The sequence below is a fragment of the Myodes glareolus genome, chromosome 9, assembly GCF_982192425.1.
Source record: "Myodes glareolus chromosome 9, mMyoGla1.1, whole genome shotgun sequence".
Classification (NCBI taxonomy): domain Eukaryota; kingdom Metazoa; phylum Chordata; class Mammalia; order Rodentia; family Cricetidae; genus Myodes; species Myodes glareolus.
The window spans coordinates 13,183,111-13,252,825 of record NC_142034.1 but is presented as its reverse complement, the minus strand read 5'-3'; the positions used below and the strand labels follow the sequence as shown (position 1 = coordinate 13,252,825).

The 69,715-nt window shown below is 44.8% G+C and overlaps 1 protein-coding gene and 2 long non-coding RNA genes across 3 annotated transcripts in view; 2 read left to right on the top strand and 1 right to left on the bottom strand.

Annotated features, from left to right (window-relative positions):
- Nucleotides 1-542, top strand: part of LOC125407848 (uncharacterized) — a 2,556-nt gene extending 2,014 nt beyond the window's left edge. Inside the window, exon 2 of the long non-coding RNA XR_015003871.1 lies at nucleotides 313-542. This is a non-coding gene — a long non-coding RNA (uncharacterized LOC125407848). The remainder of the gene's footprint in view (nucleotides 1-312) is intronic.
- An 8,523-nt stretch (nucleotides 543-9,065) lies between these two features.
- On the bottom strand, nucleotides 9,066-11,890 carry LOC125408045 (uncharacterized). Its single transcript, XR_007234346.3, has 3 exons — nucleotides 11,544-11,890; nucleotides 10,514-10,706; nucleotides 9,066-9,991 (listed from the first exon to the last, which is right to left on the bottom strand). It is a non-coding gene; the product is annotated as an uncharacterized LOC125408045 (long non-coding RNA).
- A 6,246-nt stretch (nucleotides 11,891-18,136) lies between these two features.
- Nucleotides 18,137-59,442, top strand: Gna13 (G protein subunit alpha 13). The gene is made up of 4 exons (XM_087909843.1): nucleotides 18,137-18,541; nucleotides 20,867-21,093; nucleotides 50,504-50,554; nucleotides 54,266-59,442. Exons 1-4 carry the CDS (start codon nucleotides 18,259-18,261, stop codon nucleotides 54,836-54,838), a joined length of 1,134 nt encoding a protein of 377 aa, XP_087765969.1. The 5' UTR covers nucleotides 18,137-18,258; the 3' UTR covers nucleotides 54,839-59,442.
- The last annotated feature ends 10,273 nt before the right edge of the window (nucleotides 59,443-69,715 follow it).

Below are 69,715 nucleotides of genomic sequence, written 5' to 3'. Positions count from 1 at the left end.
TCAAGCTCCTAGCTCAGGTTCTAACAACCCCCGGCTTCCACTGCTGGACATCCAATTGAAGGATTCAACTAAGGCACTGGGGTGTCCATGGAGGGCTTGGGGTTCCCAGGGGAGTCTATGAGCCTGTCACGGTTTCTGTACACACGCACACGGACTAGCTCCTGGGACTCCTATGACATCCGTGGTCTCATGGTGTGGTCAGGACACCCTGGTAGGTTCTCTGTCTCTTTCCCAATAGTGACTCACTGCTCCATGCGGAGAAGCAAGCTGGAATTCAACAGCCTCTGTTTCTTCTTTCTACTGTCTTTCCAGGAAGCACTTGGAACAGGATATAACGGCAGCATTTTCCACCCAGCTTGACATCCTGCGTCCAGATGCAAGACTGACTGAGTAGGCACCAGCCCCGAAGCAGCTGCGAGCAGGGAGCTTGAGGTTCCGCTGTGAAGATCTGAGTCTAGCGGCTCCCAGCGAGGCCCTCAGTTTGTCTTCATTCTCCCCTTTCTTGACTCTCAAATGATCAGAATAAAGTATTTCACTCTGTAGTGGTTCGTATTCGAAATGTCCCCCACGGGCTCTGGCATCCGAACGCTTGGTGTGGTCCCCACTTGGTGGCGCTGTCTGGGGAGATATATCACAGTCTACACTTAAACCTTCATTCAGTTCCCTGGGGTTAGCGCTGTCTGGTATTACTAACTGGAAATTGGCAGAAATAACACATTCAGCAGTGTCTTCATTGACTAGAGTATATGATTGTAATTGTTCTATTTATTATTCGCTATTATTAATCTCAGTATGCCTAATTTATGAATCCAGCCTTACTGTTACGGTGTCCATACTGAGAAATAAGCATTGAACAGCTGAGTTTCAGAACTGGCTACAATTTCAGGCATCCTTGGAGCATCCTGGTGCATGTCCCTCTGGATAAGGGAGGGTCACGGCACATGAGATGGGAATGATGGCAGTCTCTGCTCCTGTGTCATGGGACCTGATACCTAACTGTGTGCTGGGAACGGAACTCAGGTCCTCTGCAAAGTGTTGTATGCAGTCTTAACCACTGAGCCATCTCTCCAGTCTTGGTTGGAGAGTGTTTGTTGCTTTCTTTAGTTCTATTTTGAGAGAGGGTCTCATGCCCCTATCTCCCAGGCTGGCTCTGTGTAGCCGAGATGACCTTGCTCTTCTGATCCTCTTGCCTCCATGTCCCAGCGGCTGAGATCATAGGCATGCACCACCACACTCCGGTTTATGTGGTACTGGGAATGGAACCCAGGGCTTCCTGCAAGTGAGGCAAGCCTGGTACCAGCTGAACTACGCATCTAGTTCTCAAACTGGATCTCTATCATATTCTAGGCTTCTCAGAAAGTTAGTGTTTTAACATAACAATAAACATCACTTTACATAGTTCTAGCAGCTCCAGAACTTGGAAGCAATTCAGCTTCATGGTTCCACCCAGAATCTCTTATGGGGTTACAGGCGTTGTTACCTGCTTAGGGGTTGTCTGCAGTGGTTCTCACCTTCCTGATGCTGCAACCCTTTAATTCAGCTCCTCATGTTGTGGTGACCCCCCAACCATAAAATTATTTTGTTGTTACTCATAACTGTAATTTTGTTACTATTGTGAATTGCAATGTAAATAGCTAATATTCAAGATATTTAATATGCAACCCCAAATGGATCACGTCCCACAGGTTGAGAAGCACTGGACTAAAGTCTGTTTCTGAGGCAGGTCTTGCTGTGGGACAATGATCTTGTACCCTGGAAAGATTTATAAGTTGTATTGCTTTAATAAAATGCTGATTGGCCAGTAGCCAGGCAGGAAGTATTTGGTGGGGCGACAAGAACAGGAGAATTCTGGGAAGAGGAAAGGCTGAGTCTGCAGTCACAGTGGAAGTCACAGAGGAAGCAAGATGAGAACGCCTCCCTGATAAGAGGTACCAAGCCACGTGGCTAACACAGACAAAAATTACGGGTTAAGATACAGAAATTAGTTAACAAGAATCCTAAGCAAATAGGCCAACCAGTTCATAATTAATGTAGAACTCTGTGTGTTTCTTTGGGACCGAACAGCTGCGGGACTGGTCAGGACAGAAACTTCTGCCAACATGGCCTCTATATCAGTGTTGGCTGTAAGCAAGAGGCCTCTTCACCAAACGGTCTTCTTCAGAGGGCCACTTGGGTATCCTCACAATATGGCAGCCACATTCTCCACTGTCAGGTAACCATGTCATGTTTATCCAGGACAGTCCTGCCCATTTGGGGAGGGGGCTGTAGAAGGACAGGCTTTACCAGTTACTTTTCTTGTTGCTGACCAAATACCTGACATGGAATAATTTAAGGACTTGGAGTGTGTCATGGTAGAGTATGGGGTTCCGTTGCTAGTACTACATAAAAGGAGCATGGTGATGTGTGCCTGCAACCTCAACACTTACAGTCATTAGGCTTCTATGGTCTTCCTCTGGTACAGAGCAAGTCTGAGGACAGCCTGGAACACAGGAGATCCTGTCTCAAGAAGTAGAAGAAAAGGAGGAGGAGGGGGGCATAAGAGAAGGGGTTGTTCTGGCTTTGAGGGTGTTCAGTCCTTCATGGATGAGAAGATGCAGGGGCAGAAATGCGAGGAGACTCAATGTTACTTTGCATCTGTAGTCAGGAAGCCAAGAACAGACAGGAAGCAGGGCTGCTGGAGAACAAAACCCCATGGTCAGGCTCCCAGTGACTGTTTTCCTCCAATGAGGCTCCACCTCCTAAGGTCCCACAGTCTTCCCAAACAGTGCCACCAGTTAGGGACCAAGCATTCAAATGGGGGGGGGCATTTCACATGCAAATCGCATCACGAAAGGGGTGGCCATGCTGGAGCAAAGAAAGAGTGCTGGGGAGCACCAGGATCCCTTTCAGTTCCAGCTTGGTGATATCCTTTGCCTTGCCTTTTCCCCACATTCTTTCCTTCTGTCCTATGTGAGGACCGGGACTGTCATCATGGGAAGGGCATGCAGGAAGGCAGGGAAGAGAGAGATGTTTGCACAGGCAAGCAGAACCTTCATGAGGTTGGGGGATGAGCGAGTTCGAGTTAAATGCTTGCTGAGTTTGGATTGCCAGAACCCACTCCAGGCTAAACAGGGTAGCTTGCCTGCACTCCCTGTACTCCTGAGCCAAGATGTGGGGCAGAGACAGGAGAATCCATGGAGGCTGAAAGGCCCGTTAGCTTGGTGTTCACTGCAATGAATACAAGACCTTGTCTTAAACGTGGAAGAAGGAAAGGACAGACACCCAGAATTGTCCTCTGACCTCCAGGTGCTCACCACAACGTTCATGCCTGCACTCTTACCCATTAATACAAACACATGTGTGCACACACACACATACGCACACATGCACATACACACACGCACACACGTGCACATGCACACACACACATGCACATACACACGCACACACGTGCACATGCACACACACATACGCACACATGCACATACACACACACACACGTGCACATGCACACACATGCACACACTTGTACATGCACACATGCACACACGTACGCACACACACGATTTTTATTTTAAAACAACTACGTGAGGGATTGGGAAGAGCTCAGCAGACACTGAGAAGGAAAATGTTTATAAACATGGGTGAAAGAGGCAGAGGAACCGTTTAAAGAGAGCCAAGCAAACACATTTAAGCCAGTCGGAGTATGACAGTGAACATTAGGGCATAGGGTTTGGCTAAAACATGTTCCTGCAGGCTTGTTTGATGTGGGGATTTGAGGAGTGTGAAAAAAAAATTCCCCTCCAAGGGAAATTTCAGGAGCTTGTCCCGGTAGGGTCAAGGCAATACCAGGAAACGGACTTTAATAGCTTCCTTATATCAGGGTAGGAAACTGAAGTTGATAAGGAGTTGGAATAGAGTCTCCCAGTTGAAGGAGCTTCCCCAGAAGGAAACTTTGGAGAGGGAGATAGTCTGTGTTTACACAGCATGCTTTCGATGTCTGCAGTTTACACAAGCTGTATCCTAGGGCCAGGCCAAAGATAGAACCGCCTGACCTAGAAAAGCCTAAGTCTGGGCACCGTGCCCAACCAGCACTGGGAGGGACCTTCTGCCCAGCCCCGCTCAGCCCAGGAGCTCAGCGTGGGGGTGGGGATTCCCTGTGCACTGTAGACCCTACCTGGATGCATTCAGGACCTAAGCAAAGCCGTGACAATTCAGCACTTCTTATTCAGGCTAGGGATGTAGTGGCTCAGTGGTAGTATCATGCTTGCACAACACACTAGAAGTCCTAGGTTCAAGGCCCAGCACCACTAAGAAAGTGAACCGGGAGGGAGACTCTTCTAGGTCATTCCTGTTAGCAACAGGGAAAGTAACCGCAAGCCCCTGGTGTCTGACACCTGTCCACCATCCAATAATAAAATTAACGAAGATTAGCGTAGTTTCCCTAAATGCTCCCAATGGTATGTTTGGAGCATTCCCAAAAGGACCGCCCATGGTCTGGAGGTCGGTGGGCTTGTCCAAAGAGATGAGTGAGGAGTTTCATGATTTGAACTCACGTCATCCCTTGAAGCTGACCTTGGACAGCTGCACTGTAGGGCTGGGAGCCTCTGCACTCAAGCAGGACCTGAGAAGACTTATCAGACCCTTGGACAGTGCCTAGCACACAGCAAGAGATCAGAAAAACAGGAGCCACCAGAGCTGGCATGATGGCATATGCTTGTAATGCCACATTCTGGAGGCTGAGCAGAAGAATCGTTCACGACTTGACTGGGCTCCATAGTGAGTCCCAGGCCAGTGTGGGCTATATAAACAGTCATAGCCTGTCTCCGAAATCAAGCCAGGCTTCCTGGCTTCAGATGCCACGTGACCTGCTGCCTCCTACTCCTGCCTCCACACCTTCCCCTCCACAATGGACTCTACCCTTGAACTGAAAACTGACAGGACATTTTAATGGAGTTCTGAATTAAGAAAACACCATGAGAAAGGACCTCATGATGGAGAAAACTCGACAGCTTTGAAAGAGACACACTTTTCAAGTAGTTTGTTATATGACCCACAGTGGACTCCCTGGGAGTTGGCTGTTGCAGAAGGTGACCACAAAAGGAATAAAACACATGTGAAATAAACTACCACAAGGAAGACTGAGCAGCTGCAATAACAAGAGAATTAATATCTTGGGGACAGAGGTAGAACAATCTAAAAGGAATCCGAACATTTTTTCATGAAATAAAAAAAAGATTTTTAAAAATTTGCCAATGGGTCGTGCAGTGGTGACCCACACCTTTAATCCCAGCACTTGGGAGGCAGAAGCAGGCGGATCTCTCTGAGTTCAAGGCCAGCCTGGTCTACAGAGTGAGTTCCAGGACAGCCAGGACTGTTTCACAGTCTCAAAAAACAAAACAAGGGAACAGAACAAAAATTTGCTAATGGATTTTAAAGGGAGGAGGGCTGGAGAGATACTTAGTGGGTAAGAGCCCTTGCTATACAAGCATAGGGACCTGAGACTGAATCCCCAGTGCTCAGGAAAAAAGCAAAGTGACTACATGTGCCTATACCCCCAGCATTGTAGGGGATGAGGGCCGGAGAATCGTGGGCTCTTATTTTGCATGCACAGAGAAAGAGAGATTTAAAAATTTTAGAAATAAAGCAAAATGAAACCCCAAAAGACAAACAAACAAACAAACAAAAAAAGCACACACAAAAAAACAAGGGCTGTCCTCATGGACTAAAGCAATCAGAACATTATCATTCCGTGCCTTCACCCGCTGCGGCTCCACAGCCCAGGAGACTTATACCCACCTCCTAGAAGGTTCATTTTCTAACTCTCGCTGCCCAAGCAGTTGTCCCTGCTGCCACTGTGGCATAGGGCACTGAGCACAGTAATGGCCGGTGGGTCTGTCCACCATGCACACTTTAAACTCCTCATACTCTGCTCCCCACTGCTACAACATCTCACTCGGGGCAGGCACGCCCTCACACTTCTGGACATTGGCACCTTGGAGTTCGCACTTAGGTGGGGTACCAGGAAGCACAGCCCATGGGTTGGTCCCCGACTGTGCCAGCAAGCCCCAGCCGCTTGCCTCTGATTTGGACCACATGTATAGGAAGATGGGATTGCAGGAACTCAGGGCAGAAAGGGGAACAGGGAGGTTGAGGGGAACCCCGGAAGGGTTCCTTCCCTTTCATTGTAACAAAACTTGAACTCATCTGAGGAGCGAAGCTTCTCCTGGGGAGGAAGGGAAGAGGGTCAGCTAGGCAGGAAGCAGGGGGCTTTCCACTGCCCTGGCTTCTGAGAACAAAGGGCCCTTACTTCTGTTCCAGGCTGGACCCAGCACTCCAAGTTCCAAGGACTAAGGAGTGTCTCTCACAATCTCAGACTCAGGGTAAAGTCCAGGGTCACCCTTGTGATTCAGAGGGTGGGGCTGGAGCAAGAAATTGCACCTTTGTTTTAAATTAAAAAAAAAAACAAACCAGACTCCAGTGAAGGCTGTAGTTCAACTGTCTGTACTAGGGTTAAATTTTCAGTCTAGCCGCCTCCCGGGCAAAGTCCCCAAAACCATGCCCACCCCTTTCTTCGCCCACCCTTAAAAATCAAGCTGGTTTCTAAGTGCTGTTGACGCTGGTTTGGTAAAGACCTCAGAGGGTTCTGGTCTCTCATACACAGCCAGGCACTGCCTCAGCACCCCCTGCACCTCTGACTGGTGTCTCCCTCTTCTCCACCATCTCTTGGCATGGACCACATGATTTCACCTGGTGTTTGGGTGATTCTTGTTGTAACAAAGTAGTAACAAAGAAGGATCTTGAGGTCATGGTTTGGGATCCAAACTTGTCCCACTGGAACAAACTCATACCTCTCCAGCCTCAGTTACTCGGTTTTGAGCAAACCGTTCTGCTTGGCACACGCTGGTTCTCAGACTCTTGTACCTGCCTAAAATGCCCTGCCTTCTATAGAGCCAGTCACTTTTGCAGCACCTGTTGTCCACTTTCTAACCACTGGCCTGGGAAATGGCCAGCAATTGCATGTAGCTACTGTTTGAAATGTGACAGAGTAACTGAACGTTCAGTCTTATTTAATGTGACCACATTGTAACATAAAGACGCTACCCGCAGTTACTAGAAAACACTTAAGTACATTTGTTTGAAACTTGGTTTCTGGGATCCAATTTGCCAACTCTAAGTTTTACAGTGTCTAAACAAGGCATGGTGCTGCTATATCTCAACCCTCCAATCCCATCCCAAAATGCATGTATGTACCTTTCATTACCTGACCTCCCACAATGTAGCCATCCTAAACTGGCATAGTATATAGCAAGATTGGGACCCTGGTTTGACAAATGAGTCTGAGCCAAAAGCTACGCCCCACCCTAAGTCATTTCCAGGGACTCAATATTCCTGGTGTCAGGTCCCAGAGAAACCAAGGACTATGCTCACCTGTGGCTCCTCCCAACACTGGTCACCCGTGGCTCCTCCCAACACTGGTCACCTGTGGCTTCTCCCAGCACTTCTCACCCCACCCCCTACTCTAAACATCTCCAGCCCAGCTCCTCATTTCTATGAAAACCTGACATTTTGGTCATGCTTTCTTTTGACCCTCTGCTCTTGGCTCCTGGTGCCCTCTCTTGCCCCCTCTCTTCTCTTCCTCCCCCACCCCTCCTCTCATGCCCCAGTTCAGTCTGGACTCAGACGTTCTCTGGACTCAGGCGGTTCTCTCCTTCGTATCTACAATAAAATCCTTCTTCTCAACCATACCCGGAAGCAGTCATGTCCTCCTTTTCACTGCCCTGGTGCTCTCCAAACCCAGCTAATAACCCTCAGAAGTGCTAACAAAGAGAGGACTGTGGCCAGTGACATAGCCAAATTGGATACGTGCTCACCTACTGAGACTTTATCATATGCCAGAACCACGGAAGCCAGGCACCTTGTTCATCCTGGGGTAGGATGGAAACCAAAGCAGGGAGAACTTTGATTATTTTCCAATACTGATAGCCATACTAGTGGAATGGCCAAGGCAGGTTTGATGATACAATCCTATAATCCCAGGTGGTTGGGGGCAATGGGGGTGGTTAAGGCAAGAGGACTCTTAGCCAATTGAAAATGCTGTCTCAAAAACAAAACCAGCTGGGTGGTGGTGGTGGTGGTGGTGGTGGTAGACCTTTAATCCCAGCACTCAGGAGGCAGAGGCAAGCAGATGTCTGTGAGGCCAGCCTGGTCTACAGAGTGAGTTCCAGGACAGCCAGTACTGTTACACAGAGAAACTCTGTCTTGAAACAAAACAAAACAAAACAAAACCAAGGGCTGGAGGGATGGCTCAGTGGCTAGGGGAGCTTGCTGCTCTTGCAGAGGACCTGGGTTCAGTTCCCAGCATCCTCATCAGGAGGTTCACAACTACTTACATGCTCGAGAGCTTGTGTCAATATGACCCAAGCTAGAGTCATCTAAAAGGAGGAACCCTCGATTGAGAAAATGACCCCGTAAGATCCTGCCATAGGGCATTTTCTTAATTAGTGGTTGAAGGTGGAGGGCCCAGCCCATTGTGGGTGGTGCTGTCTCTGGGCTGGTGGTCCTGGGTTCTATAAGAAAGCAAGCTGAGCAAGCCATGAAGAGCAAGCCAGTAAGCAGCATCCGTCCATGACCTCTGCGTCAGCTCCTGCCTGACTTCCTTCGATGATGAATAGTGATATGGAAGTGTAAGCCAAATGAACCTTATCCTCCCCAGCTAGCCTTTTGGTCATGGTGTTTCATCACAGCAATAGAAGCTACAACTAAGATAACCTGGAACTCCCAGCTCCAGGGGATCGGAGGCTCTCTGGTCTCTACAGGTATTTGCAGGCTTGTGGGCACATAAAGTCAGGTTTTTAAAACAATATATATTAAATATATATTATAACAACATATATAACATATGCTATATATATTAAAGCAACACACAAGCACACAAATGGCTGGAACTGCTGAAAAGGGAAAAAGATTAACAAAGAGAGGAAATTTACTACCGAAATGTCTCCCTAAGGACATGTTGCTACTCTCCCAGAAGACTCACTAGGGTCTGGCAGGATAGCTTTGCAGAAATACCACATAGATCCTAGTTATTAACAAAGTTCCCCATTTATTGGGATTTCATCATTCTCTCTGGGGCATGGAGGAGCAAATTTCTGGAAACAGGTCTAAGTTGAAGGCACATGGTTTTAGCCTTGCCTTTGGAATTTGCTGTGTTTCCCTGGCAAGTTTATCAAGACATCTGTCTGTCCCAAGAGGGGTTAAATGGCATCCCCACTCCCAGTCCCTTAACTGTTCAAACAAATGAGTCAGGAGTCCCCGTGACCCGTTCATTTCTTAGAAAGAAAACCAGGACAGTATTTTTTTTTAATTCCTTTTTAAGTACTTTGTTCTTTCTATCCCCACCTCTTGACCTGGGCCTTCCCTGGAAATCAAACCCAGGCCCTGCCACATGCAGGGCAAGCGCTCTACCACTGAGCACATCCCCAGCCCCCTCCACCTTTTCATTACACAGATGGCTCAGCAGAGGAGGGCAAGTTTTATAGGTGTAACGCCCAGCCTCTGACTGTGCCCCGGAGAAGAAGCGAAGCTACCTCTTCTTGAAGTGTGTTTAACTCTTGGGATTTTTATCCTGAGCAGAGACCCGGGGTGATCAGATAACTGAGGGTTAGTTAAAAAATAATTTATATTATTGCTCCTGCTTCTTCCACAAATTGTTTCTTTGGCTGGCTGCCCAGGGTGACCTTGGGAAGGGCAGGACTAACCAGAACCTCCCCAGGCTCCTGTGGGAAGGGCACTCAGCCCCTAGTTGAGGATCAGCTTGTGAATGACTGTGATGGAGGGACTGGGCTGAGATCCACTTCCGGAGCCTGGGAACTCAGAAGCTGCTGACGTCTAGTCTGGCCTCTGGGAGAGGGGCATCTTTCCAGCCAGCGGCACCTTTCATTCCAGGCAAGAGAGGCCTCCAGTTGACCTTGACTCCTAAGGTCCACTCTAGCTGTCTCCCGTGCTGTCCCTACAAATGGGCCAAGGTGAAAAGACCCATCAGGACCTTCCACACCAAGTTGCTGATACCAAGACCCCAGACGTCTTTATTCAATCAGGCCGTGTCTGCTCCCCTGAGTATGAGTCTGCTAGAGTTGGCCCCCAATGCGCTCAACTCTAGGCTGAGGGCAGTGTAGTGGTAGCTGTTGAACTCGTGAATGTAGGATGAAGAAACACGTGTCCTTATCACCCATGACCTTGATGGCAATGCTAGCTCATCAGTTGGACAGTACCAACAGATCCAAGTGTCTGCCCTGCCATTTTGTGAACTGCTACAGAAGTGTTGTGAGGTTACTGACCATGCAGAACGGATGGGAACACTCCCTCCTTCCCTACTCCCTCCCTCTCTTCCTTTCTTTGGAGACAAAGTTTCACTAGCTAAGTAAACCAGGCTGGCCTCAAACTTTTGGTGACCCTCCTTCTTCATAGACGTGTGCCACCGTGCTGGTAAGAGTCCAAGCCCTTAATGTACCATTCCAAAAGCTCCACTTACATCTGCTCTGGTTGATGAGACAATTCCTTAGGCTTCTGGTGGAATCATTGTGTTGAGATTTGGGAGGACAACCTTCATTGCCTGTGTTTCGTTTGTTCGTTGTTTTGCTTTGTTTTTTTTTTTTTCTTCTGTACCAAGCCCTTGCAACCAGAAATGGGTCCTACTGGGAACTCATCAGCAGCTGTGGGTAAACCTGAGCATGGGAAAGAGGAAACAAACAAACAACCTTGTTTAAACACTGATAGGAAGGCTTAGGAAGGATCCAAGAACATTCTTGTTCTTTTAAATTTTTATTACATTTACGTCTTTTGTGTTCCTATGTGGGCATGCCTATGAGTCACAGTGTAACTATGAAGGTCAAAGGACAACTTGTGAGGATTAGTTCTCACCTTCCACTGTGTGGTTCCCGAGACCAAACTCAGGTTATCCGGTTTGGTGGTAGGTGCCTTTACCCACTGAGCCATCTCTCTGGCCCCCATGAAGAACATTCTGACAGTGACAATACTACTAAGTTTCCTAAGGCTTTCAAAATCATTGGCTTACTTCTCTGATAGTCTAAAATCATACCTCCCATTTACAGAACAGACGCTGAGCACATATGTTTATTGTTTAATCTTCACCACTCTTTACATGTGATGACTCCTGTTTTACAGATAAGAAGGGAACCATCAACAAAGTTCTTACCAAGTTCCCCCACTGTAGTCCGAGCCTTCTCTGAATTAGAAAATGAATAGCCAGTGATCTACTATGAGTCACACTGGTTCAGATAGCAGTAGTGGCTGAGCTCTCTACCTAAAGGAGTTTCTATATCAACTCAAGCAGTCACAAGCACAAAATTCCTGGTCGTATCTTGAGCCACTTCCCCTGGCTTCTGCTGTCTCCTGTCCCCTCCCTGTTGGATCCTGGCAGGGCCGCAGAAGGCTAACACTGAAGCAGAGGAACCTGGCTTGACAGAGTCTCTCCTAAGCTTTCCAACACCACCATTCTGACTCAGCAGCTGCTGACTTCCCCCGAATCCTTCCTTCCTCACCGTTCCCTGAGCAGCTGACACCGGAGTCTGAAGGGTGAGCTGATGAGATTAGTTGCTCCAGGAGCCTTGTTACAGGCAGACAAAAGCCACGTGAACCATTTCTCGGCACCCCTGGATGAGCCTTTATGGCTGTGTGACAAACAGCCAGCTGACTGACGTATTCCTTCTCAGCATTCTTCAGCGAGGCAAAGGCCAGATTAGCAGGCTGTGACATGTGACAATACCTGAAAACTGAGCCTGCCAGCCAGCCACAGGAGAGTGGCGGCCAGAAGTGGCAGGTCCAAGCCTGCTAACCCAGGGTTCCATGGGAAAGCTGCTGCCGCCCAATGGGGAGCAGATTCAGAGTTCCCTCGGGAAGCAGAACTGGTGTTTAAATGATTTCTGTTTCTGTCAAGAAAACAAGAACCTCTCATCTTTCAAAGTGACAGGAGAAGCAGGCATGGAAGCATACACCTATAATCCTAGTGCACACTCAGGTGGCGGAGGTGGGAGAATTTATTTCAAGTATGGGCTCCAGAGTGAGACCCTACTTCAAGGAGGGGCAGTGGGGGATGGTTGGGAAGATGGTTCAGTGAGCAGGAGTGCTTGCTCTGCAAGAATGAGTTTCAGTCGATAGCACCCACGTCAAAAAAGCTGGGCATCACTGAGTTGCCGATAACCCTCAGGGGACAATGAGAGTGGCTGTCTGGGTCTCAGTCTAGATGAAATGAGGAACCTCTGCTTCAGTGAGAACTTATCTTGACCTCCTTCTCTGGCCTCTGTTTGCTTATCCAGGGTGTATGCGCCTGCGCCCCTCCATACACACACAAAGTGGTGGGGGAACATAAATGAGACAGAGCGAGTGGCATGTTTGGGAGATTCTGGAAAGAGTATCAGATGTGTGCGCGGGGCTGTGTGCGGTGCTGTATGACCCGGTAGCCTGTACATGGCTGTGTCTGTGGACGCCGATGCAGGCCTTTGAATAATACCGGCCCCTGAAGGAGGACGAGCTGAGGTTTCAGCCGGTCATCAGCAGCTTGTGGATGTTTTTTCGGAGGCTGAGAAAAATACACCCAAGCATTAAAGTCATGTTTTCCGTTATTAACAACAACAAACAAAGTCACCCACCATTCAATTCCACATGTCTAGTTTCATATGAGTCTTTCCACATGAGAGGCTTATTCTGGGAAGGGCCACATCAAATTGCATTACCGAAACAGAAACATTGCCTTTTTAGATCTAGCTCACGCTGAGTGAATAACATATGGGGTTTACATCCCAGGTAAATATTGCCATAAGCTCTGCTTCTCCTCCTCCTCCACCCCCCCCCCCCAGCCACCTGGAACATTTTACAACCAGAGTCTGAGCTCAAAGGAGGGAACGTTTTACTAGGATCAGTCTAACAGCTGGAGAACTTCAAGATGGCAGCCAGCCTGGAAGGGGCTGGAAAAACAGACAGACCGACCCACAAACAAAACTAGAGAACACCACAGTGCCTCAAAGCTAAACACAGTTGGCTTCTTGTCTGTAGGCTTGAGCTTCACACACCCAGGGATTCCGAGCGTTAGGGTTTGTCTGGTTGTACCGGAGAGCACTGTGATAAGAGTCAAAATAGGACCTATACATAGTGGTTCATATCTGTGACCCCAGCTTTTGGGGGTAAAGAATTCAAGACCAGAGGCCGGGGAAATGGCTCAGTGGGTGGGGGGGAGCCCTTGCTGTACAAGCATGAGATGAGGTCCAGAGTTTGAATCCCCAGCACCCACGTTAAAAAGTAGGGGTTTACTGGCTACTAGCCTAGTTCCAGGCTCAGTGAGAGACCCTGTCTCAAGGGATCAAGGGAATAAGATGGAGAGCCACGGAACAAAATAGCAAAGCCCTCCTCTGGCCTTTCACAAGCACAGTTGTGCACACCTGTACGTGTGTGTGCATGCAATTCAGACAATGGGAGAAATTCAAAACCATCCTCGGCTACATCCAGGGTTCAAGACCAGCCTGTGCTGCATCATATGAAATCCTGTCTCAGAATACATATATAAGGAGGTGGAGATGGTGCAGCCGTTAAGAGCCCCTCTTACTCCTGGAGAGGACCCAGGTTCAGTTCCCAGCACCCACAAGCACGTGTAACTCGAGTTCCGGAGGATCCAATGACCTTTCTGACCTCAGGAACCAGGCATGCACGTACAGCACGTACACACACGCAGGCAAAACACTCATACATATACAAGCAATCAGAAGTTTATTTTTTAATCAATTAGTCAAAACAATAACAACAACAACAAAAAAAGCTCAGGATCTGCTTGTGCTGCCAGAGACCCTGTCTCACGCCCTCCCTTCCCCCACCAATCAAAATAGGGTGCTTCCAGTTCTGGCAGACTCTGCCATTGGCTGCAGAAGTTTGAGGGAGTCCTTTAAGCTTTTCCTCCTGGCAGCTGGGTGCAGTGGCCAAAGAGCGTGAGGCTGGGGCTGGGTGTTCCTAGTCAGGCCATTGTGAGGAGTGAATGAGATGAAGTAGGTCAGAGTGCTTGTAGGCATTTTAAACACTGCACACTGCAAGGCTTGTGTTATTGGGCCGGTGGGGAGGGGAGCACACGTAGGAGTTCGCTATTCCTCTCCCTTTCTAGAAGGGAGAAGGATACAGAAGAGAACTCACGCCTGCTTTCTCTGTAAGGAAAGATTATGATCCATCTATTTTAGACTAAGGGTGAAATGGCAGAGTCGAGAAAGGCGAGTGTTGGATGTGTCATTGTCCCCATTGGAAAATTAACTCAAGGTCTAACTACCCAGTGATGTGACTGATTTTTAAATAAACACTTCTAAATGGGTGTTGCCCCACTTTGACTAGTAAGTAGTCACCTTGGCAAGCAACGCATTTATTTAAATTATATTTCCCATCATTCAAATGAAAGACCTTTCTTCTTCTTCTTTTTTTAAACTGCTCTTTGGAACTGGTCCTGGAGCCTCTGGCACATTCTTTTGAATATGTCTGAGGGTGACACATTTTTTTGTCCTTTGGGGATAATCCTGATTTTTGTAAACAGGCCAAAGTTATTTGGCACAAAGACTGGTAAATAAGCTCAGTAATACCATTTTTTAAAAATTAAAAATAAACCAGAACTACAAAACAGGAGCCTTTCAGCTCCCAGAGAAAGATTACGTGTCGATTTCAAGGAAGACAGCAGGTGGGGAAGGGCTCCTTCGTCTTGCCTCTAAACTTTGACCTTCCAGAAAGAACACCACAACTGCTCAAGGGTTCCTATCACCGCAACCCAGCTTGGGGGGTAGGGCTGGCCTAAACCATAAACCACTCTTTTGCATATGGATTAACTGGCTGGCCACGATAGCAACCTTTCCAGCAAATTAACATTTGGACCTGTTAGAGACAGCATCCAGCGGGTTCAGTTCACACAGGGAGACTCGGCCCTCCCTTAGACGCTAGGCTATTTTATTTTTCTTTAGGAAAAACGTAACTGAAAATACCACCAATGCCATGTCAGTGTAAGTGGAGGCAGCCGCTTCTGCTGCTAATCTCTTAAACTGTATTTAACACAATGGCACCTCCATTCACGACAGGTTGCACCCCGTAGCATTTTCATTCATTAGAGGTTACACAATGGCCCTTTCATTCATTAATGTTACACACGAGGGCACTTTCATAACTTCGGTGTCAAACGATGCCAAATAACATTTACGTAAAATAACTCTTTCTTGGTTTGCTTTTTCTTCTCCTTCTATAGTAAGCAAGATGCACCTAACATATAGAACCATCCTTCGGCCATCTTCGCATACGCAGTTCAGCTCTGGGTTCATTCACAGTGTTCTGTCACCAACACCATTATCTGGTTTCCAAACACTTTCATCACCCTCAAAGGAAACAATCTATTAAGCACTCCCTCCCTTTCTTCCCTGCCTCTCAACCCCTGGCAGCCGCTGCTATGCTGTTTCTGCGGGTTTGCCTTGTCTGGATATTTCACAGAAACCAGGTGATACAGTATGAGCCTCCCACGCTAAGGGTAATGTTTTCAAAGTCGATTCTTGTAACATATGTCAGTGTCGTTGTGTCCCCCTTCCCCCACACACATTGTGTGTGCATGGGCACATGTGTGTGCATGTGAGTGTACTTTATTCCTCGAGGCAGGTTCTCTCACTTGGCCCCAGAGTGTGCTGATTTGACACATCTGGCTAGCCAGCTTGTTCTGGAATCCTGTCTCTGGCTTCCAAGCCACCATGCCCACCTGACATTTTCATGGGCTCTGGGGGATTGGAACTACTGTCCTTGTGATTGGACAAAGGGCACTTTAAACCCTGAGCCACCTCCCAGGCCGTTCTATCAATACTGTCACCCTGTTTATCACTGCACAATCTATTACTTGAATGGATCCCATTTTGTTTGTCCATTCATTCACCAAGGGGTATTTGGGTCGTTTTAAATTTCATTCGCTAATTTTGTTGCTATTCTTAACAGCGCTGCTATGAACATGGCTGCCCAAGTTTTTGCCTGAGCAGCGTTCATACATACCCTAGGATACACACATACCTAGGATACATACCTAGGCGTGGAACTACTGGGTCACGTGGCAATTCTATGTTTAACTTTTGAAGAACCACTAAACGGACTCACTTTCATGTTTATGATTTACAAAGTATCTTGATCACCAGTTATGAGCAGCAGCCAAACCCCAAGCCGGGCTTTAAGGGTTTCTTTTCAGAAACGCTGGTTAGAGCAGCCAGGCTCAACACAAGCCAAATTTGTTCCAAGGCAAGGTTCCACTTGGGACTTTGAACAGCTTCTCTGCTGTACTTACTACATGTCCCAACAAGAACTGGCCGGGCCGGAATCCCTTCCTGCCTCCTAGGCATCCTTGCTTTTCCATTATGCTGTGCACACCTCAGGAAAACGAAGATGGTTAATCTAACAGACGTATTTCCCTTCTCGGTTTTGGCAAAAGACTTAATATTAGAAGCTGGAGGTAACTCGGGGGCTTCGCACTACCTGCCTGTCCCTACGTAGAAGCTACTTTTTTTTTTCCTGGCTCTAGAACAGGTCATCTCTAACGGTGGTCAAGGCTTTATAGCTATCATTCATTCACGACAGGCTCTGTCTCACAGTAGGCCTGACCCTAGCAATTCGTGGATGCTAGCTGTGAGCTGAGGCCCCTTTGCAGACCTTCTACTCTGTAGGTTCAGGGCCACTCTCTAGTTGGGGTGGGTGTAACCGGAGATAAGTCCACTTCAGGTATTGTTTACTGCAGCCAGGGTTCTGAGTCATGGGCTTCTCCGTCACCAGCCCAAATGACAGTAACTGATTGACTTCGTGTTGGTTTTTAAGTTTAAAGTTGTGCTCAGGCCTCTCACTGGGCTGACCTCTTACCCCTGGCTCCCTAACACACAGGAAGCTCTCCAGCTGCACGAGGCCAAAACCAGAAGCAAAAAACATCCACAAAACCAGACAGGCATCCACCGCCTTTCCCCTTTGAAACTGACAGAGAAAGAAGAAGCTGGCTTCCGAGGGCCTGGCTACACAGTCTCTCAGGCAACGCAGCTGTCATTTGTCACGTGTGTCTTCAGGAGTCTTTTCAGGTGTCCTGGCCCGATCTGTTGTTATGACCGAAAAAGAGCGTCTCTTGGTCAGTCATATCCTCTGTAATCGGGCAGGAAACCTAAAATGTGCCTGCTGCAGTCCGAGGCCGCTCGCTTATCTGCTTCCTTGGGAAGAACGTGCATCACAGTGTCCGGTTTAGGGGGATTTTTCAACATGACCTCACCCTTTCCACCATCCACTGACCTCAGCCGGCATGACCCAAGTCATAAATGCGCTCGAGTGGGATCCGCTTTAGTGAGCCAGTCACCAGCGACCTTCCTGACACATCTGTCACATGAACATCAGCCCCAACTCTCCGCAGACCAGGACAGGAATCAATAGCGCCCCGAATCGCTAGAGAGGGGTATTGATCAATAAGACATCTGACATCTAGTTAGCCTTCTAGACTCGGGATGGTAGAATGACAAGGGAGTTGCTACCAATTAAATGCGTCAGCTTGGATTAAAGCGCTTGCCTGAAATCCCAGCAGTGGAGAGGGAGGCTGAGGCAGGAGGATTGCCACAAGTTTAAGCCAGTTTTTGCTCTAGGATGAGATCCTGTCTCAAGAGTTTAAGAAAAGGGGTTGGGGGGGATCAAAATGTAAGAGGCACTGAGGAACCTTCCAGGATTGAGCTGGTCGGTGAGGCAATATTCCAGTCAATGATCTCAAAACGGGACGCCTAGAGGTGACAGCACCGGCTTTACTCGTCTCGAGGGGAGCGGGAAGCGACTGCACTAAAGGGAAACAGAAACTCGGGATCCGCAGGCGCGCGCCCAGCCCGGCCCACGTGACCCTGGGCTCCACGGCTCCCCCGCGCGCCCCCGACCGCAGCCTCCTCCGCCAGCGCGTGACGCGCGCCGGCCTCGCCAGCGCTGCGTGCCCGGCGTGCGCGTGCCCGGAAGGCAGCGGGCGCGCGCACGCCCGGAGGGCCGCCGCCCCTCCCTGGGCCCGCCTTCCCACCCTCCCACCCTCCCACCCTCCCCCGGCCGGCGCGGCCCGCCCTGGCGAGTCAGTTCTCGGGTTCCCTCCCTCCCCGGGCGCGCTCGGGCCGCCGCTGCGCTCCCCGCCCTCCAGCCGCCTTGCCGGAGCCACCCGCTGCCGGAGGAGGAGGTGGAGGAGCCGCAGGGGCCCGCCGAGGCGGCGGCGGCGGCAAGATGGCGGACTTCCTGCCGTCGCGCTCCGTGCTGTCCGTGTGCTTCCCGGGCTGCGTGTTGACGAACGGCGAGGCCGAGCAGCAGCGCAAGTCCAAGGAGATCGACAAATGCCTGTCGCGGGAGAAGACCTACGTGAAGCGGCTGGTGAAGATCCTGCTGCTGGGTGCGGGCGAGAGCGGCAAGTCCACCTTCCTGAAGCAGATGCGGATCATCCACGGCCAGGACTTCGACCAGCGCGCGCGCGAGGAGTTCCGCCCCACCATCTACAGCAATGTGATCAAAGGTGCGGGGACGCGGCGGGGCTCGGGGACCCCTGGGGAGCGGGGCCGGGCACCGCCCTCACCCGCCAGCCGCGAGTCTGTGGAGACTGGACCGGACCAAATCGGTCGGGCGAGCGAGCGGGTGGGCGCGCCTCGGGCACCGTCCTGTGCGCCGCTGTGCCCTGGTCCTCCGATCCCGACGTCCCGCTGTCCCTCGTGCTACCCCAGTGTGGGTCACGGTCGGCCCCGCACCCCGCCGCTGGCCTCGCCCCCTCTGAGAGGGAAGTACGGCGAGCAGGGTGACTCCGGGCAGCAGGGCGACTTGTGTCCTCCCAGCACACCGGACTAGCCCATCCATCAGCAGTCCCAGGTCCTACACTCCCATTCCTTCCCTCATCTCCTGTCCCTGGTGGGTGACCCTAGTAACCGGGTCGGATACCCTTCCAGCTCTAGGCTTTCTAGGCCACCTCTTGAGTTAAGCAAGTTCTGGAACGGTCGCAATGAGGAAACTTTTTTTTTTTCCCTGAGACTCTTGTCAAGGGCATAGAGTGACAGCCTCTGGGGCCTTTTGGGGCAAGAGTATGAAACTCAAGGGTGCCGCGTTTACTGAACTGGCATCAGGAAAGCCTATTTAAAAAAAAAAAAATTATCAGGCGAGTGGTTTTACGCCCCCCCCCCCGTGCTACAGGATGTTTGTAATCACAGTTCAACATGTTGCACACTTTCTTTCTTTCTTTTTTTTTTTTTGCTTAATAACTTGGGACAAGAGAAAAAAACGGCATCATTTCTAATACTTAAACGAATGTGTGTTTAACTGCAAAAACTCTGGCTTAAAAGTCGTTGGAGACCATACAAGAGGAGTTAGTGGTAGTGAATATGGGTAGTTTTGAATCATGGATTTTACAAATTCTGTTTGACATTTTAAAATTAAAATATTGTTCCTCTTTGAAAGACACACAAAGTCTTTCTTAGCATTCAACGAAGCCATGGAGGTGACTTTTACTTTGTCATTTAAAATGTCACCTTTCGTATATTTTCTTCGGTGTCAAGTATCTTCTACATAAAAGACATTGGCAAAGTTGAGGTACAGTGCCTGATGTTTTGTGTGATTAAGGAGTCACCCTGTTTTATCTGGGACTTGTAAACAAACTTTAAGATTATAGGTCTTTTCAGGTTATTATGTGGCTGCTTTTTTTTTTTTTTAAAGTGGGTTTTTGTTGTTCAGGAAGTATATAAAGCAAGCCCCTTCATGTCCTAACTCCTTCAGGATTTCGATTGGGGAAAAAACTAGAGGGGGGGGGGGCATTGTAGGGCAATGAGGGGAGAAGGCTGGACCAAGAGCTCAGAGTCTGTGGCTCTAAGCCATGTATCGCTGCAGTTAAACTGTAAAGGATGGTTGGGTTGTATTTAGTCTGCCTTAATGTTTAGCACAAAACTAATTAAGGTCTCTTCTAAGGCTGTAAACTGTACCTTGCTAGTCCATAATTGAAGGTACCTTTGTATCCTGCTGCAGTTGAACTTAAAGAATTATGTTAATGAATGGACTCAGGTATTCACTGTGAGTAAGGTAAACACCTAGTTTTTTGTATACACTGGGCCTAAGAACTACTTTGAGCATTATTGTGTGATCAAGTTTAAGTCTAGCTAGGTGTCTTTTTTTTTGAGTTGGTTATGGTCAGAAAACTGAAAGCAAAACAGTTTTGGGTTTTTTTTTTCCAGTATCCAAAAAAACGACTTCCTAATAGACTAAGACAGAAGTAACAGTTTAGTGACAGTATTGAGTGCGAACTGACCTGAGTAAGTGGAAGCCCCTGTTTGTGTATCATCATGCGATTGGTTTTCCTATTAGACTGCTGTAAAGCCAGCAGATGACTGTACTGATTTGAGGCATGGTCTTGGGAGGCTCTAAGTGTGTCATCCAGAAGACCGTGTGGGTAGGAGCTGCAGGGCCCTGTCTGCACAGCGCGTGGTTCTTGGCTTGTGCCAGGCTGTCTTGAGCCTGGACTTGGGGCTAGGCCTCATTATTTACTTTTCCGTCTCTGATTTTGACCGTCTTCCACTCCAGAAGTGGTTTTATGATTGCTGTGTATTAAAATCCTTCCGAAAGAGTGATTTTTGTTAGTGATATTACTTTCCAAGGCTTCTAATTTTAAGACAGCGAACAAACGTTTTTTAAACCTCTGAGAAGATAAAGGTTCTGTTTCTGGATTCCATTTTGGAAGTGGGGGTTCTGTAATAGCTAAAAAAAAAAAAATTAAGGAACCAATACTGAATAATGTGGGGGTCAAAGATTCTAATGGTATCTTAATGACTCTTCCTCATTTTTCTTTTTCTGTTTTTAAACAAAGGTATGAGGGTGCTGGTAGATGCCCGAGAGAAGCTTCATATTCCCTGGGGAGATAACAAAAACCAGCTCCATGGCGACAAGTTGATGGCATTTGATACCCGTGCCCCCATGGCTGCCCAGGGGATGGTGGAAACTCGAGTTTTCTTGCAGTACCTTCCAGCTATAAAAGCCCTGTGGGAAGACAGTGGCATTCAGAATGCCTATGACCGGCGCCGGGAGTTCCAGCTGGTAAGACATGCAATTCCCTAAAATTTATCTGTTTATTTTGTGTGTGTGTTTTTATTTATGTGGGGAAGGGCATCTGCATGCCATAGTACACATGTAGATGTCAGAGGACAACCTGTGGGAGTTGGTTCTCTAACGTGTAGGTTATGGGCATAAAACTCAGGTCCTCAGGCTTGGTGACAAGTGCCTCTACCTGCTGAGCCACCCTAGCTCTGAAGGGTACTTTTATTAAATTACTTTTAGTAATGTTTGGTTTAGCACCTCTTAGAGCCTTTCACAGTGTAATCTATTAGGTAAAAGATGTAGCCTCAAATGTTGGTTTGCTGTGTGTGCTTTTTACTAAGCAAGATTAAAAACTATGGTCAACTCTAGATTTAATGAAGCTATTTTACTGGCTAGGACATAAGGTCATAATGACTTTCTGATGACCTTTCTTTTTGGAATAAGTCCTCTGAGAGAGTCTAGTTGTTCGTATGTGCCATTTAGCCTCTGAGGTTCTTATTTTATAACAGAGATGAGTTTGATATAAAGAGAACCTTTTTTCTTCTTTGCTTTGTAGACCGGGCTGGTCTTAAACTTACAGTGACTCTCATTTCTCTGGCTCCTTAGTGCTAGGATTAGGGGCATGAGTCCCCATGCCCAGCTGAGAGACTAAACTCTTAACAGTAAATACTCTAAAAATATTTTATAAGAACTGAAATACTGTTTCTGTGCTCTTGTTTCACATGGGAAATAATTTCCATTTGTTTTTCCTCCTTTATCTTAAAACAGATTATAAAATACTTCATAGCTTTTATACACTATTGAAGGGTAGGAAAGAAGGATCGAAGCCAAGGTTAAAGAAACAGCATGTTTGGGGGTGGCTCATACCTATGCTCTTAGCGATTTGTAAACGAGAAGCAGAGGAATCATAAGCTCCAGGCCAGCCTGGGTGACACAGCAAGGCCCTGCCTTCAAAAACAAAAACACAAAACCAAGAATTGAGACAAAATTTTTAACCAAATGTTTTATAATTTAATTGTGAGCACTTTGATCGCATTTGGTTCTGTTTGCCAAATTCCATCAGCAGTAGCAATGTAGCCAGTGCACAGTTTAGAGATAGTTCAGATCTGAAGTGCTTTCCTGTAATATAATTAAAGTCACAGTTAAAAGTAAAACTGCCTAGGAAATTGTTTGAGGATGTATGTTGCTGACGTTCAAGTGGCTCCCATGGGTGTGGCTAGGCAAGGATGTACAGCACCAGTCTTCCTTTGTACAGTCTAGGCTGTTCTAGAAAAATTACAAGGAAGGTTTATGATACCTTTTTTACAAAAGCCATGTCTTACATCCTTAGTGTAGCATATACTATGTGCTGGCTAGGACAATTCATTCCTGTATACATCTTTTCAAATTCATGTATTGAGTATCTGGCAGCATTATACATCAAAAAAGATGAATTCATCAAGTCACTAGATTTCTGGTTATTTTTGACCTTTGGTCCCTGTTGTCATTGTATTTTCTGTTGACTTGCTTGCTCTCCACATATCCTTTCTCATTGCTCCCTTCTACCACCCTCCTGTTTAAGGGCAGCTTATATCCTTCTTGGTTTATTTTCTCAATAGATACACTTTTTTCCACTGTTCTCTCAGATGTTTATCTTCCCAAGGCCAGGGAAGAAGCAGCCAGCTACACAGTAAGCAGTCAGTACACCCTGAATGAATAAACGAGCAACAGTGTATCTGTTCTTTCCCTCTCGATTGTCCTAGACCTAGCTAATGGAAGGAAGTTGGGATGTCATAGTTTCGGAGTCTGTGCTCTCACATCTTATTACCACATCAGGGTCTGTGTCATTGTTGAGAAAGGCACATGTATGTGTTTTATTTATCGAAGAGCAAACAGAACCACTCAGAATGAAGACCTCTGTATTCTTGACTTGACCCAGCTAATGTTTCAGTAGAAGAATGCTACTGAAAGGGAAAGGCGGGTTCCAAAAATACTTGTAAAGATAAAGAGTAGAGGCACAGAAATGAGAATAAAGCAAGATCTACTGGTAAACTGGAGGCAAGGATTTCTCTCACCTGTGTGTATTTTCAGCACTGTCAGTAGTATCTGGCCCGTGGTAGGCACTTGATTATTGTATTTTTTTAATGGGCTGTGGTGTCTGGCACTAAGAAAGCATGTTGCTAATTTAAACTCTTCCCCAGAGGCACCATCAGCGCCTTACCCCATCCTGCAGACCCCTGGGTGCTGTCTTTTCTCGTCTGTAACTTCTGATGTACTCACCCCCTTCTTTCTTACTGCTCTCTCCGTTATTCCTCTCAGACTCCAGAAGTCATCTTGTTGAAACTCAGAGGGTTCTGACAGTTTCCTCTGCTGCTAGAACATGCCTCTTGTGGGTAAAGGCTCCAGCTAGCTTAATTGTGATTTCAACACTATAATTGATAGGCAGCAGGACATACCCTATAACCTCTTAATTCCCATGTGTCCTGATTTTCCACTTCCCTAGCTCTCTTTATATCGTTCTTCTGCCAGGATTTTTTGGGGTCATGTGTGTTCATTAGCTTTTCCTTCATTTAGAGCAATGGTATAATCAGATTTTTAAATATTTTAATTGAATTTTTTTAGTTTTTTATTATTATTATTGTTATTTTATGTGTGTTTTGCCTGCATATATGCTTAGTGCCTATGGCAGTCAGAAGAGGATATTGGACTTCCTAGAACCAGAGTTATGGATGATTGTGAGCCTCCATACTTGAACTGTGATATGCACTCCCCGCCTCAATTAATAATTAAGTAAAGATTTTTAAATGTTTTTAATTTCAGTCATTGGTTGATTATATTAGACTTCCTAGTGCAAATTGAAATGAGAATAATTACTGACATTTTTAGAGATCCTTTCATATCTTACATTTTGCTCAAGTTGAGTGAGTACCTCTTGGTTTTCAGACACGGGAAAATGGTAACAATGCTGCAGCAGACCGCTCATTTATTAGTTGTAATTTTGGATGCTAATAGCCTTTTTTTTTTCTTTCTCAAAATTTTCATGTCAAGCATTTCCTTTTCTGGTTAGTTTCCATTGTGGGTAAACTAAATAGCTTATGTGGAAAAGAAACATCCCAGAATCACATTGTCGTCCAGATGTCAGGTGCCTGTCCAGTTGTAAGCTAACGCATTGAGGGTAGTATGTTGGAAGAAGTAGTCTCATAGCTAGTTACACTGACCCTTGGCTGTCAGTTCATGGTCGCCTATCGCTGTGCTTGTGGCATATCTTGTCCTTTGAAACACTTCTAAGATGACAGTGGCTAGGACACTTGGTAATGTGGATGGCAGCCTAGGTGAGTTGGCTGGGTGGAGGACTGGCTGGGTATGGTACAGCTGGCAACATAGTCAGACTGACAAAATGCCCGGAGTCGCCACCCACTAGTCTCTTAGTTCAGCTTGCAGTGTAAGCAGCACTGGCCACAGAGGACAGGACCGGCTGTGTGACAGTGGGAGGAGCAGGGGACAGCTTCCTAGTTTCTGTAAACAGTTTAGCTTTGTCAGCATTAGTACAGTTTCCTGTAATGGCCAGTCTGCCCTTGCCGCTCTTGAAATCAAAACTATTCTTGTTAATCATTCATTGTCCCTTCAGTGGGGCTTGAGTTTTCTTGCTCAAACGGTACAGTTTGTTACTTCTCTAAGCTGATACGTTATTGATGGAGACAGATTGTCCTGCAATCTATGTAGCAAAGTATTTTGCTCCATGAGTGGTCTGTAAAAAGGAGGTGAATGTCACCTGGTCAACTAAGTAAAGCTTAGAAACTTCTGTTTTGGTTGGTAAAATATTTTTGTTTGCACTGCAGCACTTACTAGAAACAATACCATCTGAGTCTTTTGTTTATTGTTTATTCTTTAACACAAATTTGGATTTGCTTTAAAAGGTGATTGAGGCCAGGCTGAAGCAGGAGGATATTAATTTGGAAACCAGTTTTGATAGGGGAGTTCAGCCAATCACATTCTGTTCGTGGGGCGTGTCGCCCTTAGGCAAAAGTTTACCTATAAACCTGGTGAGTGTGCTTCCCCTATCTCTCTCTCTCTCTCGCCTGGCTCCTGTATCCGGACAGATCAATGGGATTCTGGTGTAAGTCTTCCCTCTGTTTATTAAAGCTGTATATTTTGTATTAAGCTAGACTGACAGATCTTTTATTACCGATCGCACCGTGCCCTTTCACAGTTTAGGCTGTATAGAGAGTTCAAGGGTTCTATTGGAGACCCTGGACAGGGCCAGGGGAAAAGAACCAGAGACCCCAGGGTATGCCTGTGCCCTTGATACTTTAAAGGGTAGTACTGTGCCTTCACTATCACTCTGACAGAAAACAAAGTTACTGCTAAGTAGTTGGTGCTGCTGCTAATGTGTTTATTAACTAGGAAAGCAATGGAGCAACGAAGTAGTCTCACTGTGACTAGTTTAGTTATAACTGGGCTTTAGTTTCAGAGTTGTGCTTCGTGGTGGACCTAATCCAGGACAAAAGTTTATGAGCTCACTTTAAAGAAAACACTAGGTACTTCCTGGGTGGACTGTTCCCATTCTTCTTTACAAATAGGCTGCAGCTTAAACAAGCTGGGGGTGGCTATTATTTTTCTAGAGAGTTAATTGTTTAGTACCTTAATGTTTGGGACAATCAGTTGGTAGTTTTCAAATCACTGTTGCATAATTATCCCCTAATTCCTCAATAGCAGACAGTGATGAGATACTTGCCATTGTTCTCAGCTCATAGATGGAGAAAGTCTGAGGCCTGGGCACAGGTTCCCTGATACTTTGGTTCCCGGACCTAGTAAATGATGGTAGACTGCGAAGTGGGAGTCCTGTCTGCTCATCCCTGCTCCATCACTCCTTGCCCTGCCACTGAAGCCTTCTGCCAGCACTCAGGCATTATGTCCCTGGAACAGTTGGCTTTCCTCTCATTTCCAGCCTTTTTGGGATTCCCTTTGCCCCAAATGGCCAGCATGCTTCCTTTGAGTTCTAGTGCCTTGCTTTGAGTATATGGAAGGTTTTGTATATGTTCGGCCTTGCAGTGATCCTCACATGTCCTTTTTTACACTCTGAGTGTTCATAATGCTCCTATTTATTCCCTTGTCTTTGTTAACTAACTTAGAGTTAGGACAGACGTACTTTTCCCTGACATTGATAGTAAGCTTGCCTACTTTGAGTGGTTCATTGACTGCATAGATGATCTTGGGGCAGGCTCAATTTGAGGCTTTCCTTCCTCAAGGCTCACTGTGGTAAGAATCCTCATCCAAGGTGATGTCCTATCTGGAGATGCCACTGAAGACTGCCTGTCTTGTGTCTGTTTCCTGGATTTGCTTTTGCTTTGGGGAGAAGAGTATCAGGACAGGCTCTTATTGACATGCTTCTCATGTAGAGACATCATGTGACCATACTGTGTGTGTATGAGCATCCCAGACTGCTGCTTGTCACAGATCTGTGTTTTGGTTAGAAATGACCTAATTTTAAAAATTGTATTTCTGGATTTACAGTCACTTTTGTCTCCTCGCTTGAACATATTTCACTTTTAGTTTTAGTCTCATGACACCGTTTATCTCTGTCTGTATTGTAGGCCTGCGTTTTTTACAAGATGCTGCTTTTCAAAAGAATTTACAGCCACAGGAGCAAAGCTGTATTAGAGTGGGTTGATAGAGATCAAGGAAATAGTTTTGAGGACTGGACTTTTGTGGACTTGGCTAAAGTTGGTAATATATCGTAGTGAAGGTAGTTGATCACTTCTATACTCTCTCCCTCTTCTACACCGATGAATCTGAAGAAGCATAAATGGAAGGAAAAGACAGTTGCAAAATAAGTCAGACTAGAAACCAAGTTTTAGATACCCAGTGCTTCAAGGTGACTGGTGAGGGCCAATGTGATGAAAGGGGAACTTGATTTTTTGTCTTTGATTATGTTTGTATTCTACATAAATATTGCTTGTGTGTTGGGGAGGATGCTGAGATATTTCTGGATGCCTCATCATTAAATTAAATTAAATGACTTTAAAAAAAATAAATAAATAAAAGAAGGTAGTTGATCTTTCACCTTTAATTGGTCTTCGTTTGGAAAACTGTATCCAAGTTTTTGTTTATTTGTTTGGGGTACCCTGTGATCCTCTTGGTCAGACTCCTGAGTGCAGGGAATACAGGCTTATTGCACCATGCCCAATTCAAGATTTTTAAATCAGTGCAGTGGATGAGCTTTCTCATCCTTATTGTGTCTGCCCCTGGGCAGAATTTCTCTGTTGCTTTATTTTGCTTTGTGGTCCAAGTACTTCATTATGCTTTTCTTTCCCATACTCGTTAAAAAGTTAACCACTTTCAAAGAATGAAACCTTATTACATAGGCTTTAATGTGATCCCTTACTTTTTGAAGTGGCTTCTGACTGGTGGGCTAAACGTAGAGCAAGATAGCTTGTCAACAAGAGTCTTCCCTGACTGTTAGTCTAGGTGTGAGCTAGGGCAAGTTCCTCAGCCTCTCTCAATCGGTTTCATGTCTATGGAATACAGATGACTATGGGATGTATTATCTGTTGTGAGGATTACATGGGGGATGATCCATATAAGATGGTAGCATGATGCCTGGCTGAATATAATGGCAATATTATTAATATTAGTATTAATATTCCTTATATGCCATATGCACATAAGTAGCTGTCAGAAGAAGTTCTGTAAGCTTTGATTGGTCTTACTATTCTGAACTGGATTGCTAACATAACAGTCCTGAATTCTGAATAAAGTAGAATGTATGACTTACATTCTTGGTACATCATGTTATTTATTTCCACGAGGACAACACATCCGAAGGAACTAGACCTTTGCTTGGTTTTCAGATAAAAGATTTATGTGTGCCTGTGTGGGTTTATGTGTAAATTGTATATACCATGTCCATGTAGGTGCCCACAGACATCAGAAGAGGTCATTGGATGCCCTGAACCTCCAGTTATAGGCAGTTCTGAACTGCTATTGGGTGCATATTTGTAAATGATTTTAAAAATAAATTCTTTAATCCTAAAGAACCAAATGTAATTCAGGTCTAATATCCTTTGTCTGAAATTATTGAGATCAGACATGTTTTGGATTTTAGATTTTCCATCTTTTTTGTTTTCATACATATAGTAAGGGTGAAAGCCAAACCTACGCGTGAACTTCACCTGTACTTCCTACACACTTTGCATAGCTGAAGGTAACGATATAGTTTTTTATAAGTGTGCCTGTGTTTTGACTGGAACTTGTCACATGATGCCAGGCATGGAATTTTCCACTTGTGGCATCATGTCAGTGCTTTAAAAGTTTATATTTTGGAGGGTTTCAGATTTTAGGTAATCAGCCATTAATGAAATTAAAAATGACTTTCTTAGCATTGTATAGACTTTTGATAGAACGGAGTCACCATGATCTCGAATTTCTAGCCAGAGTTAAGTAGTTTGGAAACCATGTTCCTGAGAGCTTTAGCTGTGTAGGGAGAAGGGCTCAAATCCCTGTCCCTGCTGGGAGTGTGCCGACAGGTGCCCTGCTTGTCATTTCACTGAATGCTTTCTCTCTCTTTCCTTTCCCCTTTGTCTCTGTCCCCTCTCTATGACTGTCCACACAGGGAGAAGTGTACCCTTTCCTGCTCTGTCATTTCCTCTGCTTGGCAGAGGTTCCATGAGTTCCCAGGTTACCGAGGGTAATTAACCTTCATTTCCAAGGTTAAAAAAAAATTCCTACATTCTTATTTTTTAATATTCAGTGTTAAAAAATGGTTTTATGTTGATTTTTATGAGATAAACTTAGCATTTTGTACAAAAATAACTATAAAAAACCCAATTAGTTTAGCTGAGAATTTCTACTTTGTCTTGATAAAGAAAAACAGATTTCACATTTGTTCTTCCTAAAGAAAAAGGAAATAGCTATTGATGACAGCGTTTAAAGACAGTATTAATAGCTGGGCGGTGCGCACACCTTTAACCCCAGCACTCAGGAGGCAGAGGCAAGCAGATCTCTGAGTTCGAGTTCAGACTGGTCTACAGAGCTAGTTCCAAGATAGCCAGGTCTATGCAGACAGTCTGTGTCTCAAAAAACAAAAAACAAAAACAAAACTGTTATTAATAAAGTATCTTGTCTTTACATCCTTAAAGGTTTTGGGTTCTTTGAACCAGAAAAATTATACTTGTTAAGATCATTTCTTTTAGGCTGGAGAGATGGCTCAGTGGTTAAGAGCATTGCCTGCTCTTCCAAAGGTCCCGAGTTCAATTCCCAGCAACCACATGGTGGCTCACAACCATCTGTAATGAGGTCTGGTGCCCTCTTCTGGCCTGCAGACATACACACAGACAGAATATTGTATACTAAGTGAATAGATATTTTAAAAAAATCATTTCTTTTTTAAGACAGGGTTTCTTTGTAGTTTTGTAACCTGCTCTATAACTAGCTCTTGTAGACCAGGCTGGCCTCGAACTCACAGAGATCCGCCTGCCTCTGCCTCCTCAGTGCTGGGATTAAAGAGGTGCACCACCACTACCTGACCTCAGTGCTGGGATTAAAGAGGTGCACCACCACTACCTGACCAGAGCATTTCTTTTTTAAGAAGAAAAAGAGCTAAAATGAGTAAGTAGAGTACAGACTTTTGTTCTTTAACACCGTGGGGTACTATTTTCTAGTATTTGAGTAATTTTTAAAAAATGTGAGTGTCTTGCCTGCATGTATGTTTGTGCCCATTTACATACAGTATACATGAAGGCCAAAATAGGGTGTCAGATCTCCTGAGATAGGAGCTCTGGATGGTTATTAATCGCCATGTGGGTGCTGGAGATTGAACCTGGGAGAGCCGCCAGTGCTTTTAACTGTGGAGCCATCTTTCCAGCCCCAAGTAACTAAAAGTTTTCTTCTCTGAATTTCTTCCATCTCTACCTCCCTGCTGTTTGTTTTCAGGTAGGAGCTAGTATAACTCAGTCTGACCTTGAACTGTGTAGCCAAGGACGTTCTTGAACTAATCCTCCTGACTCCACATCTCAAGTGATGGGAATATAGATATGTACCACCACACCTGATATTTATCTATTCATTCATATGGAGGGTTTGCCTGCATGTATGTCTTTGTAGCACATGCTTGCCTGATGCTCTTGGAGGCCAGAAAAGGGTGTAGGAATGGAGTTACAGATGGTTGTTGTGTTGCTGGGAATCAAACCTGGGTCTTCAAGAAGAGCAGCCAATGCTCCTGATTGCTGAACCATCTCTCCAACCCTTATCTATCTCTATCTGTCTGTTGTCTGCCTGCCTGCCTCTGTCTGTCTGTCTATCTATCTATCATCTGTCTATCTATCATCTGTTATGGTGCTAGGGCTTGAGCCTAAGCATCGAGCACAATGGACAAAGTACTCTACCCCGAACTACATGCCCAGTGTCTGTTTGTTTGTCTTTTGGAGAGAGGGTCTCACTGGCTCGCCTGGCCTAGAACTTGTAAACCTCCTCTCTCAGCTACTGTGCCTGACTCCCAAGTGCTTTTTATTCTACTTTGAGACGGAATCTCACTACATTCCTTTTTGAGACAGGGTCTTACTCTATAGTGCAGATTCGACTGGAGCTCACTAGGTAGCCCAGGTTGGCCTCAGATTCACTCTGGCCTCCTACCTCAGTCTCCCTGGTGTTGGATTACAGGTGCAAGTCATCCCTCACTCAGTGCTTAGATTGTTTCTAAGTTCAAACAGTCTTGACCTTAGAATCCTTCTGCTTCAGTCTCCAGGAATTAGAACTGTAGGTGTGCTCTCCCAACTTAAAAATATTTTTGTGTATTAAGTAGGGTAGAAATTACAGAGAGAATTTGTCACCTTCTATTATTATGTGATTTTTGCTTAGCCTTCAGCCTGAAGGATGTGTAGTTTGTTATTCATTCGCTGTTAAGAAAAAGAGTTGTGGCTGTTACTAATAATGAGCCCACGGTTTCTATGTCGCTGGGGGCGGTTGGCTTGTGATTGCCCAGCTAACTGCTGCAGTAGACCTGACAAGTGAGACAGTGGGCATTTACTCATGATCCTTTCCAGTTCCGTGTTTATTAAACCCAAATAACTAAATTCTGTGTGTTTGCAAAGGTACAAAATACTAATTATCCTAATCAGAAATGTTGAACGATGGGCTGGAGATACCATACATTTGCCTGGTATGAGTAAGGTCCTGAGTTCAAAGCCACAAACTTAAATCTAAGATGAATGATGGGATTTAGCCAATTCAGTTAGCAATCTTGCTACACAAATGATGGGCTACTTTTAACTATTGCTAATTTGCCATGTTTGCAAGTAAAACTCCTTATTTCTTTCAGCTTTAACCTTAATATATGATTTCTTAATCCGATTTAAAAGTTTTATTTTATAGAAATTAAATTTTTATAGGAATATGTTTATGTCTGATGTTTTATGTGGTGTGTATGTGTGTGCACATGTTCATTCAGGTATTAAGGTATGGAGTTATTACTTCCAATTGTCCAGTTTCATTGTAGTCTGTTTTCTTTCCTCTCCTCAAATGTGAAGCATAAAAAGCAAATGTAAAAAAGATGGTGAGGGTAGGAAAGCCCAGGGTAACAGAAAAGCAGACTGTAGGGCTCCTAACAGTTCTGTGAGCACACCTGGCAGGCTTGCAGTCACATGCCGTTGCACAGTCATTGATGGAGCAGGTACCAGTCACACGCCATTGCACACCCATTGATGAGGCAGGTATCTTTTTGCAGGCTTATTTGTGAGGGGACCAAGTAAAAATAATCTCTTTGTTGGTCACAGATGTTAATTGGAGCTAACTATGGTAAATAGGCAAACATACATATTTATACATACGATCAGTACTCCAAATGAAACCATTAGGAAGGAAGAAGACACCAAGAATTTGGTTCAAGGGGGTGCTTGCTTGCTTGCTTGCTTGCTTGATTGATTTATAGACAGGATTTCTCTGTAGCTTTAGAGCCTGCCTGTCCTGGAACTAGTAGACCAGGCTGACCTCAGACTCATAGACATCCACCTGCCTCTGCCTCCCGAGTGCTAGTTTAAGAAGGTGACATTTAAGACTTCATGGATGAGAGGTGTGTCAACCCACCAGGGGGGAAGCTGGAAGAGTTCTTCAGGCGGGAGGAGTCCATGTGTGAAGTTGGAAAAGCGAGTTGCTTATCAGAAAACTTGTTCACTGTTGTGGAGGGCAGAGTGGCAGAGCATGCAGTGGCCTGACCAGGTGCAGGAGGCTGGTGGCTACTGGTTACTTTCCAACCTGTAGTCCGAACTTGGGGCTTTCTGAATGCAATGGGAAGCCACCAGAGGACCTTGGGCAAGACATGGAGGCTATTGTGTGGAGAGCCCTACTGGGCCTGTCCTGGTTGTAACAGTCAGACTGGGAGAGTGCCTCTAGGTGGGTGAGACACTTCAGAGTTTGAGCCATGAGTCTGGAGTCCAGGGTAGAGTTTGGAACTGAAGAAGTTTGTGAACTTTTTGTTTGCATTGTACGTGATTTATCAGAGTATAAGGTGTACATGCAGAGGGCTACCCGTAAGAGAGTCTTAAGGAACCTGGGCGTATTTTGAGAATGTTCAGAGGCAGAAGTCACTCTGAAAAGGAGAAGTGTCCTGAAGTGTAGTAGCACAGCACTTGGGAGGTCGAGGCAGGAGGATTGCCTGTTTGAAGTCACCTAGTTAACGTAGTAAGACTAAACAAGCTAAACACATTTTTTTTTTAAGAGAAGAAATGCCACAGGAATTGGGAAGTGTTGTGCGACTGAACAGCAGGGAGCTGGTAGTGGGAAGGCTCTGGCTGGCAGGTGGAAATGGGGAGGGGAGGCCGGACTGGACTTGCCTGGGGAGGGAAGGGAGGTGAGGAAGTGGAGGAGACTCACTTGAAGCCGGGCTGGCTGCTCTCATTTCCCTTTTGCAGCACTTTCAACCACCTGGTTTAGCAAGTTGTGGTTTTTCAGACCTTTTTAAAGTTCAAGCACATTGTGTTTGCATTAACCAATATCTTTGAATTGCTCTCAAAGAGAGTTAAAAATGAGTTAATAGGCCAGATAAGGGCTCTGGGTATAGCTTAGTTGGTAGAGAACTTACCGAGTATGTCCAAAGCCTAGGCTTTGATTCCCAGCACCACATAAACTGGGCATGGTAGTCCCATATCTGTAATCCTGGCACTTACACATGAGAGAACATGATCTCAAAGTAACTATTATGCTAAGTAAATACAGAAGAGTTTCTTGTTTTTTTACAGCTGTTCCTTCATGTCCTCAGGAGTCTGGTAACCGCCTCAGATAGGAAAACCTTAATATGCAGTCTCTGGTATAAAATGGTGTAATATTTGCATGTAACCTAAGTACAACCTGCCATGTGCTTTAAATTGCTTCTAGCATACTAATAATGCTGCATACAGTGTAATGCTGTGGAAGCAGTTATTGCACGTTATTGTTTCAGGAATAATGACAAGAAGAAAAGAGTGTGTATTCAGTGCACATGGAATTCTTGCTTTGCCATGTAGTCTAAGCTGGCCTCTTAATTTGGAGTCCTGTGTACCGCCATGCATGGCTCCAGATGGAAACCTTTTTCCTGGCATTTTAGACTTAGGTTGGTTGGGTCTGTAGATATGGAACCCGTGAATGAGACTGTACTGGAGTGTTTTACATGTGATCCCTCCCATTTAGAGAAGCGAGGGCAGAAGTGTGATCAGTGTATACCTGATGCCCTTCAGTTCTTCATCAAGCATGCTTTGAGTACTTGCTGTACGTAGTATGTTGCGGGCCCAGAGGAGACCCTAGGAGCTCAGGTGGATTGCTAGTTTGCTGTACTGGAGTTCTCAATACTAATGAAGAGGAAGGAGTACACGTTGGCAGGATTCGTACTGTTATTCACTGCTCTGTTTGTAGCTGGGTTTAGCTTAGAAAGGATCTCAGAGAAAGCAGTTTTGTTTATAATTCAAACCCAAGGCAGTGAGGGCTCCACAGCCCATGTGTGATTGGTACTAAGTTCCATGCTTTTCTGCTTCTCATGCTAACAGAATTAGCCAGATCGTGATTTAGAGACAGGAACTGATGTGATCAGATACATTTTGAGCTAATTTGCACATTCGGCAGTATTTGAAATATTTTCAAATTGCCTTGCTTTGCTGTCTGATAGGATTCAGGAATGAGACAAATAGACTGGGTGGAACTTCACTGTTGGCAAGAAAGCTTAGGAATATGGAGCTCAACTAGGAGTGAAGCCAGCAGGGTTTTCCTGTCACCTGCTTCTCATTTATTAGTTAATGTTAATTATTCTGCAGTGTTTAAGTTTGGGGTTTGTAGCATATCCTTGATGAGCCAAACTTCCCATAGGGTCTGCAGGGTATCAGGAAGCCTCTGACCACAGTCCCAGTGGAAACCACACGAGACTGAACCAGGGGAGGGTATGTTGGAAAATTGCACGTTTCCCCCTTTCTCCCCTTTCTTCCTGCTTGCTTGCCTGCAGTGGAGGGCTTTGATTTTTGGAAAATGACAAAAAGAAAAAAAAATGTAGTACCAAAGACTTCTAGTTGTGGCAAAGCGTGATTGTTTTTTCCTATGTGTGTGTGTGCGCGCGTACATATTAGCATTTACACAAACACATGTTTGTGAAAAAGGTCTGTGAGCGTTTGTGCAGGGAGCACTTGTATGGAGGTCAGAGGAGAACTTGTGGAGTTGGTTCTGTCCTGCTGTGTGGGCATGGGCTGCACTCTGGTCGGCAGGCTTCGCACACACTAGTGCCTTTACCCACTGTCCTTTGCTTTTGTGTTGCTGTGCTAGGACACTTGGGGGACGGGAGGGTTTATTTCAGCATGCAGGTCATAGCCTATCCCTGAGGGAAGGAACCTGGAGACAGGAGCAGAATGAAAAGGCCATGGAGGAACGCTCCTCACTGACTTGCTCTCTGTAGTTTGCTCAGTCTGCTTGCTTACACTACCCAGGACAGCCTTTCCAGGGGTGGCACTGCCTGTACTGGGTTGGGCCCCACACATTTGTCTACAGCTTATCTAATGACCGTGATTCCTCAGGTAAGGGGCCTCTTCCCAGATGAATCTAGCTTGTGCCAAGTTGACAAAACAGAACACTAACCAACACACACACTGAGCTGTCTGCTCTTTATATGGTTTTCAGATTGTGTATGATTGGCTCTTTTCAAAAGTTTAACATTGAGGCACTTTTCAAGGCTCAGAACTTTAGCCTTTATTGTATTAAATGTATTATGTGAAAGCTGGAGTGTAGGAAAGTTGTTCGCTTCTTGGAAAAGATGACTTAAATTTTATTTTCAGGTTTATTATTTTTTCTTTGTGTGTGTCTGAATGTACATATGATGCATCATGTGCACGGGCACCCAGGGAGGCCAGAACAGGGTGCGAGACCTCCTGAAAATGTCACAGGCAGTGGTGGCATTCTAAGCTATTCATGCTCTCTGGGGGTTAAAAAAAAAAATCACACAGTGATGCGCTGTACCATCTGAGACATCTTTGTTGACGTTTGGTTTTCTTCCGCTGGTATTTGAATACATACTGGGTACTGAGATAAACTCTTTGTACTCTGTCCAGCTTCATAGCCTCCCCTTTATGGTTGCAGCATTAGCATCTCCTGGAGGTTATTTCTCTTCATACCAGTAGATTCTTTAGATATGGTTTGAACTTTTTACTTCAGTGGGAGATTCTTAGGAAGCCAAAGTAGTGATTCTAAACAGTACCACGTGGGATAAATCTTACCATACCGCTATCCTGTTGGTCAGAGCTATCCCACGTCTGCAGTGTGAATGTCGTTCCCTGTAAAGTGGGCTTTACTTTCATGAGATACTGGGGGAATTGAGCACCTTTGTAGGACACACATTTATAAACACAAGTAGGGATAGTTGTATCTCTGTTCTTCCAGGGTAAAGAAAGCATTTTAATAAAGTAAGGTACTTTCTTTTTATGACTTCAGTAGTAGGGGAATTACTTTTAGTAGATAAGTTACATCATTAAGATTACTAGCCACAGCTGAGTGGTGGTGGCCCACGCCTTTAATCCTAGCACTGGGGGAGGCAGAGGCAGGCAGACCTCTGTGACTTCAAGGCCAGCCTGGTGGTCTACAAGAGCTAGTTCCAAGACAGGCACCAAAGCTACAGAGAAATCTTGTCTTGAAAAAGACAAAACAAAACAAAAAAGATTACTATCCACAAATGATTTTGGTGGTAAATCTAAAACACTTGACATAAAGCACTTACCGACTGAGAGTCGTGGCAAGTTAGCAGCCTGCATAATAAAGTTGATGGCGTGGCTCTTTCCACGGGTGTCTCTCACACACTGCTTGTTACTACAATCTGTGTGGTAGAAAAAGTAGATTAAACTTGGGTTTAAGTAAGCCAGAGATAGTATTCTTTAGGAAAGTTTTACTTCGTTATAAGCTATCTTAGATTGGTTTAGGAAGATTTATTTTGAAAAGCAATTCAAATACTGAGAGTTAATGTAACTGACTAATTTTGACTCTTAGAATTGTTCAATGTGATATGGAAAACGCTAGTAAGAAATTTGAAATTTCATTAACTTAGAGGGTGGTTGGTTTTGGTATATTGACAGAGCAAAGGGGAAATTGCAGGGTTTTTTGCTATCAGTAAATATTGTTGTGTTCCTGTGAACCAAACAAACTGATGGGAGGTTCTTTACATACACTTACAGAGGTGACAGTACAGCTCTTTTTGACAGTGTATTGTATGTATAACATCAAATATTTTTCCCCAGAGAAAAGCGAGATGAAAATTAAAAAAAAAAAAACTTCAAAGATATGGATCAATAAAAGTTCCTTGAAACCAGACAAGAGGAGCTGTTAGAAGGGCAGAAGTGAAACAGACCAGGATTAACATGAGTGCTGTCCTCCCTCCAGTCTCTTGAGTTAGGATCTTGCTCTGTAGCCCAGCCTAGCCTTCATCCTAGAACCCTCCTGCTTCAACTCCCCGGGCGTCTAAGAAGCTGCAATTCCAGGCCTATGCCAATAGGCCCTGCAAAGTGAATAATGATTGATTAATGATTGATTGATTGATTACAGACCTATACTACCATACCCCACAAAGTGAATATTGCTCTGTAGCCCAGACTATACTCATTCTGTAGCCCAGGCTATACTCATTCTGTATCCCAGGCTATACTCATTCTGTATCCCAGACTATACTCATTCTGTAACCCAGCCTAGCCTTCATTCTAGAACCCTCCTGCCTCAACTCCCTGGGCTTCTAAGAAGCTACAATTACAAGCTTATGCCAGTAGGCCCTGCAAAGTGAATAATGATTGATTAATGATTGCTTGATTACAGACCTATACTACCATACCCCACAAAGTGAATATTGATAAGTGGATAGATTTTTCTTTTGAATTTTGATATTTTTTAATGATTTTGACAGAAGAGTTTATTAAATGATGGCAGTAACAACTGAAAGAGGCTCAGAAAATAAAAAATGTGACCCTTTAAAAATCTTTTTAATGCTTTTCAAAGCAAACTTTTTCTCATTTAAAAGCATAAAAATTGTCTGAGTAGATGTTTTATTCCCCCAGTGCTGGAGATCAGGTTTGCTAACTAAATATTGAAACACAGAGCTAATTTTCAGTGTACAAACAATCAGATTTTAGTTTGCCTTCTGACTCTACTCATAAAGATAGTCTGGTACGGTGAAGTTAAGACATATTTAATAATGCTACCTACAGTTCTTATTGGAATTTGACATCTGTTCAATGTCCTTGTGTGTGTATTTAGAATGTCTGCTTGTGGCAAGAACCTTCCACATTCCATATGATCTGTTTCTCCCCCTAATCTCTGCAGACGGAGACCTGAGTAGGCCCTACCCTGCCTGGCTATTGGTTAGAAGACAATTATTCAGAAACCTAAATATCCGTACAAGTTTCACCGTCACCCAGTCCCTTCGGTCCTGTTGGAGGGCCGAGTCTGACCGCATAGCTTTAGTCCCAGTACTTATGTTGTAGAAGGAGTTGTTCTCTGACCTCCACACATGCGCCACAGCTTATGTATGTACACACATGCGCACACTCACATAAATAAATGTAATTTTAAAATTCTACTTGTATATTCTCTTTTGTAGCCCTCATCACTTTTCCTGTGTACCTTTTTGTTTGGCAGTAACATTTAACGATTCCCCTCACACTGAAGATCTTTAAGTTTTGTCTTTATATCATCTTGATACTGTAACTTCCCATAGTGTTTTTCATGAAATCAAGACATACTAAAAATAAATAAATAAATAAATGGACTTTTGCTTTGGAAGAACTTAACCATATACACTTAAGTTCATCTCTTGTTTTTCTGTTTTCTGTGCTTAATCTTTATAAGCAGATAAAGCTTAGTAATCATTACTCTAAAAACCATCATTCCATATGTTACAGTCTCAGTGACTGTAGAAGCAAGATGTCAAAAAGGGGAAGTTACAATACAAAGCATTCAGCAGATGTTCATCTAGCTGTTACTATGTACAAGATAATAACCCATTCTGGAATACAGAGAGCAAAAGTTTAAGTCTAGGTGTTTCCATAGGAGACCATTTATCAAAGGAAGGTGCTCTGAGATGCACAACCCCTCAGTACAAACAACAGAAGGGTATGCTTCCCGAGGGTGGGCAGGGCAGCTGGGAGAAACCGTCGTCAGTGGAAAGAGAGTAAAGATGAGTGTATCTTAAATTCATGTTTCTTCAAGAACTGATTCTTACTGGGGAAAAACCAAGAATTTGAATCTTGCCTCTAAAATAGTTTTCTTTCAATCTCTGCTCCTTAAATTAGTCGTGGATAAACCGTACATAGCTTCTGTCCTTCAGATTTTTCAGTTCTGTAAAACGGGCAAGTCTAGCTGCTCTGCAGACTCTTCAGCTTGGATTCTCTCCGTCTCTCCCAAGAAAAGTAAGGTCCTTGGGTAGAGGCTGGAAGGATGTGTCTGACACTGATGTGGGTACAGAAGGAAGGAAGGTGCACAGCTCTTGCAAAAGCACAGGTTGAGCCTCAAGCTTTTCTTTTTCCTGGGTTGGCCTGATAGTCACTGTGTAGTGTAGTTCAGGCTGAACTCATGGCATCTTTCCTGTCTCCGCCTCAAGTGCTGGGATTTACAGGCATTTGCCACCATGCCTGGCTTTGGGGCTCATTTTTAAAATAAAAACAGGAGATAGTATGATCCCTTGGGACTAGCTAAGTGCTCAGACTAGTAATTCTGGCTCACTAGGTCAGTATTTATCACTGAGAACGATATCTTCCTCTTGTTCTAGGTGATTTGGTTAGGTTTGGGTTTGGTTTTTTTGTTGTTGACAAGGTCTTGATAGATAAAGTTCCAGCTCGCCAGCTGGCTTTAAACTCACAGACCCTCCTGTTTCAGGTTTGGAGCTTCCAGGTGTGACTCACCACAGTTGCCTGGTAGATTTTAACCAAGCAACATAGGTAGATTGGATCTTTGATCCTTCTCTGTTTCCAGAGTTTTCTCCAATCCCAGTTAGATGAGCTTCTCAATATTAAACCTGTGTCTAACCCTGTCCTCTAGCCCTCCATTTATTTTTCATTCATTCATTCTTTCATTTTAGACCAAGCTGTCCCTAAACTCAAATGAAGCCTTGATTTTTGTGTGAGTGTGCGTCCATGTGTGACTTAATTGAATTATGAAGGATATGTAGTGTTGCTTAAAACCTACTCTTGCAATAAAATGAAGTAAATTAAATTTCTAACATAGTTTCTTAGTGGCTTGGCATTTTTAATCATGCTTTTTAAATTATTATTTAATTTTATGTGTATATGTATTTTGCTGCATGTATGCCTGAATATCACATGTAGTGTGCTTGGAGACTAAAAGGGCTTCAGATCCCTTGGAATAGGGTTACAGATGGTTGTCAGCTGCTGCGTGGATGCTGGGAATTGAACCTGGGTCTTCAGGAAGATAGTGCTCTTAACCACTGAGCAACCTCTAGCCCTTTTTATCAGGCTTTTAAAGATTTATTTTTTTATAGTTTTTAACTTAATTAAATTAATGAGTGTGTACACGCATGTGACTTGTGCAAGTGCCTACGGAGACTAGAGGCATTGAGTGTTCTGGAGCTGGAGTTACAGGCATTTGTAAGTTGCCTGTTATAGATGCTAAGAACTAAACTTAGGTCCTCTGGAAGAGCAGCAAGTGCTTTTAACCCCTGAGCTATCTCTCTAACCCTTACCAGGCTTTTTAAAAGTTCATTTTGTATAATCACAAAAGATGAAGTTATTTTTAAAATGTATGTTGAGACATGAAGTGATGCCGAGGATGACTGCATCAGAATCGCTTCCCGTGCAGCTTCTAAGATTTTGGCACGACAAGGTTTTAGTAGACCTGAGAGCCTGTGTTGTTTTAATAAGCGCGTCAGACAGTTCTGGTCTGTACCAGTAAGAACCGTTTATCTAAGCTGGGTGTGGGTGCGCGAACTATGTAGTCCTTAGACTGAGGCAGAAGGATCTCTTAAGCTCAGGCATTTGTGCTTCTGGGCAACATAGCATGACTCACCTCAAAACAAAGTAGGTGTTTGACATGCTACCACACACCTTTAATCCCAGCACTTCGGAGGCAGACGCAGGCGGGTCTCTGAGTTTGAAGCCAGCCTGGTTTACATAGTAAGTTCTAGGATAGTTAGGTTTACATACCTACACACCATGTCTCAAAATAAACAAAATAAATTTCGAGAACACATTTACTAAAGGGCCAAGTAATGTAGTTGAAACTTCTCATGCCAAGATCTAAGATGAAAAGCATTACTGTACTAGTCATACCTAAGTATTATAAGAGAATACAAGTTTCTACAAACGTCTGTAGCAATACAGTTCAAAATACAATAAAATTATTATAGCTTTTTGTAAGAGTGGCTTTACAGACCAGAAGAATCAAGTTATTTTTGCCTGTTCAGGCTCAGTGCTTACTGTTACCTTCAAAATCTGTTGTAAATATTCACCCATTAATGATGATGTGTAATAATCATCTGATCCTTGAAAATGATCCTTGAAAAGTTAGGATGAAAATCCCTAACTTTGGTTAGGGATGTAGCTCAGTGATAGTATTTACCTAGCATGTGTGAGGACCTACACTCCGTCCTCGGAGCAGCAAACTGCAGGTAGACATCACCACGTGAGCATGTGATCTCATTGAGTGCAGTTAATTCTCCTGAAAAAATTGCAGGTGTTTCCCACTGTGCTTCCTAGCGTGTTGTCATTTCACGCTAACCTCTCCTGCTAGAAGACTGGGAAAGCTTTAGTTTGCAGTTAAATGGATTTTGTGCCTGTGTTAGGATCTGAAGGATGCTTCAGCAATTGAAGTTGGAGTTTGGAACTGGGCGTGCATCGTAAATTTATGTGGAAATGGGGTTCACTTCCTTTTTACCACAGTGAGTGTATAAAAGCAGTTTGACGTTGCTAGAGATTCAGTCATAATGCCAGTTGTTGAGATGGATTTACCAGAGTATAAGCATCTCCAAAATAGACTGTTTTGCCTTATAATTTTAGGTTGCACTCCTTCAAGAATAGAATCTACTCTTCCCAAAGCTAATTTCAAAAACCAGTGTTCAGCAGCAGTGGTTAAGGGTAGTGTTTGTCTAGAAGAAGAAAGTCCATTTCATCCCCATGCTCAGAAAATTTAGTAAAATATCTTCACTCTTGGGCCACTGAACTTGTAGTTTGGTTGTGAGCCTCGCCTTCAGTGGCTGAGCCATCCCTCAGCCCATGGCACTGAACTTGCCAAGAGCACATCAGAATACTCATTTCACCTCCCTTCATCTTTTCTCTGTTGACACTGGGTCGCATTTTGTTCATTTTGGCCTCAAACTTGCTGTCAAGCAGAGGATGATCTTGAACTTTCTGGTTCTCCTACCTCCTTCCAAGTGCTGAGGTTACAGGTGTGTACCACTGCACCTTGGTGCTGAGGGTCAGACCCAGGGTTTCATGCATGCTAGGCAAAGTGTTCTACCAACTGAGCTATGTTTCCAGATGAATACTGACTCTTTATTTCTGACAAAATTCCTGGATGTAGTGATGGCCAAGTTTGCAAGAGTAAATTAAATTTCTCGTTGGCACTGTTCAACTTAATGTGTTTCCCACAAGGTACCTGTTCACAAGGAATTGAGTGCCTAGCTGTTTTCGTGGCTTTGGGTGTTTGTCCCTCCACTCCGTTCCCTGCTCCACTCATACATTCCCACCATCAGAGTCCAGTGCATTTGCACTGATGCGGTGTTGTCTCAGCTCTTTGGCTACTTAAAACTTGACACAACTGACTGAGCATTATTGATAATAGATTCAGCAAGAATGGAGGAAAGTTCTAGAAATCATTAGTCTGTTTGTTATTGTTGCTAATTTTGTTTTGAAACAGGATCCTGCTCTGTAGCCCTGTCTAGCCTGAAACTTGATATGTAGACCAGATTGGCCTCGAACTCACAGAGATCCACCTTGTGTTTAGGTTATTCCTACTGTGCTCAATCTTGAGTTCTCACTGAAAGGCTAAGTCTGTCATCTTTGGACATGCTTGCTTGGCTGCTGCAATCAAAGATGACTTAATCAACTCTCCAGCAGTAAATGACACTCCTTGCTTGGATAACAGTGAGCCACATGGAAACTTTGGAAATAGGTGGAGATGTTTAGTCTGTAAGTGCTGACCCACACACTGTATTCTTATAGTTAGCTACAGTGGCATTACATAGTAAACACAGTGCTTCACCATCTAGCGTAATCACTATGCAAGTACTGATGTTGTGGTGTATATTAAAGCCTGGCATTCAAAATCCTCTTTTGTCTTTTTATTGTGCACTTGTCAGTGTAGGGGGGATGGAGTACCAGGGCAGTACTGGTGCTGTTTGAAGCATCCTCACCTGAAAACTTGCTCACTATTACCCTCAGTGCCCTGTGCAGTGGTGTAAAAAGAGGAGAGTGTGCATGGGCTTTCTCTGTTGCCCCCCTCTGCTGCAGGGTGTGGAAGCAAACAGATGCTGGACGTATAAATGAGTGTGGCTGTGCACGGATATAGTTTTATTTTTAGACTCTAAAATTTGATTTCACACCATTTAACATGTTAAAAATACTATTCATGTTTTTCCCAATTATTGAGAAATGAGCCATAAAACAAACTGGGCTAGATTTGGCCTGAGGAGTACTGTCATTTGTGGGCAGACAGCTGATCTTCAGTCTGGATAAATTAAAATGATCCAGTGGTTCTCTATGGTAGTTGAAGTTGCAGATTCTTTCCAGTATCACTCTACAGACAGTCTTTGTTAAAGGCATTACTACAAATTCCCAGATTGCATTCTAGAGTAAAATATTTGTGTGTGTCTGCATCATGTTGTGGCAGTACATACAGAACTGGAAGAGGGCATTGGATTCCCTGAAGCTGGAATTATAGATGTGAGCCACCTAACTTGGGTTTTGGGATCTGAACTTGGGTCCCTGGAAGAGCAACAAGTGCTCTGCACCACTGAACCCTCGCTAAGGCTTTTAGACCTCTACTTCTTAGCTCCCTCAAGTAAAGTTGTCTTCCCTATTGGCATAAAGCTGTCAGTAGTTTTGATATGTTTTTCCTCAAAGAATTGGTGATTTCTTCTTGTATATTCTTGGACTATCCTGCTGAAATGTGATATTCTTCAGAAAGGAGCACACAGTCTTTGGCTGTTTCAGGCTGTAGAAGAGCACTTAGAATTAGCATCTTTCACTGGGGCAGTAGGTGTCAAGTGAGGGTCTCTTAGTCTATTTTCTTTTAGAAATTACTTTCTAGCTTAGTTTCTCAGCTTTTGGATTAACTTAAACCTAGGACTTGTGGCCCCTGTCTTTACAAAGAAAGAAAGTACCTTTATAACAAATGATTCTTGGGAATGGGGGACAATGTAGCTGTTTCCAGCTTAACTACAACTTGAAGGTTTGTAGAGTCTCTCAGGGTTTGAGACTCCAAAATGTAACTAAAGCTCACTGATGTACATTGACTTTGCCACAGGATGTTTGAGGCTAGAATCAGGTCTACAGACTATATATACAGTGCCATTGTTTACATGTTTACATGGATCCTAAATGTCCACAGCCAGAAAGTTACCTCACTGCTTTGCAGAGGAAAAAGAATTAGAAGTAACACTATGAGGTTTAAGTCTGAACCAGGAAATGGATTTTTATGTGAAATTTGATTTTAAATTTCTTTCGGTAGTAGAAACTGGACCAAGAAAAGCTAACTCAATTTCAAGTTAGGATCAACAAGTCTTACTTAACTTTATAGTGTTCCTTATGTACCCCATGAAATCCTCTATTGTATTTGTAGAGAGACTAAGCTACATGACTTGGATAATGAGACAAACAGAAGCAAAATTCAGGTTAATAACATGATCTATACTGAAAAGAGAATCCAACTTTGTTTTGAGACTGGTCTTGTTGTTTCTGTGACAAGCCTGGAATTCTATGTGTAACTCAGGCTGGTCTTGAACTTACAGATATCTCCCTGCTTTTGTTTCTTTGTTTATTACTTCTTTTTGTTTGTTTTTTGTTTCATTTTGTTTTTCAAGACAGGATTTCTTCTTGTAGCCCTGGCTGTCCTGGGACTTGATCTGTAGACCAAGCTAACCTTGAACTCACAGAGATCCTCCAGCTTCTGCCTCCCAAGTGCTGGGATTAAAAGGTGTGTGCCACCACGGTCCAACATGAGAATCTAACTTTAAGTCAGTGTACTTTGTACAGTGAAGAATTGATTATTGAGCCACTGAATTCTGTCCACTATTGGGGAAATAAGGACCTAGGAAAGTTTGGAAACTTGGCCAAATCACTCACTTGGGGTTAAAGAAGGAACTCCAATTCCCGTCTTTTTCTTCACACCAGCACTAATAAACTAGAAGACATTAGTACTGAAATTGTTAAGAAAAAGTTAGTTAGAGAGCCTTCTTCCAGCCCTTCCTTCTTGGTTGACAAGTGCTCTTGAAGGTGAAGATGTCAGATGCCAGGCAGCCAGCCTTGGACACAAACAACAGGGACCATCAGAAGCCTGGGCCCCCAAGAACAGGAACCCTGCTGTGTGTTCATGACCTTCATGGGTACACTGTAGATTATAAACAGTTTGTGCTTTTTAGTTTCGTTTGCTTGTTTATTTGCTTTTGAGATTGCAAGAAGAGTTTTCTCCATGGTTTTACTCCTCTTCAATCCTTTTAAAAGCTACTGGTTTTTAGAACTCAGGAGGTGTCAACAGGAGTATCTTGAATTCAAGGTCAGCATAGGCAAGACCTTGTTAAGAAAGAGTGTGTGTAAGGGCAGACCGAATTGCCCCACCTCTCTAGCCCCAACATAACTTTTTTGATTGGAGACAGTTTAGCCAAGATGTGTTTTCCACAGGAATAACATAGAATGTATTATGTCCTTGAGTAGATGCGGCTGAGATGGGAAAGAAGGCAAGACGGGAATAGTCGAAGTCCATCATATGCTTAAATGTGGGGAGTGTAAATTATTTTAATTTCAAAGTCCCGAATGCGCAAAGGACTCTCATTTAGTGTCTGTAGAAGCCAAGGTTTGGTAGCAATTGCACATGACTTTTTTCTTTTTCCTTCGTTCTGAGACAGGATGTCACTATATATCCCTGACTGACCTGTTTGTCTGTATTACATGCCTTTTCCGTAATCGTTACCACTTACTTGGTTTTCATGAAAATTTGAATTTCTAATAAATTGCAAACTAATCTGAGCCCACAAGATTTCAGATGAATCCCTTCAGTCAGGTGTAGGAAGCATTCTGCTGAAGTCCCAGTGCCTAGAGACAGGCACAAAGGTGGTGGAAAGTGTGTAGTAGCTTTGGCTTTAGGATATGCCTTTATTGGGGCTAGGCAGATGTCTCCTAGGTTAAGAGCACTGCTGCTCTTGCAGAGGACACGGGTTCAGTTACCAGCACCCATGTGGTCAGTTTCCCATACTCACGTGGTAGCTTACAATAATGTAGAATTCCAGTCCCAGGGCATCTGCCATATCTGGCTTCTGTGGGTACCTCAGGCACATGGTGCACTAACATACATGCAGACAAACACTTGTACACATAAAAGTAAATCTTTTTTAAGATTTATTTTTAATTATGTATGTGTGTATGTGTATATGCAACAAGTGCAGGTGCCCACAGAGGCTAGAGAAGGGTGTCCGATCCCCTGAAGCTGGAGTCACAGGTGATTGTGAGTACAGGCAAGTGGCTGTTAACTGCTGGGAACCAAATATAGGGCCTCAAGAAGAGCAGTATGCACTCTGAACTGTTTAAAGTATTTGTAGTTCTAAAACTGCCGTGATTTCTTTTTCTTTCCCCCACCCTCCTCCTTTTATTCTCCTTTTTTTTTTTTTTTTTCCTTTTTTTCTCTTCTTGCTCTGGGTCTTACTGGATATCCCAAGCTTACTTGGAATTTACACTGTAAGGAAAACTGGCTGTAAACTCATGGCAATCCCCCAGCTTCAGCCTTTCTAGATTATAGGCTATACTTACCTACAATGCTGCAGAGTTACCTTTACACAGCTGTTACCTTTACACATCTGAGCTAAGGCTCACAGCTCTTTGAATCAACATGTGCTGCTATAGAATTAAGATCTTTTTAATAATAGCAGGGTAAGTCTAAGCACATACAAACAATGGGGACAGGTTTTTTTCATGAAACGTTTGTATAGTTTAGCCATGTATGATAAAGGACTAAAGACCCCGATGTAAACACGGGTTGGACTTTGCCACTATGTGAGTATTGTGCCACATTTGCAAGAACAAAAGTTAAAGAATGCCTTGCAGGTCAAAGTTGTAGGCTTTGACTTTATAATCTACTACTTCAGTTTAGCATTTACTAGCACAAGTATTTCATACGTGGCGGTGATCTCAAATAATTATATTTGATAATGCGATATTTTAGGTTTAAGTATACCTAGATTCATTACATTTCTTTCCTAATTCTGTGTGGAAAAATAATGTTCCAAATTTTATGGTTGTAATTGGCACTGAATCAATGACATTTTATTTATTTATTCCTTTTGGAGTGGTGTTTGAGACAGGGTCTCAGGTATTCCGGGCTTGCATCAAACTGGCTCTAAAGCTGTTGCTTATTGTGAACTCCTGATCTCTGGTGTGAGCCATCACTTCCAGCTTAAATGTCCTTTGGTGTGCATCCTTTGTTCATGCTGAGTAAGTTCTTGGGGCAGACCAAAGGCCATTAGAGACTTTATGGGGATAGTGTTTCTGACTTGCTAAGAGTTTTGTGTGTGTTTCTAATGCCGCTGGGATGTGTACTGTTTTCTGTAAACCTCAAACAATAGGGTGGTATAAGTATTTACTTGTAAGGGAAGGAAGGGTGCTGCTTCAGATAGTACTCATGTACTCGTGAGGGTATTCTGACTTTCATATATCTTATCTTTGTAAGATTACTAGTCCTAATGCTTTTTATGTAGTTGAATTTTTACTGTCGACTTGTACATGGGTTTCTTTTCTTTTTTTATTGTTGTTCTTTGAGGCAAGGCTCACATAATCCAGACTGACCTTGAACTGGTCTTCAGGCTGCACCTCCATTTCCCAAGTGCCAGGATCCCAGACTGTGCCACCGGTCGGCTTCTTTTATCTCTGTCTAGATTCTCTATTGAAGAATGAACTCTTTCACCTGTATGGGAAGGAGGAACCAGGAGAGCTTAGCAGTTAAAAATGTTTAACTCTGTCCAAAGGATCACTGTGGATGTAACTAGAGAGGTACCGAAAGCTGTGTACTCAAAGTTGGTATTGAAACTGCTACACAGTAGCTCATTCGTTTCATGTCAGCGCCTAGGAGGCCGAGAAGTCCTGCTGTAAGTTCTGAGCCAGTTCTGGTTAGTCACTGAAACTCGGCCTCAAAAGAAAGAAAGGAGAGGGGGGGAGTATTAAAACTGTTTGTTAAAAAGTGAGAAATCCTGCCTCAAGAAGAAGAGGGAGGAAGGAAGGAAGGAAGGAAGGAAGGAAGGAAGGAAGGAAGGAAGGAAGGAAGGAAGGAAGGAAGGAAGGAAGGAAGGATTTGTTCAAAAGATAATACTTAGAAGTAATACTATCTGTGCCACCAAGCATAGTGGCGCACGCCTTTAATCCCAGCAATCGGGAGGTGGAGGCAGGTGGATCTCTATGAGTTTGAGACCATCCTGGTCTACAGAACAGCCAAGGCTACACAGAGAAACCCTATTTTGAAAAAAACTAAAAGAAAAAAAATAAAAGAGCTAGTAGTCAGGGCTAGAGAGACGGCTCAGCGGTTCAGTGTTCTCACTGTGTAGTCAGGGCTAGAGAGACGGCTCAGCGGTTCAGTGTTCTCACTGTGTAGTCAGGGCTAGAGAGACGGCTCAGCAGTTCAGTGTTCTCACTGCGCAGTCCCGAGGAACAGTGTGCAGCAGCACCCATGCAACAGGGGTTCCCATCTCCGAGCTGGGCAGTCAAGAGGACCTCTGGGGCTTACTGGCTTCCAGCCTAGCTTAGAAAATGCAAACCTCGGGTTCAGGGAGAGACCCTACTCTAAAAGGACTAGACAGAGTGATAGGGGACACCAGCACCCTCTTCTGACTTCTGTGCAGGTGCACACAGCCATAAACACGTGTACACACATGTGCAAGTACAATCACATTTAGTGCATGCATGTGTATACGTGTGTGTGTGTGTGTGTGTGCCTGTGTACATGTGTATTGTATGTTATGTGTATGGGTGTGCTTAGGTCCTACAGGTCAGGAGCCAGTGCCACAATCCTCGTTCTTTACTCCGAAGTACCAATTATAGCAACTTCGTTTTACCCTTACCAGCTCCTTGAATACAAGTAGCTCTGTGTTCCCATTTAGAAATAGAGAGGAGAAGCAGTAAATGACAGTTACAGATGACACATCTGTATTTGTGCTCAGTTCCCCATATGTGTTCAGTTCAGCTGTAGAAATCTCCTTAAAACTGAAAGGTACCTTCTGGAGGATTGTGTCTTGAAGCAGATAATTTAAGCACTTCAGCTCCTCCACCTTCCATGATGCTTAGTTGCTTCACTGTGTGTTTTGGATTCTAAATTTATAAACAACACAGCTTGCTTGAGGGGATGGATGCTACCCAGTTTGAAAAGGGAACTTGGGGCTGAAGAGATGGCTCAACACTGGCTGCTCTTCCAGCAGACCCAGGTTCGATTGCCAGCGCCCCTTCCGGCAGCTCCCAACCATCTGTGCCTCAGGTAAAGAGCAACAGATGAGTGTGGGAGCCTCAGTCCATACTGTTGTGTTCTTCATCGGCCTGTTTTGTGGGTGTGACACACAGCCCCACACCATGGCCAGTTTCCCTGCATGAAGACTGCCCTAGATTGAACAGTAAAATGGTTACTTACGTTCAGTCTTCACCTTGAGTGTCTTTCTGATGACTGTATTGAAACAGAAACTGGACGACTGTCTCAGAAACTGAAGGATGACTAGGCTTATTTTGAGCTATTTCAGCCATCATTTTTCAGGCCATGCTGCTTTTGCCTAAAGGAATGGCTGGCATTTGGACACTTGGCCACCCTGCTATCTCAAGGAAAGTAGCCGAGGTTTTTGTTACTAGAAGTATAAAGCTTGAGCTTCCAGCTAGTGTTGGAATATAGGAAACCCAAATGTGCCCGACACTGGGAGTGTGGCAGCCTTTCACAGACTTGTAATAAGATGGGCATAGTTGTTGGCAAATATGGTTTTTAAAAGGTGTATAATAAAACATGCCAGTGTTTGAAAGCTTTGTATAACTCAGTGATCTGTTGTGTTCCCATTGTCCAGTGTCAGGTGCTACTAGCCTGTGGCCAGATGACGACCCATTCAGAGTGCAGGGCAGACAGAGCCTTCAGTGTAACAGGGCCTGAGAAGGAAACGCTTTTCTAGGCCCACAGAGATCCAGCCTTCAGGAAACTAGGCCTACCAAATTTAGTGTCATAACAAAAATCTCTACAGTGACCTGGAAACTTTTGCAGTGACAACTTTTGTAATGCAGACATTGTTTTCCTTTATTTCGGTCAAGCTAACCTATTGTCACAGGTCAAGTACAAGAGCAAATGTCTTTCTGTCATCCATTAAGCCATAACAAATGAAGGTGCCTGTTGTGGGTTTCTGGTTGGCAGTTTGTGTATTTGTTTAATGTAGTGCTGAGGACTGACCCAGGGCCTTGTGCAAGCCTCACAAGCACGACTCAGTTATACCTTCAGCCCTAGAAGTGCTTTAAAGTTAGTATTTGTCAAAGTAGTTTCTTTGTTTCCTGTTTGTTTTCTTCTTTTTCTTTTCTTCCTTCCTTCCTTTCTTTTTTTTTTTTTCTTTTTTTTGAGACAAAAGTCTCCCTTATGTATCCTGACCTGGCCTTACACTTGGTAGCCCTGCTTCAGCTTTCCTGAATGTGACTGAGCAGAGTATGTTTGGACCAAGTGTAGGGCCCCAGAGCACAGCATAAACTGTAGCATCTAGGCCTTTGTAACTTTGTTTTCTTCTTGTTTTCAGGGTGAGTCTGTGAAGTATTTCCTGGATAACTTGGATAAACTTGGAGTACCAGTAAGTTTCAAAACAATGGTTCTGGTCATTGATACTTGGAAGCAGTTATCAGGGTAGCGTTTTCTTTTTTTTTAACTTGGGGGCAGTTTGTTAGGAAAGTTAGAGGAAAATGCTAAGCAGCCTGCCTTTCCTTTTCTTCTGGTGCCAGTGGCCAGATTCATCCTCTTAAAGAAGCTTCGCAGCTACAAACACTGACAGTTTTTCTCATTTTTTCAACATGAAAGAAATTTGTGTTTGAAAATGAGATTGCACATCATCTATTATTTTCCAATATTGTTGGGGTTTCTGTATTGGAGTCAGGGAAATAGGGCTCTTTCCTCACAGTCTGCTGAAGAAACTGAGGGAAGAGAGTCACCCTTGGAAGGAGCCTGTTATCTTCCTAGCGTTTACTCCAGAGTCTGACTCAGCTGGGCTGAGGCCTACTCATGGCTTTCCTGTACCCATGGCAGGCAGGAGCGCCACTGTCCGCTCTCTGCATTGGCGAATACCCAAAAGTCGTTGGAAGTAAGGTTTTCACTGCTTAGAGCTATTGCCCGAGAGGTAATTTGTTAGTCACAGAATCTAATGCAGCTGCCTTTGCCTGCTCTTAGATTTCTGTTGTGAGGGCTTCTGGGCGCTGAGGCCTCAGCATTAGCATGCTGATGAAAAGCCCAGAACTAGTCTGCTGCGGGTAGGAGAGCAGCATACCATGTACTTGGGGCACCAGGACCTGTACTTTTTTCCCCAGCAGGTTCATTTTCACCTTTCCCTTATGTGCTTCCTATTGAATTTGCCTGCTGGGTGTGATGTGATGACACACATCTGTAATTTTAACACTCAGAGGGCTGAGACAGAAGACCATAAGTTTAAGGCCAACCTGTTTTAAAAAACAAAACTAAGTTTTAATTGCATTTGTTTGCCTTTAAAGGAGTAATGTTTTACTTGCTTTCCCGCATAGATATAAGAACCTTCCAGGACTTGAGTTCTTTCTAACTTACTTTGTGCACACAATGCCTGTAAGTGGAGGAAAGCACTAGGGGGTCATGTGTAGGTGGGGGATACGGATGCACGTGTGCACACGCGAGTAGAGGTGCCTGCGTTTGGGGTTGTGTATCTTCTGGTTGTTTGAGACAAGGTCTCTCCCTGGTACCCTCCTGTCCCCACCTCTCCAGCTCTGGGGTATAAGTGGGGCTCCGCTAACACCTACCATTTTGATGTGGGTGCTAGGGATCCAAACTCAGGACCTCAGGCCTATACTGCATGCATACACTTCACTGAATGAGTTTACCTCCTCCACCCTAAACATTTTTAAAATGTATTTATTTTTATTTTTTGTGTATATGTGCACCACTGTGTTTACCTGGTGCCCCAGGAACCCAGACAAAGATGGTGGTTTTCTTGGAACTGGAGTTACCTCTGCCATGTGGATCCTGGGAACTAAACCCGTGTCCTCTTCAAGACCAGCTCTCATTACTTAGCCCTGGAACCTGCTTTGTAGACCAGGCTAGCCTTGAACTCACTGAGATCCGCCTGTGTCTACCTTCCACCGGAATAAAGGCATGCACTATCATGCCTGGCTAATTTTCTTTTTAAAGAGTGCTTTTTTACAGTTTAAACAGAGCTAATTTGATCTGCTTTTCTGTTTTCAGTTAGGTTTTTCTCTAAGCACATTCATATACATCTTTTCGTTATTGCTGGGGTAGTATTTTGAAGCAAGGTCTCTTGTAGCTCAGGCTAGAATTGAACTTACTGTGTAGTCAAAGACGACCTTGACCTTCTCCTGAACTTCACCTCAGTGCTAGCACAGCAGGCTTCGCTTCCATAGCTGTCATCCTTTTCCTGTCTGTGTTAGTTAGCCCTTGTTTCTTTGTTGCATATATCACAGTTGATAGTTACTTTGCCTTTTACCCATTCTTTCATGAGGACCCTACTTCCCATCTTGATAGTAAGAGTTAAGTCCCTGGTGCCTAGTGACAGTGCCTGGCTCAAAGTACGCAAGCTTGTAAATAAGAAGTCTAACCAGCCCCAGCCATTTATAGTAGTTGCTTAAACTGCTGAACTGAGAAGAGTTCTGAAGCCCAGAGTGCGCAGAAGAGAACTGTGTAGTCGGCGCATTGTTGGGAAGGGGAGAAGAGTAAAGCTGGCCGTGCTGTGTTTCTCACCCATTCTGTGAACTTAGGACAAGTCACAGAATCCCATTTGCTTCTCTCCTGTTAAAGCTACAGAGACCCTACTATGTGTTGAGCCCTGGGAAAGACATAAAATGCAGACAGCTTGTAAAGTCAGTTTTCCATCCTGCCTTGACTTTTAAAATATTTTGACCATGAAGCTAAGTATTAAAACTGCTCCTCTTTGAGTATTGCCAAAGAGCCATGGGACTTGTGGAAAAGTACTAGCCTGAGAAAGAAGAACCAGTCAGGGCATGTAAGGAAGTGTGCCACCGGGGTGCGGTTACTCTCCTGTAGCTAGCAGCCGCCTTTGTTCAAAAGCTTGTTTCCCTGCTCACAAGGTCTGGAAAGCCCAACATGGTGGTAGGATCTGCTGTCTGAGAACTTGTAGACTAAAGCAGAAGAGTTGTCAGCAAATTCCAGGTCAGCCAGGACAGCATAGCAACACTCTGCCTTAAACATGAGAGCGTGCACATGCGCCTGTGCAGGCACATACTCACATTCGCATGTGCATAAATGTATGATCCTAGCACTGAGGAGGCAGAGGCAGAAGGATCATCACAAATACATGTCAGCCTAGTCGTCATAGCAGTAGCCACATGAAGGGTTCAGGAAGAGCTAACCTTGACAGTGATGCTCTTCCAGGACAAGTGTGCCAAGTGTGAATGTCCTGTTCCTCAGCAGAGGTGCTGGTGCTCAGAGTGCTTTCTTCATCAGTGACTATAGGCGGAGACTGCCCAGACCCGAATCATAACACAGAAACTATTTTAATTACAACACTGTTTGGCCATTAGCTAAGACATATTTCCTAGCTAACTCTTGTATTTTAAATTAACCCATTCCTATTATTTTGCATTTTACCGCGAGGCTCATGGTTTACCAGTAAGGATCCAGGGCATCTGTTTCCTTCGGCAGCTACATGGCCTCTCCTTGACTCTGCCTACTCTCTCTATATATCTTTTCTAGCCTAGTTATAGTCTTCCCTGCTATAGACTGAAGCAGCTTCTTTAGTAACCAGTGGTAATAAAACATATTCATAGCATACAGAGGGGAATCCCACATCAAGTGAGTAAGAGCTGCTTGAACTGTTGCCTGGAAACAGACTAGCCTGTGGTCCAGAATGCACATTGTTAGTCACTTGTGCTAGGTTAAAGGAGGTGTGTCCAATGAAGACGCTTTGTAACAAATTAGAGAATAGGTCAGAACCAAGCATGGAAAGTAAGCCTCATGAATTACATTCTCAGATCCTCCTGTTTTTAGAGGGGCGAGGAACAGCATAGAGATGCGTGGGCAATGAAATTTTTCTGGCCTGACCTAGGAGTGGGTACTGGTGGCAGTGCAGGAGGGTGAAGTCAGCTGGGAGTTCCACTTACATGTGAGATGTGCACCAGTTGTGGAGCCTCACACCTGTAATTCTGGGAGGTTGAGACAGGAGGATTGAAGAATCTCAAGCTAGAGGCCAGCTTGGGCTCCTATTGAGACCTTTTTTTTTTTTAATTATTTAATTTACACATCTATTATTGCTACTTGTGGACTTCTAAGTATAAACCCTTTTCTCTTCCAGGATTACATTCCATCACAGCAAGATATTCTGCTTGCCAGGAGACCTACCAAAGGCATCCATGAGTACGACTTTGAAATTAAAAATGTTCCTTTCAAAATGGTTGATGTAGGCGGCCAGAGATCAGAACGGAAACGTTGGTTTGAATGCTTTGACAGTGTGACATCAATACTGTTCCTTGTGTCTTCAAGTGAATTCGACCAGGTGCTTATGGAGGATCGCTTGACCAATCGCCTTACAGAATCTCTGAACATCTTTGAAACAATTGTCAATAACCGGGTTTTCAGCAATGTCTCTATAATTCTCTTCCTAAACAAGACAGACTTACTTGAAGAGAAAGTACAAGTTGTGAGCATCAAAGACTACTTCCTAGACTTTGAAGGGGACCCACACTGCTTAAGAGACGTCCAAAAGTTTCTGGTGGAATGCTTCCGGGGCAAACGCCGGGACCAACAGCAGAGGCCACTGTACCACCACTTCACCACCGCCATCAACACGGAGAATATCCGCCTCGTGTTCCGCGACGTGAAGGACACAATCCTCCACGACAACCTCAAGCAGCTTATGCTCCAGTGATGACAGGACTTGCTGTTTTAATCCTTGTTGTGGTTTTGATTGTTTTCTGTTTGTCTTGTTTTTGTTTTTTAAATAGCAGTTTACAACAGCGATTAGAAAAGTCTCAGTTCTATGTCTAACTTCTTAGAGACCTTGTCCTTCTGCGGCCTTCAGTGTGGGACTGAAAGCTGCTGAATTAACAACACATTGCCAATATCTGCTGGAATCCAGGCTTTGATCGCTTTCACCATGGCTTCCATTCAAGTCCAGTTGTAACTTCCTGGTCAGCCTCACATGAGGTGTATTTCAGGTTTGAATGCTTCTGCTTGCAAGCTGAGTTTTCCTGCAGTGCCAAGAGTAGGCAGCATCCTTAACTCTTTGTAGGGACGATTCTAGGAATGCTCAGCTCTAAGATGAGACCCGAGAGAGAGTGCCTTACACAGCGTGAAGGGGCTATTAGAGAAAGTTCAGTCTAGGGCCCAGCAGCCTAGGTCTTCGGAGGCTGAGCTGCGCTGTGTTGCACTTGCTTGCACACGCAGCAGTAGTTTTCTTCTCAGTGTCTGTAGCTTCTGAAGGTAATGTCTTAGTGTTTAAGTTTACAGTATGGAATTCGGACTGATGCTGATGCGCTCACAAATGGTACATGTACTATATTGATCTAAAATAACCAGTGACGTGCAGTTTGCCTTTTCCATATTTAAGTATCAGTAACTTAATATGCTGTGTTAGAAACATTTTTGCCATAACAACAACTAGAAAGGGCGTGCACCATAGCTGTTGCTGAGTGCCATGTGTGTGACTTTTTGGTCTGTCTCAATTGGTTTCGTGCCTTGCTGGAGGAAAACTCTGTTGGGTCTTCTTTCTTTTGCCCTCCTGTCTCAATCTCAGCAGCTCTAACTGTGGTGTTTGGGGGTTCTTTGTCACCAAGAGCTTGGTGGGCAGTATTTTCCTGTGAAATATGCAAGAAGTCATCCTTTGAGTATCCCATTCATGCTTAGTGTCCCTGTGGGCGCAGTTTGTATGTGTCGGTGCTGCTGTTGTGTAGGAGATGACAACCTTATGGAGGTACATTTGAATGTCTTAAGAATGCATCTAAGGATAAGTAATTCTTTTGGTCCATACTTAGGAGGTTTGCCTTTCACGTACACACACACACACACACACACACACACACACACACACACACTGCTACGTTAAACCATGCCCATAAAGTAGCTTTGTGATTAGATATACCCATAGTGACTGGTGTACAAAAACATTTGTCATGTTCCGCAGGCCTGTGGAGTTTGCAGAGCCTGAGCACACCCCTGCTTCCCCCGGAGAATGCGTGAGGACTGACGCCTGTCACATTACTGTGTGACTCTTCTCAGGCAAAAAATTGGGCCCTGAAAGATTGGTCAACTTGGTGGCTCACAGGCAGTGGTGTTCCTTAGTCCTTGATGGCAGGTGTGTGAACCGGGCCTCTTAGTATCCTAACGAGGGATGTGTTCTCAATAGACCTGACTTGTCTTGGATTTGAACTCTTGCTGTCTTTTTATTTATAAATCCCAGTGTTTTCTTGCCTTTGGTAATACATGAGCTTAAGACATGTAGTCCAATATCACAGTACAGGTGTTGATAGCATAATTTATGTATATTTAAAATGTTCTACATCTAGTCCTTTTTGCCAAAAAGAATGTATCGTTTAAGTGTTTGAGGTTAGCATAACTCCAGTGCTGATGAAATCTGAACACGTGCACAGTAACACTTGGTTTGTTTTGTTAATTTAGCAGACATTGCTGTGCATTGGCCACAACTAACTGCAGTGAATGTAGAAGTCAGTCCCTCCAGAAAGCAGGTATATCCAGTTACACTTGACTCTGGTGAGACAGAAATCATGCCTGTCAGAACAGAACCACTGATTTTCTCCATTGTGACTATTGCCAAGAAATGACAAGAGCACCTGACTAGACACAGCATCCTACTGGGCATCTGCACCTTCCTTCTGAAGCATGCAGACACTCAGAACCAAATGCAGTCTAGGTACATTCTGAAGCAGTGGATTGCTTACTTGCAGTTTATACCAAATTGTTTAGAATTCAAAGAATTGTAAGGCTTAGCCAAAAAGTTCTGGTCCATGTTTGAAAGGAATCTTACAGCTAAAAGTCAGGTCCTTTTGTGAATTGAACTGTGTGAAGAGGAAGGCAAAATTTAGCCAACAGAATTAAGAAGGTGCTCCACCCTCCCTACGCTGACTCTGACTCCCCCAGTCCCTAAAATGCGACTTGGAGTCAAAGCTCCGTGGGGCATTGGACTTTGCATGTCTTGGGCAAGTGGATTGACCTGTGCCTAACCCCTTCCTGCAACGCACGATCACACAAGTGTCTTGGTTGACTTTGAAATTTTTTTACATTTTACAGAGTTGCCTTATAAATGAAAGACACCACAGATTTAACCTTAATTGTTTCTAACGGGGAAAGGGCTTCTTATCATCTTCAAGGTGCGTTTCTGCCACTTAAATATTCTTAATGTTCTGAAATACTGCTTTCTGCCAAATGCTGTCTGTATTAAATTGACGCCTCCATTTCAGTTTTTCTATCTGGAAAGGGTTCTGATAGCCAGAGGGCAGCTGCAGCCAAACAAGACAGGGCATCCTGGAGAAGAGCACGTTTCTATCATAGTGCTTTGGTGGGCACTTGACACCCAGCCGGTCCTTTGTGACGCTTTCCAGCCCAGGCTCTCCAGGGAAATGCCTGCTCAGTTGGTGGCAGCTGTTAATTTAAAGTGAGAGAAAGTAGGACCACATTGGTGCCAGAAGTGACAAGTGTTGTCAGATGCAGCGCAGCCTGTGCCCTCTAAGTGAACCAACCGCCTTCCAATGTAAGCCCGAACGCTGGGCTTCTGTCCTGACGGGATGTGTTCCTCAGCATTGGTGTTCACATCCGGTTATGCCTCGTTTATATGAAGAATAAAATCTCCAAGTTATGTGGTTATATCCTGAAACTCAAGCTATTTGGAAATCCCCCAAATTGGTGCTTTCATTATTTAATGATACATTTAGGCAAAACCCAAACAAACCATTTGAAATGTGACTCTGGATTGCAGTTTATAGCGATGTTCTATTTCTCATTCGAGGAGACCAAGTGTCAGTGTTAATCTGAATTTCCTGTATGAACCCATGCACCCTAACTGTAAAGCCCAGTCAATTTGTAACAAATTCCCAAATAAACCTAGAGAAAGCCGCTCTGCTACCTTTTCATTTCTTTAATTTTATTAAAAGATGGAGAGTACAGTCTTGCAGGTCCTCTCGTTTGGAAATAGGCCTTTGCTGTATCTTCCTGTGGTTTCAGCACATTGAATTCCATGAGCCCAGTGAGCCTGTGCTGTGATGCTCGAGAAAAAGCACTTTCTCCTTTGTTTTCTTCCTTTAACACTGGGATGGCTTTTCAGTTTAGAGAGCATGGGGCACATGATGCCCATTTGCTTATGGTACGACGTTAGGACTTAGTTTATACTAAAGATTGAATTCTGTGTTCAAACCTGATGATGGCTTTTCAGATACCATCAGCTGGATACCGCTAGCCTCGCCTGGCAGGCGCTTGCCCGATTCATCAAAGCAGTGTGTGTCCACTATCCTTGTTCTCCTGCCTGAATGTAGATGAGCATTTGAATTGACCTGTTCATCCTTATGTATAGCATTCAGGTCTACCCATCCAGTTCTAAATGCCAGGGATGGCACAGGACATTGTGTGCCATTTGTTTGTATATTTGTGTGCTTTTGAGACAGGGTCCCCCTGTCTACTCTTCCTCTTGAATTTGAGATCTCCAGACTCAGCCAAGAGCAGAGACTACCGCTTGCCTTCTCAAGCACATGTGCCTGTACCTTGTGGGCTGTCAAGTGACTTTCATGACCTTTGCTGTGTTACGGTGATGAAACTCCAGATGGATTGAAGCCTACCTGGATGCAGGAAGCATAAACTTCCAATCTGTGACAATCACTGATCCTAATAAACCACCTTTTTGCTATGTAATTCTGATTTTATTCACAGATCCAGCACTGCTAAAAAAGAGTAGCGATTTTGGCCCTAACCGTGCCTGTTTGATGGTAGCAGGAGTGACGGGGAGGAAGGAGGCAATGTGTTCTGGTTGAGCGCATACGGTAATGAAGCAGACTGCACTGTGTAACCTCTCTTTACCTCTTTCTTACTTGAAAGCAGAATCGCAAAATATTCTAGATGGCTTTTCTCTATTACGTGTGAGCTCGCGGGGGCACAAGAAGCCTTGTCCGAAGCACTCAGTGCTACCGTCGCAGATACTGCTCCTAACCAGACATGGTTTATTTTACCCTGAATAAAAGTATTTGTGGCTTAGATTTTTTTTTCTGTACATCTTTTTATAACTTTCCAGGAACTAGGCACATTATCTGATACTGTTGTAAATTTCTTTTGGCCAGTGCTTTGGTTCCAGAGTAGCAGTAAATTATTTCTACAGGAGGTCTAAGAGTGGAAGGAATGGTTTCTTTTTATAAAACGAGTTGCTATTCATTAAGGCTTTTTACTTTTGTACATATTTTGCAAAATTTGTTTCCTTACTATTAATATTTGCTTTGTAAAAATTACTGACATTTAATAAACATTTATAAACGATTTGATAGCATGATGTTTTAACTCTGACACTCGAGTGAGCTTCACATTTGAAAGCAGAAGCTAGCACACCTTGCTGAAGGCACGGGGGTCTGCCCTCCAGCTCTCCAGCTCCTCCTCTGCGGAAACAGGTGCTGGCTAAAGGTGGGAGTCCTCAGGCCTCTACTGTCATGAAACAGAAAGGGACACACCTGCACCCCGCTTCTCTCAGAAGCGCTGGGTCTCTGAAGGCTTCTCCGCCCCAGTCTTACCCAGTTACAGCAGGATTACTCTTAAGCCTGCTGTCATCCAATTGGCATTTAAAAAGCAACACATCACCACTCATTTTTCTCCCTCCAGTAAACCTGATTTTCCAATACAGAGTGGAGGAGTGCGGTTGGGCGGTGGAGGGGTGAGTAGTAAGGTTTCCCAGCATCTCATGTGTCGCTGCTTCCCCAGGGAATACCGGGCATTCTTTGGTATGTTTGTCACTACTAATGAACCAATAATGAGCTGAGCTTGGAGCTTACAACTGCTAATCCCAGCTCTTGGAGGGCTATGCCAGGAGGACTGACCAAAGTGCCTGGTTAGGCTGACTGCAGTCTGGTCTAGAACGAGACTGTCGCAAAGAGCCGATACGAAAAGGATGGCTGTATATGAAAGCCTCACGTGATACCTCAGTTTCCCCGTGAAGTCCTCTTCTGGAGGCCACACGGGACCCTGCATTGTTTTTGACGTGTCCTTGAGTTCTTCTCAGCTGTTGCTTGTCCCTTGTTCTCCAGACTTTCTTGTTTATGCCAACACTGGCAGTTTTAAGAAACGCTAGCCAGGGATTTTGTGGAATGTTCTATTGGGATTGGCCTGACACTGGCCCAATGCTTTCTCATTAGACTGTAGTATGGGGTTTAGAACCACCAAGTATCCTTTTTACGTTGTATATTCCCGTAAATCTATTTATAAAAATAGATGGTCAGCCCAGAGGCCTTAGTAGACGATAAGAGACAACCGTCCTCTGGCTGGGGAGATGACTCAGTGCCAGCTTCATAAGCATGGGGACTTTAGCTTGACCCTCAAAACCCTCATGAAAAGCCAGGCATGGTAGTTCACACCTGTAACATCAGGGCTGGAGATAGATTTGTGAAGCTCGTTGGCCAGCCAGCCAGCCTGGCTGAATCCATAAGCTCCAGGATTGATGAGCAACACTGTCACTAAAAGTTAAAGAGTGACAAAGACCCTGATGTCGGCCTTTGGCCTACACATACAGTCACACACAGTATGTGCTTGCATGCACCCATGTACACAACCATACTCACAAGTACATGCACAGACCACATACACCATAATTATCTGTGCTTTCTGATGGCCTAAGGCAACTCCTACAAAAGGGTCGGTTGACCCCACAAGTGGAGAGCCACTGCCTTACCATTTTATAAGGCTGGTCCTGAACTTTCAATCCTCCGGTCTCAGCATCAAGTGTTGGGCTTACAGCTATGGCTCACCACCACTGTGTATGCCTTTTACTTGCATCTGTATGTTTGTGACTTATGCGTTCAGCTGTATGCATGCATGTATATGCAAGACCCAGTGTTACCGTGGGGTGTAGTAGTTATAGCTCTCCCCCTTATTGAGGCGGAGTCTCTCCACTGACCCCAGAACTCACCAGCCTAGTTGGCTTGCTCCCAGTTCACTTCCCGCCACACCCACCTGGTATTGACATGGGCTCTGGGGATCCCAGCGCCGGTTCTCGCGCCTGGATACCAAGTGCTCCATCCACAAGCATCCATCCCCTCTCCCATTCCCCCCCCCCCGCCTGAATCTTGCTAAGTGGCCTTAACTGATGTCTGTCTTCTCCCTAAATGAACTTGGGTTTCTCCCACAGCTGGCCCTGCCCAGCAGCTGTAAGTAAATGCCCAGTAGAGATGCTGGCTCCTCAGCCAGTTGGCTCCAGTCTCTGGCAAATAAAAATTCTTTTCTAGGGCCTTGCTTTCACGTGATATTTAACTCTGGATCCTGAAAAAAAAAGTATGATATAAAATTTGAACTTTATGTAAATGTTGGAAAACATATTTCAGAGACAAGTTTTTAAAGACTTTCTGCAAGGCTTAAGAGCTTTGGAAAATGAAACTAATTTGACCATTGGAATTCCCCTCAAAAAAAAAAAACTTTAAAAAAAAGAAAGAAAAAGAAAAAGGCTTTGGTGGGGAGAAGGCTCAGTGGGTGAAGTACTTGTAGCTCACCTGTGAGGTCCTGAGCCCCTATCCCCAGCACCTGGCAGGTATGTGTACATCTGTCACCCAGCATGGGAGGAGACAGGCTGCCAACTCGCCTCACCAGAACAGCATGCTTGAGGTTCAGTGATCCTGTCCCCCCAAATTTGATAAAGACAGATGAAGATGCTCAATGTCTACAGTGACCTATATACATACACACACATACTCATGAGCTCACACACGTGCATGGCTTCTCATACACACGCATGCATAGGCATACCCCTGCCACATGCATGAGTTCACACACACACACATGAGCTCTCTCTCTTGCACATATGCACACACACATATATGGCTTACACACACATGGGTTCCCATATACACACACATAGCAAAAGCTAAAACTTTTCTTGTTGAAACAAAGGCACTGGTAGGAAAAGAAACAGCTAAGCCCCAAACTCCTGTCTGGGAAGTGCTTTGGCACAATCAGGGTTAACGGACATGCTGACCTGAGTCCATTGTGGGTTATTGGAAGAGAAAGGAGGCCTGTCAGTCCTGTGGAAATACAAGAGACCCAAGGTTTGATGTTAAACCAGAGGCTTGTGTGAGTGACTTGGGAGACTGGGCAGATCCTCCAAAACTGAGAGACCTCAGGCAGTGTCCTAAAATACATGCCATCTTTCCTCAGAAAGGAGTGGAGCCCTTGAATCCAGTGCCCTGGAGAAAGGGGGCACTGTGAACTAGATTTTGCAAGCATTTTTTTAAAAAAAAATATTCGAAGAAGAAAAGGGGGGGCTCAAACAAGTTTTCAATATAAACTAGCTGCTCTGCTCACTGTGTCATCCTTGTGTGTTCCTCACAAGCGTGCTGAGAAAAGTTGTCTCTAGAATTCACACTTCCATTAAGGGAAGGTCTTCTTTTCCCCATCCAGATGCATGATAGGAACACAGAAGCAATAACATCCTCTTTAAGGTTGGTAATAGGAAGCCGGGCAGTGGTGGTACACACCTTGATCCCAGCACTCGGGAGGCAGAAGCAGGTGGAAAGCTAGGGCTATCCTACAGAGAAACCCTGTCTCAGAATAAACAAAAAACTTGGTAGTATGAGGCTGGGCATGTTGGCACGGGCCTTTAATCCTAGCACGCAGGAAGCAGAAGCAGATGGATTTCTGTGAGCTTGAGGCCAGCCTGGTCTACATAATGAGTTCCAGGTTAGCAAAGGCTACATAGAGAGACCTGTCTCCAAAAAGAGGAGAGAAAAACGTAATGAGGGTTGCTAGTTTAATTGCTAGAGTGATTGCCTTACATCCACGAAGCCCTGGGATCCATCCACAGCAAGGCCTGAGCCCAGAGTGGTTGTGCGTGCCTAGAATCCCAGTACTTGGGAGGTGGAGACCTGAAGATCAGTCGTTGAGGTCATCCTAGGCTACAAACTGACTTCAAGGCCAGGAGACCTTGTCTAAAACAAAACAAAATACTTGGTAATTGAGGGCAAGGCATGCCTCTCCATGATGAAGGCCCCAGGTGGGGTTTGCTGGTTAGCGCTACAAAGAAGGGTGATTTTCTTTGGGGGGATTATCTACTCACAGCTTTGAATAGACTTGTTTTTTCTATCCCTGTCATGTGAAGAAAAGTCAAGTGCGAAAGATGAAGCTGAAGGTCAAATACTGCTGAGGAGGAGAAGGACTGGCTGGGTCAGTTCACTTTCCTATTGCTTTACGGAAAACCCCCAGCGTTAAGGTTCATGGATTTAACTAGTGGGCTTGTTTTCAATTTTGTTTTGTTTTGTTTTTGTTTGTTTGTTTGGTTGGTTGGTTGGGTTTTTTGTTTTGTTTTATTTTTGTTTGTTTATTTGTTTGGTTGGTTGGGGTTTTTTTGTTTTGTTTTGTTTTGTTTTTTTGTTTTTTGGGTGGGGGGCAAGGTTTTTCTGTGTAACAGTCCTGTCTGTGCTGGAACTCGCTTTGTAGACCAGGCTGTCCTCGATCTCACTGAGGCCAGCCTGGTGCAAATATTAATCCAAGTGCTGGGATTAAAAGCGTGCGCCACCACCCGGCTCCGGTGGGCTTAACATCAGAGTAAGTTTATCAAAAGTGAGATATCCTGGGAATGGAGAGAGACAGTGTTTAAGAGCTCTGGCTGCTTTTCTAGAGGCCCTGAGTTTGGTTCCCAGCTCCCACGTGGTGGCTCACAGCCATCTGTCACTCCAGTTTCAGGGGATCTGACACCCTCTTCTGGCCTCCACAGGCACCAAGCACACATGCAGGCAAAACACCCATGCAAATAAAGATTAAAAATTAGCTGCATTTGCGGGGAAAGTGTGTGAGACAGGATCTCACTACATAGCCCAGACTGGTCTGGAATTCAAAATCCTCCTGCTTCGGCCTCTCAGATGCTAGAGTAATAGGTACAAGCCACCATAGCCTGCAGGTTTAGCCTCACAGTATTCTTGTATTCTTCCATTTAGAATTCTGAGGTTTTGTTGTCTTTATTTTTCATGTCTCAATTTGGTTTCACTTTTTTAAACCTATATTATAGGGAAATTTGTGCTTGCTGCACCATCATTGGAACTGGGGTTCCAGTCCCAGCACCCACATAGCAGGCTGGGCATGCCACACACCCATGCTTGTAACCCACATCCAAGGGAGGCATAGACAGTATTGCTGGGACTTGGTGGCTTTCAGGCTACCCCAGGAAACACAAACCACGGGTAGAAAGAGAGACCCTGCCTGCAAAGGAAAAAATCAGTGGAGGGCGATACAGGAGGTCACGTGAAGCCCGCCTCTGTCCCTGGTGTTTGCAGTGGTGGGAGCGCCCGTACAAATACATAGACACACATTTGCACAGACACATCAATAAAATACATCTTTTGAAAAAAGAGAGAAAATTGAAGAGAAATGAGGATAATAAGCCCACTGTTGTGGGAGCGAAAAAGTCCCCGGCTACAGTCCACACCTGCCGCTCAGCTTTGCTGGGCGTGGTGATAGGCACCCATAATCCCTGTACCTGGGAGGCTCAAGTAGGAGAGTTGCTGGGAGTTGAAGGCTAGCCTGGGCTACCTACTGAGTTCAAATCTTAGCAGAACTACACAGCAAGACCCTGTTTCAGAAAACCCAACCAACCAGACAAAACAACAAAAACTCGTGGTCAGTCTTGTTACCATCCTCTCTGAATCTCGCCCGACTTCTAGTCTGGACTATCTTGAAGCAAATCCCAGACTTTGCATCATGTTAATCATCAGAGACACTTTTCACTTTCTATCTCTAAAAGACAGTTTACCTTTCTTAGCTTGAAAAAAAAAAACGTTTGGAAAGAAATATTTGAAATGCAGTGTTTTCAGTTTCTAAACCATCTCATAAGCAGTTGTGAAGGTAGACTGCTCCCAGATCCTTCATGTCAGACAGCGATGCCAGGAATCAGAAGGGAAATGACTGTTACAGGTCAGCTCGCACTTGACCTTTGGCTGCCTAGCCCCAGTGGCTGAAGATAGCACCTACTTTATTCATCTTGATCCATGAGTAGACTGAGTGGTTCTTCGGTCTGGGTAAGCCGGGCTGCCCCATGATCTCTGGTCAGTTGAGAGCTTGGCTGGGAGTCAAGACCAAAGTTGGTGTCATGGGACTGATGCTTGAGACCTGGGTTCTCATCTCTGGCAGGCTACGTTATTTCGGTCATATTTGCATACATGTGTGTTTGTATGTATGTGCATTTATATATGTGGGTTTGAGGGTTCCAGACACAGCAGGCCTGAGGCCTGATGTTCGGAACCGTGAAGGCCTCAGCCTGTACTATATGTTTTAAAAAGAGTCCAGATGGAGATGTGGAGATGGCTCAATGAGTAAAACCTCACAGCTCCTACATAAATGTGAGCCTTACATTTGGGGGACAGAGTCTGGAGATCCCTGGGGAAGGTTGGCTGGATGAATCTGTGAACTCTGGTTCAGGTGAGAGACTCTGCCTTTGACACAGAGTTTTACATAGCTTGGGTTGACCTTGGGCTCATGAAGTGTCCAAGGATTACTTTGAACTCTGTTGGATTAGGCAGCAGATGCTTCTGTCTGCTGAGTCATCTCATCAGCCCTGAGATTTTGGGGGTGGGGGTGGGGAGGAGATTCCGGCTGTCCTAGAACCAGGTTGGCCTCAAACTCACAGAGCTCTGCCTCCCTCTGCTTCCCTGGGTGCTGGGATGAAAGACGTGTGCCACCATGCTGAGATGTTTTACTTTTAAAAAGATTTATTTTACTTTCAGCTAGGTGTGTACGTGTGTGTCTGTCTGAATGTATGGACCCTGTGTGGCCTGTGGAAGCCAGAGGTATCGTAAGCCCCTGGAGCTGGAGTTGCAGGTGGTTGTGAGTTTCCTGACCTCGGTGCTAAGAGACAAACTCCCTAACTGCTGGGTCATCTCTCCAGCCGGGACTTATTTATTTTTATTTTATGTATATGAACGCTTTGTGTATGTGTATGTATGCACTCCATGTGTGTGCCCGATGCCGTCTGAGGTCAGAAGAGGGTGTCTGAGCTTCTGGAACTAGAATGACATATGGTTACAAGATGCCCCGTGGATGTTGGGAACTGAACCTGGGTCCTCTGCAAGGTCTTGTACTGTGGCCTCAGTAAGTGGTCCTTGTGGCTAAGCCACCCCTCAAGCCCATCTGCCGTCTGAGATTCTCAACGGAAACAACTTTTAGCCTGTGATGGGTCTATCACTCTGTTCTCTGTCAGTCAAGTCCGAAGGCAACATTAGGGTCCAGCGCTATTTTCACAACCTTATAGTGCCTGAGAAGCATGCGCCTTAAAAGGTAAAGCAACTCCCTGGCTCAGATGCCAGAGGGCTGCTATGCTTTGAGCCAAGGAAACGGTTTCTCTATTAGGGCCACAGGCGGGCGGGATGTCCAGAGACATTCTCGGGCAGTGTCGGGCTTATATTTAAAGATGTCCTCATGATTGTTTACAAAACTCAGCTCAAGATCATCAGTGACCTGGGTGTCAGGAAGGACACTTGGCCTCCAAAACACAGGCTTCATTTCCTGAAAGTTGAGCCTTGCTATTAGCACAGTCCTCAGCAACCGAGATCTGTGCAGTCGTGAGTCCACAGATGCTGAGATTTCAGCCAGGCGTGCTAGCTTTTACGTTCAATCCCAGGACGCAAGAGGCAGAAGCAGTTAGATCTCTGTGAGTCTGAGGTTAGCCTGGTCTACATAGTGTATTCCAAGCCAGGCAAGGATATGCAGTGAGACCCTGTCTTTAAAAAAAGAAAAAAAAAAGAATTTGAACTTTCAGATGGATGACATATCCACAATCTCAGCATTCAGGAAGCAAAAGCAGGAGGATTGCCACAAGTTTAAGAGTTTAAGACCAGCCTGAGCCGCATACTGAGTTTCAGGTCAGCCTGAATTATATGGTACCAACATCCTGTTTCAAAACAAAACAAAACAGAGGCAGGTGAGATGGCTCAATAGGTGAAGGGGCTTGCTGGGAGGACGGATGACCTGAGTTTGATCCCTGGGACCAAATGGTAGAGAGAGCTGACTCCCACAGATTGTCCTGTTGTCCGGTGGCCTCTACCTGTGTACTGTGGTACATGTACACATGTGTGCACGCGCGCGCGCGCACACACACACACACACACACACACACACACACACACGAGGGAATAAATAAATACAATAAAAAATAAAAACAAAAACAAGCAGGTCAAGATGACTCAGTACGTAGAGGTCTTTGCTGCAGAAGCCTGAGTTCAGTCCCCAAATCCGTGTGGTAGAAGGATGTTAACAGAGGTTTCTGTCCCACCCAGTCCCACAGCTGTTCAGTCCCAAAGAGACACACAGAAGCCTACATTAATTATAAACTGGTTGGCCTATTAGCACTGGCTTTCTTATTAGTTAACTCTTATATCTTAGCCCATAATTCTTGTCTGTGTTGGCCGTGTGGCTTGGTACCTTTTCTCAGTGAGGCATTCTCATCTTGCATCCTCTGTGTCTAGGTGACGACTGCAGACTGAGCCCTTCCTGTTCCCAGAATTCTCCTATTCCATACACCCCACCTATACTTCCTGCCTGGCTACTGGCCAATCAGCATTTTATTAAACCAATACAAGTGACAAATCTTTACAGGGTACAAGACCATTGTCCCACAGCGGCAGGCGAGAACCAACTCTCAGACATTATCCTTTCGTTGCACTGTACGAGTGGGGACACGTGGTTGTATGTGCACACACACACATATAAAATAAGCAAATAAAAATGGATCAAAATTTAAAAAAAAAAACGAAGCAAACAGAATTTGAACTTGCAGTCAGGTGGTGGTGGCCCACGCCTTTAATCCCAGCACTTGGGAGTCGGAGGTAGGCAGAGCACCGTAAATTTGTGGCTAGCCTGGTCTACATAGCAAACTGTCATCCAGGGTTACACGGTGAGACTCTGTCTCCAAAACAAGCAAACAACACGGGGAGGGATAATTTGAGGTTTCTGTGGGATTCTACTGACACAGAAAGCCCTCCCAGCGTGGGTGGTGCCACCCTGGGCTGGTAGTCTAGGTGGGATGCTCATCCTCATTCACCATCAAGGCTATGCAAATCCACCCAACAAGAGCCCACGTCATACCTGCTAGGATGGCGATAACCAAAAGCATGGGTGGGTGGAAGCATTGACGAGAATGGAAAGAACATAAAGCCCAAATACTCTGCTGCAGAGTTTGTGAAATGGCGTGACTCTTTGGAAAACAGTTTGGTAGAGCCTCAAAATATTTCCGTTACTGGTTAATGTTTATGTCAATTTGACACTGGCTCGGGTCATCTGGGAAGAGCGAACGTCCACTGAGAAAATGCCTCCATCAGACTGATCAGTCTGTGATATGGTTTCTTCATTGACTGATATGGGAGAGCCCAGTCCAATGTGGGTGGTGCCACCCCTACGCTGGTGGTTCTGGGTTCTATAAGAAAGCAGGCTGAGCAAGCCAAGAGGAGCAAGCCACTAACCAGTACTCTTCCGCGGCCTCTGCATCAGTTCCTGCCTCCAGGTTTCTGCCAAGAGCTCCTGCCCTGACTTCCCTCAGTGACAGAGTGTGAGCTGAGGGTCCTAAGATGAAACAAACCCCTTCCTCCCCAAGTGGCTTTCGGTCATGGAGTTTTATCACAGCAAGAAAAACCCTAACCAAGACAGTTAACCTATGTGGTGGCCATTTTAACCCCAGATGTAGACCCAAGAGAAATGAAAACATTTACATGAAAATTTGTGCATGAATGTTCATAACAGAATTATCTATGATCATCACAGAGTACCAGGAACCCATCGTTTATGGATAGCTAAATAAGACATGGTGTATCCTGTAATGCCTGTGTTACTCTCTCGGTACAGTTCACGCGCCACTGTACTGTATGTGAGCTGGGCAAGGGCCTGGAGATTGAAAGAACACACAAGAGACCTGGGTCATTCGAAAGGAGGTCAGCCTAACGCCATTTATTCAAATTTAGGAAAAACAGTAAATACCTAGCTGCTGCACAATGGAATACCCCCCAGGCAGATGGGGAATTACCACACCCAAGGTGGAGTCAACAATGCCCTATAGCTAATCACCAGGCCGGACAGAGGGAGCACGGGAATAAACAGGAAACACTGGCTGGCCAGAAACTGTCCTCAAAATGAACCCCCGGGAGCAGGGGTAGACCCATGGGCCCGACAGTATCCATACAACAGACTACATTCAGGATGCAAAGAGATGAAGGAGTCAGAGATGCTGCTGCATGGGCAAGATGCCAAAACGCTATACAAAGCGAAAGAAGCCAGTTACACAATGATCCAGTCTTCTTATCAGACCATCAGGTCATATTAATAGGACATGTCCAGAATATGCAAATATATAGGTGGCAGTGGAAACAGAATGAACAGCTGTGGAGGCAGCTCTGGGGCAGGCAGAGTCATATTGTCATCACTGTTGCGCAACCCTGTACCTATGCTACAAGCTCCTAAGTGGGTTTTATAGTGTGAGTAATATCTCAGTAAGATGACTTTAAAAAAAAAAAAAGAATTTGAAAATTAGGCTAACCTCCGTGGTAGAGTGTTTGCTTAGCATGTACAAGGTCCTGGATTC

Bases quoted from the DNA above. Each gene is read 5' to 3' on its own strand.
- Gna13 (XM_087909843.1), top strand. From the start codon at position 18,259: ATGGCGGACTTCCTGCCGTCGCGCTCCGTGCTGTCCGTGTGCTTCCCG. The intron at 18,542-20,866 runs GTGCGGGGACGC...TTTTAAACAAAG, and splicing joins CTACAGCAATGTGATCAAAG to GTATGAGGGTGCTGGTAGAT. The intron at 50,555-54,265 runs GTAAGTTTCAAA...TTTCTCTTCCAG, and splicing joins TGGATAAACTTGGAGTACCA to GATTACATTCCATCACAGCA.